This window comes from Rutidosis leptorrhynchoides, chromosome 9 (assembly GCF_046630445.1).
Source record: "Rutidosis leptorrhynchoides isolate AG116_Rl617_1_P2 chromosome 9, CSIRO_AGI_Rlap_v1, whole genome shotgun sequence".
Taxonomy (NCBI): Eukaryota; Viridiplantae; Streptophyta; class Magnoliopsida; order Asterales; family Asteraceae; genus Rutidosis; species Rutidosis leptorrhynchoides.
In genome coordinates, this window is record NC_092341.1 from 11,836,289 (window position 1) to 11,908,377 (window position 72,089).

The following is a 72,089-nucleotide window of genomic DNA, read 5'->3' on the forward strand; positions in this document are numbered from 1 at the left end:
CACTAAATAGGACAACCATAATCATTATTAATTATTAGGATAATTAATTTGAAGATAGGTTCGACAGACTCCAATGAGTTGTCACTCAATTAGACAATACCCCCCATCTATTAATAGTCAATAGTCCAATTTCTACAAGTGTCGGTCTTTTGCCCAAACCTTAATTATGGTCCAAAGTTCAATAACCCCTTCTTAATATTTTAGCCCAACATCACGATTACTTCGGCTCAAATAAGCATAATAATAACTTAGTTACGAGACATTAATTTAAAAAGGAAGAACATAACTTACAGTGATTATTAATCGTGTAGCGTTACACGGACAGAGTTTCGACTTTAAAACCCGTAAAATATTTCTTACAATAACCCAATTATTATTAAACTTAAATTAAACTTAATATTATAAATATAAATATATATATTCTTACAGAGGGAAAGAAAGAAAAATGAAGTGAAGGTATTCTTTTTCATTACTACGTGAATTCCATTTTATAGGCAAATGTTGATTTGAAATTTTCACTTATGACCCCTTAACTATGCTCAATTAACAACTTTTTATTATTTATTATTATTCTTATTATGAATTATTTAAATATTATATTATATTCTTGTGCATAGTTGACTTGTACTTTCAGCTCCGTTGCGTCGAGCGTTGAAAGTTGGTTCATGCCTCGGTTCCGGATTTTCGAACGTCCTTTCGTATAATTTAATATCTTGTACTTTGCATTTTGTAACTTGTACTCTTGTCATTTTTAGACGTTTCTCATCAATAAATTGAACCTTTTGAATTGTATCTTGTACATTTGAGCTTTTTGGACGTTTTGGTCTTTCAAATCTTCGTTTTTGTCTTTAAATCTTCATTTTCGAGCGATTTGCGTCTTTCGTCTTCGCACTTATTTATTTAACTATTACTACTAAAAATAAGGAAATTACATTTAAAAACTTTACATATTGGAACGATATTGCTACTAAATATATGTTCATTTGGAGCACTATCAAATATCCCCACACTTGAACGTTGCTTGTCCTCAAGCAATACAGAACTTGAAATAAAAACATACATGAATCACTTTTTTATTCATCACACTTTGTACATCAGTGATTTTGATATGATGGTATAAACAATGATAGTAACGATAGAACCATGGTTAAAGGTGGGTGTGTCATCCACAGTTGCCTCGGGTTTAGGTCAACGACACTTGCAATCAAATAGCCGATTTACTTTCGGTTTCCAAAGCAAAGTGCACATTTGAAAGGTGGTTTACAGTCCCACATGACTATGAAAATGTAGATCCTTAAGGAAATTGGATCTTTATGAAAACATTTGATCTTTTTGAAAATTTAATCTAGCTTTTACCCTAGATAAGTTTTCCGGAATAACCCTTCACCGGTGTTTGCAAAATATTTTTTTGTGGGTTGTGTGGGTTTCAGATTTGAAAATTTTAGCTCAACACTTGTGGTTTTGTGTTACCCACTTGCTAACCTTGTATTAGGAAAGCAACACGTCCAGTTTACTTGTCCCGTATATTAACTTTCGGCAAACTACCGTCCGGTTGTAAAGGAAAGTGATGAACAAGAAACTGTTAAGGCAATGTCTAATGACAAGCATATGATTATGGTCTTTTGACGTGTCGGATGCTAGTACTATCCTTGGTAGGAGCAATAGTAAAGATCATCCTATGATTTTTCGGTCTGGCACAAGGTCCTGTCTCCGACCATGCTATGCAACCACCGTTCTTACGGTTGACACCCGATTTGGTTCAGGTGATCTAATGAATTCCAGGTGAATTCCTAGGATTTTACGTTCAATGGTAATGAACGCATTGAAAATGGGTTTTTAAAAAACAAATCGGTTTGTAATTTTTGATCAAAATATTTTCTCGTTCAAGCTCGAGTTTAGATATCATTGAATTCCATGAGTTTGAATTCTCAATCTTTAAGGTCAATCTCTAGGATTGAGTAATATCAGTCTTAAAAGCTGATTTTTGATCTTTAAGGAGATTATCCTTTCTGGGGATTTGATTCATTAGTCTTATCAAGCTAATTTGCACGGTGCCCCCCCCATTATGCGAGATAAATCCTTCTCATGGTTAGGATAAATCTGACCACATGGCGACCCTGTTTGATGCTGAGGTCCGTGGATTTCCTGCTGATTTTAGAGATGACTTTTCTAGATTTTTCGTCAACCTACAGCTGGTCTGGACGACAACTTCATGACCTAAATCAAGAAGCGCGTGTCCTTTTCGGAAGACTTTACTTCCTTTTAATGATGGAATTGATTCATCGTGTAGATCCATCTTTCTTTCAAAAGTATTACAATAAATCGGGTAAAACAGTTAATTTAGTCCAAAACAAAAGCACCTGCAATAAACTTTACACAAACTTGTGATAGATAGTTTTTAATTGAATAACTTGGTATATTCTCCCCACACTTAGTTTCTTTCTTTGCCTTTTTATTCTCCTTTATTCCATTTTAAATGAATTCAAGCGTTTTGGGTTGTTTCTCAATTTATGTCCTTTTTGAGGTAACAATAATTTCGGTATTAACACCTAGTTTTCATCGTTCATAAATATATATAAACATGATTTTGATTTCATTTAGTTGAAAATTTTTCAAATTTTCGCAAAATTTGGCAAATAAACCAAGTGTAAACCCGAGAGAATTTATAACCCTTCCCCACACTTAAGATCATGCAATGCCCTCATTTGCATGAAATCAGACTCTAATTATAAATTCACGAGGGTGATTAGTGTAGAAAAGTGATTAAAAATACCGAGTTTGCAAACATGTTGTTGTCATATCACATTTGATATTTTGCGTCTTGTCGTCAAAATTAGTACCTTTTTCTGAACTTAATGACAGTCTTTGAAAGTGCGTTATTTTACCCTGTTTTGTATATAACATAAAATACAAACATAAATAATTTTGAAGTTGGGTATATTACCCCACGTTCAAAAATTTATAAAATCTAATATTATTTTTTTTGGCATACTTTAAATCAATTAAATTAAAAATAATGATAACAAAATTTCTCGTCCCGCCCTCGGTTAAAGTAATTTCGGTTCAACTACCTAATCTTCAACTCACGACGAATTTTAGAAATCATTTTTTTACTTAATGAAATAAAGTAAATTTTGTTTTTAAATTCACACAAAACTTAAATTTAAAAAGCATATTAATTTCATATAAAACCTACAAAATAAAAAAAAATCAGAATGGGGGAAGAAAACTAGTTCTTTAGTGTCTGCTAGCGGAAAAGACCAATCGAATTCCATTCTCGGAACTACACGAGAACAGAACAACTAACTCCAAGCAGCATTTTCTTTTTAGAATATTTGAATCTCCTCACACTTAGGTAGATGTGGTGTCGAAATTGTGATTAACTTCATCGTCAATTTCTCTTGGTCCATAATCAACTTGCATATCTGTGACTTTTGCTTTAAGCCAGTGACCAGCTTTTTCCGTAATATCCACAAATTCAACTAGCTTCGCCTTTTCTTTAGGCGACAGATTGGATACTAACCGGTTATATAACTTAAAGTTTCCCTTACTTTTAGCATCAATAACCCGTTTAAAAAGTTTCTTCATTGAACTGTTAATAACGGGGTTATTTAATTTCGTATCAACTATGGGGTTCTTTATTATCAAGTCATCATTAGGTGTTACTTCATTTTCCCCACACTTAGGCGTTCTATTATTGTTAAGCATTACCGTTGGAGTTGGTAAAACAACATGGTTCTTACCAATCGTTTTTGTCGGTTCAACGGTTTTGGTTTGTGGATATTTAGACTGTCGAATCATAAAGGTGATCGATTTCTCATCATTACTAAGTGTCATTCTACCCTTTCTTACATCAAATAACGCCCCGGTGGACGCTAAGAATGGTCGACCTAAAATTAGAGGAACGTTTGAGTCCTCTTCTATGTCAATGACAATGAATTCGACTAGAAAGGTTAAATTACCTACTTGAACGGGTAGGTTGTCAGCAATTCCAACTGGGTGCTTAATGGTTTGATCAAGGAGTCGAACACTCATATCCGTTGGAGTTAACTCACCTACACCTAATCTCTTATATAATGAAAGAGGCATAATACTCACACTTGAACCTAAATCTGCTAGTGCATCATACATGACACAGTCACTAAGTAGACAAGGAACAATAAATTCACCCGGATCACCTATCCTAGGTAGAGGTTTTGGTGGAACTGTCTTCACCGGGTTTACTTCTACGGTTTTTATTTCTTGCACTTTCTTATTCTTCTTCTTCTTCTTCTTTCCAGAGGTATCACAAACTTTATTACCTATCACTTGCTCATACTCAACTTCTTTTCTTGAAAACGAGATGGGTGTTTTGTATGGTGCCACCACTGGCTTTACATACTCGGGTGGTGGTGGTGGTGTTGTAACTTCTTCATTGTTACTCATATCTAAAACCTCCCCAACTTCTGGAGCTGGTTTTTCAGAATTCGTGGACACCATATTAACATTCTCATTCCGAGGATTTACTTCAGTATCACTCGGTAGCTTTCCTTGTTCCCTCTCACTCATCATGCTAGCAAGAGTACCTACGTGTTTTTCTAGATTCAAAATGGAAGCTTGTTGAGTTCTTAATGACTGATCAAACCTCTCGTTCGTTTGGGTTAGAGTTTCAATAAATTGTGTTTGAGATTCAACTAGCTTGAATACTACGTCTTCCATATTTGACTTTTTCTCTTCGGTTTGTTGTTGTGGTTTATATAAGCCAGGTCTTTGTTGATTGAAAGTGTTGTTTTGAGTTGGTTGGTTATTCGGACCTTGTTGGTTATACCAGTTATTTTCGGGTCCTTTTGGATTGTAAAGAATGTTTTGATTTCGATTAAAGTTTAGCTTTGGCGGTTGATAATTATTCTGATAATTATTTTCCGGCCTTTGGTTCATATAGGAAACATTCTCTCGTTGTTCCATCGTTAGTTCAACATTACAATCTTTCAATAAGTGTGGTCCACCGCATTGCTCACAACTAATTCGTATTGCGTGAATATCTTTATTCATCTTTTCCATTCGTCTTTCGAAAGCATCTATTTTTGCGAAAACGGAATCAAAGTCATGGCTAGAATCGGCTCTAGCCGCTTTAGATGATCTAACGATATCTTTTTCTTGGTGCCACTCATGTGAGTGGGATGCTGTGTTATCAATAATTTTGTAAGCTTCAGTTGCGGTTTTCTTCATAATGGATCCACCAGCGGTTATGTCGATGTCTTTTCGTGTGGCGATGTCTACGCCTTTATAGAAGATTTGTACTATTTGAAAAGTATCTAATCCGTGTTGAGGACATCCTCTCAACATCCTTCCGAATCTTGTCCACGCCTCATATAGAGTTTCATTTGACTTTTGTGTGAACGTAACAATTTCTCCTTGAAGTCTCACGGCTTTAGATGCCGGAAAGAATTTTTGAAGAAATTTCTCAACTAAAACATCCCATGTGTCAATCGTTCCTTCAGGTAATGATTCTAACCAATCTTTGGCTTCTCCCTTTAAAGTCCATGGGAACAACATAAGATAAATAGTTTCATCCTCAACTTCTCGGATTTTAAAGAGATTACAAATCCGATTAAAAGTTCGAAGATGTTCGTTTGGATCTTCTTTTGTTGTACCACCAAATTGGCACTGATTGGTGATCATGTGTAGGATTTGTCCTTTGATTTCAAAATCTGATGCTCTAACATCTGGCTGAATAATGGCGTGACCTTGGTGTAGTGACCCGAACTTTTCCATGTTTATATATATTAATTGAGATTGATATTTACATGATTAAATGTTTCCAACATGTTAAGCAATCAAACTTGTTAAGACTTGATTAATTGAAATATGTTTCATATAGACAATTGACCACCCAAGTTGATCGGTGATTCACGAACGTTAAAACTTGTAAAAACTATATGATGACATATATATGGATATATATATATATAGTTAACATGATACTATGATAAGAAAACATATCATAAAGTATATGAACAATGAACTACATATGTAAAAACAAGACTACTAACTTAATGATTTTTAAACGAGACATATATGTAACGATTATCATTGTAAAGACATTTAATGTATATATATCATATTAAGAGATATTCATACATGATAATATCATGATAATATAATAATTTATAATCTCATTTGATATTATAAACATTGGGTTAACAACATTTAACAAGATCGTTAACCTAAAGGTTTCAAAACAACACTTACATGTAACGACTAACGATGACTTAACGACTCAGTTAAAATGTATATACATGTAGTGTTTTAATATGTATTTATACACTTTTGAAAGACTTCAATACACTTATCAAAATACTTCTACTTAACAAAAATGCTTACAATTACATCCTCGTTCAGTTTCATCAACAATTCTACTCGTATGCACCCGTATTCGTACTCGTACAATACACAGCTTTTAGATGTATGTACTATTGGTATATACACTCCAATGATCAGCTCTTAGCAGCCCATGTGAGTCACCTAACACATTTGGGAACCATCATTTGGCAACTAGCATGAAATATCTCATAAAATTACAAAAATATGAGTAATCATTCATGACTTATTTACATGAAAACAAAATTACATATCCTTTATATCTAATCCATACACCAACGACCAAAAACACCTACAAAAACTTTCATTCTTCAATTTTCTTCATCTAATTGATCTCTCTCAAGTTCTATCTTCAAGTTCTAAGTGTTCTTCATAAATTCCAAAAGTTCTAGTTTCATAAAATCAAGAATACTTTCAAGTTTGCTAGCTCACTTCCAATCTTGTAAGGTGATCATCCAACCTCAAGAAATCTTTGTTTCTTACAGTAGGTTATCATTCTAATACAAGGTAATAATCATATTCAAACTTGGGTTCAATTTCTATAACTATAACAATCTTATTTCAAGTGATGATCTTACTTGAACTTGTTTTCGTGTCATGATTCTGCTTCAACAACTTCGAGCCATCCAAGGATCCATTGAAGCTAGATCCATTTTTCTCTTTTCCAGTAGGTTTATCCAAGGAAATTAAGGTAGTAATGATGTTCATAACATCATTCGATTCATACATATAAAGCTATCTTATTCGAAGGTTTAAACTTGTAATCACTAGAACATAGTTTAGTTAATTCTAAACTTGTTCGCAAACAAAAGTTAATCCTTCTAATTTGACTTTTAAAATCAACTAAACACATGTTCTATATCTATATGATATGCTAACTTAATGATTTAAAACCTGGAAACACGAAAAACACCGTAAAACCGGATTTACGCCGTCGTAGTAACACCGCGGGCTGTTTTGGGTTAGTTAATTAAAAACTATGATAAACTTTGATTTAAAAGTTGTTATTCTGAGAAAATGATTTTTATTATGAACATGAAACTATATCCAAAAATTATGGTTAAACTCAAAGTGGAAGTATGTTTTCTAAAATGGTCATCTAGACGTCGTTCTTTCGACTGAAATGACTACCTTTACAAAAACGACTTGTAACTTATTTTTCCGACTATAAACCTATACTTTTTCTGTTTAGATTCATAAAATAGAGTTCAATATGAAATCATAGCAATTTGATTCACTCAAAACGGATTTAAAATGAAGAAGTTATGGGTAAAAACAAGATTGGATAATTTTTCTCATTTTAGTTACGTGAAAATTGGTAACAAATCTATTCCAACCATAACTTAATCAACTTGTATTGTATATTATGTAATCTTGAGATACCATAGACACGTATACAATGTTTCGACCTATCATGTCGACACATCTATATATATTTCGGAACAACCATAGACACTCTATATGTGAATGTTGGAGTTAGCTATACAGGGTTGAGGTTGATTCCAAAATATATATAGTTTGAGTTGTGATCAATACTGAGATACGTATACACTGGGTCGTGGATTGATTCAATATAATATTTATCGATTTATTTCTGTACATCTAACTGTGGACAACTAGTTATAGGTTACTAACGAGGATAGCTGACTTAATAAACTTAAAACATCAAAATATATTAAAAGTGTTGTAAATATATTTTGAACATACTTTAATATATATGTATATATTGTTATAGGTTCGTGAATCAACAGTGGCCAAGTCTTACTTCCCGACGAAGTAAAAATCTGTGAAAGTGAGTTATAGTCCCACTTTTAAAATCTAATATTTTTGGGATGAGAATACATGCAGGTTTTATAAATGATTTACAAAATAGACACAAGTACGTGAAACTACATTCTATGGTTGAATTATCGAAATCGAATATGCCCCTTTTTATTAAGTCTGGTAATCTAAGAATTAGGGAACAGACACCCTAATTGACGCGAATCCTAAAGATAGATCTATTGGGCCTAACAAACCCCATCCAAAGTACCGGATGCTTTAGTACTTTGAAATTTATATCATATCCGAAGGGTGTCCCGGAATGATGGGGATATTCTTATATATGCATCTTGTTATTGTCGGTTACCAGGTGTTCACCATATGAATGATTTTTATCTCTATGTATGGGATGTGTATTGAAATATGAAATCTTGTGGTCTATTGTTACGATTTGATATATATAGGTTAAACCTATAACTCACCAACATTTTTGTTGACGTTTAAAGCATGTTTATTCTCAGGTGAATATTAAGAGCTTCCGCTGTTGCATACTAAAATAAGGACAAGATTTGGAGTCCATGTTTGTATGATATTGTGTAAAAACTGCATTCAAGAAACTGATTTCGATGTAACATATTTGTATTGTAAACCATTATGTAATGGTCGTGTGTAAACAGGATATTTTAGATTATCATTATTTGATAATCTACGTAAAGCTTTTTAAACCTTTATTTATGAAATAAAGGTTATGGTTTGTTTTAAAAATGAATGCAGTCTTTGAAAAACGTCTCATATAGAGGTCAAAACCTCGCAACGAAATCAATTAATATGGAACGTTTTTAATCAATAAGAACGGGACATTTCACTTGGCCCGTGCGTGTGGCTCTCATTCGATCTTCCATACTTAGAGGTTCCGTTACTTCCATAATTGAATTTGTTGAATACGAATCACTAGAAGATTCTGATTTAACGGTTTGTGGTTCAGGAGGAATGATTAGTGGTTCAGGATCTTGGAATTGTCCTTAAATATCCTCCGGGTTCTTGGTTGTGAGAGCCTTTATATTTAGGGTTTAAAAATTGGATTATCGGAAATTTGAGTTGGAGTACTTGGTCGTCTAGATGATGAAAAGAAAAATCAACGGCGATAATATTGGCTAGATGTCTTGATCGAGTTACAGGTAGTGAATGTATGAAAGGTGGTGAACGTTTTGCTCGGTGCATTCACAGAATATCCTAGTAGTTATAAAAAAAATAAGAAAAACTTATATAAGTTGTCCAATTAATAGACTTTTCTGATTATGCCCACGTTTCGAATAGCCAAAAGATGTAGCAGGTAGCCAGGACCCTTTAAATCGGAAGCCCACAACTAGCCACTAACAAATCCAACTATTACTACGAACCAGAAAAATGTCAACGTCTATTAATTTAACCGCTTAAATAATTTTTCTTTCCGTTTTAAGATTTAGATAAGAAGTATAGAAAATTCTAAGTCCTAAAAACTAGAGTATCGAGAAATAAGGAAGAAATAGATTGCGCGTCGAAAAATGTTGAAAAATAAAAAGGTCGAAAAATAGGCGTCGAAAAATAAAAATAAGAAAGTAGTGCGAAATACGGCGTCGTAAAATTCTAAAGCACCTAAAACTTAGTCTAAGGAATAAGCACTTAAGGGATTTTACGGCAAAGCCTAAAAATTCTAGAAGTAAAAATAACTATGGCAAAACTAAACTTAATACTAAAAGTTGCGACTATAGTCTAAAAATCTAAAGGTAATAAAACTAAAAAAAACATTTTTTTTTTATAGACAAAATCTTAAAAAAATATATTTTTTTTAATAATATTTTTTTTTTTTACGTTTTTTTTTTTTTTTTTTTAAAAACGATTTTTTTTACAAATTAATAATTTTTTTATAATTATTATTTTTTTTCAAAACTTTTTTTTAATTCATTTACTATTCATGAATAGTAAATGAAAAGAAATTAATTAATTTACTATTCACATGAAAGCGATATGATAGAAATTATTAATTACAAGTTACATAATATACCCCTGAAGTATTTAATAAATACGACTTTTTAAAACTTTACGTATTAAATTTTGATTCTAAAATATTATTATATTATTATATTCTATTTCAATATTATTATATTATTATATTCTATTTCAATATTATTATATTATTATATTTTATTTCAATATTATTATAATTAAAAATATAGCGTTTTAGCGCTCCCCGGCAGCGGCGCCAAAAACTTGATGTGGTAGCGTGGGGTTACGAAATTACTATTATTTTTAATACAAAATACTACAAAATATGAGACAAGTTTTATTAATTTACGGATGGGATATACCTAAACCTTGCTACAACACTATAGGCAGTGTACCTAATCGTAGAGTAGTGTAGTTTTTAGTAAGTCCGGTTCGTTCCACAGGGAGCTGGTGAAGTTAACGCTATATTATTAAGTTTATTTGTAAAAATATATATATAAATAAGTAGTAGTATTATTATAAAATGGGGGTTTTACCGTTTAATGACCGGTTTGTCGATTTTAAGCGTAAAAATAAATGACAAAAATTAAAGTGCGTAAAATAAATTGCGATAAATAAAATGACAGAAAATAAAATGACAGAAAATAAAAGTGCGATGAAAAATACAATAAAACAATTATGCTTATTTAAACTTCCGTAATCATGATGTTTAACGTTTTGATTTTAATTAATTGTTACTCGGGTTAATTGTCCTTTGTCATGGTTTATTTGATACCTATCTGGTTTTTATCCATAATAGTCCATCGGTCATAAATATAAAGTGCGAGTGTCCTCGTCAAATTACCCTTATACCCGAAGTCAAATATTCCAACTAATTAAGGATTTAAACTGTGACGCAGTTATCACTTCTGTCAACAATTACACCAGTTATCACTGTATGTAATCTACCCCTGTTTTGATTAGATATGAATATTAATTTACCCACTTGATCAGTTTGAATAATCAATTACCCAACCTGAATAATTAATTAAATGATTATAATAGATTCCATATGAACGTCACTAAATAGGACAACCATAATCATTATTAATTATTAGGATAATTAATTTGAAGATAGGTTCGACAGACTCCAATGAGTTGTCACTCAATTAGACAATACCCCCCCATCTATTAATAGTCAATAGTCCAATTTCTAAAAGTGTCGGTCTTTTGCCCAAACCTTAATTATGGTCCAAAGTTCAATAACCCCTTCTTAATATTTTAGCCCAACATCACGATTATTTCGGCTCAAATAAGCATAATAATAACTTAGTTACGAGACATTAATTTAAAAAGGAAAAACATAACTTACAGTGATTATTAATCGTGTAGCGTTACACGGACAGAGTTTCGACTTTAAAACCCGTAAAATATTTCTTACAATAACCCAATTATTATTAAACTTAAATTAAACTTAATATTATAAATATAAATATATATATTCTTACAGAGGGAAAGAAAGAAAAATGAAGTGAAGGTATTCTTTTTCATTACTACGTGAATTCCATTTTATAGGCAAATGTTGATTTGAAATTTTCACTTATGACCCCTTAACTATGCTCAATTAACAACTTTTTATTATTTATTATTATTCTTATTATGAATTATTTAAATATTATATTATATTCTTGTGCATAGTTGACTTGTACTTTCAGCTCCGTTGCGTCGAGCGTTAAAAGTTGGTTCATGCCTCGGTTCCGGATTTTCGAACGTCCTTTCGTATAATTTAATATCTTGTACTTTGCATTTTGTAACTTGTACTCTTGTCATTTTTAGACGTTTCTCATCAATAAATTGAACCTTTTGAATTGTATCTTGTACATTTGAGCTTTTTGGACGTTTTGGTCTTTCAAATCTTCGTTTTTGTCTTTAAATCTTCATTTTCGAGCGATTTGCGTCTTTCGTCTTCGCACTTATTTATTTAACTATTACTACTAAAAATAAGGAAATTACATTTAAAAACTTTACATATTGGAACGATATTGCTACTAAATATATGTTCATTTGGAGCACTATCAGTGTCATTATTAATATTACAATTATTATTATTAAAATGATTATCTTTATCAATATGGTTATTATTATTATTATGGTTAAGTTAATGATTAGTAAAACTATAATATTGCAAATATATATTATTATCATTAAAATAAGTATTAATATTTAAATTAACATGTTTATTATTATTATGTAACTATTAAAAATCATTATCATAACTATCATTAATAGAAAAATTAATATTTTCTATTTATTATTATTAATATCATTATTATTATCATTAATAGAGTTATTAACATTATCATCCCATTAGTAATATTAAGTATTATAATTACTATCATTTTTACCACTGTTAATATTATTTTGGTTTTATTATAACTACTATTATTAATATACAAACGATATATATATATATGTATATATATATATATATATATATATATATATATATATATATATATATATATATATAACACATATAACATAACGAAAGTTAATATTTTATGCAACAAAATGAATATATGAGACATATATATATTATTAATATAAAAAGCATATAACTAATAAATTTATATATATATATATTGTTAAATTACAACTAAGTATATTAATAAATATACAAATGATATAGGTTCGTGAATCCGAGGCCAACCCTGCATTGTTCAGTATCGTCGTATGAATATTTTTACTACAAAATATTGAAATGTGAGTTATAGTCCCACTTTTACAATCTAATATTTTTTTTGGGATAAGAATACATGCAGCTTTATAAATGTTTTACAAAATAGACACAAGTACGCAAAACTACATTCTATGGTTGGATTATTAAACCGAATATCGCCCCTTCAATTCTGTTAACCTAAGAATTAGGGAAATGGCCCCTAATTGAGGCGAATCCTAAAGATAGATCTATGGGCCTAACAAACCCCATTCTGAAATTTGGAATGCTTTAGTACTTCGATTTAAATGGTGATTGCGATTGCCAAAATTTATGGCATACTTGAGAGTATGCGGGGATATTCTATATGCATTATGTTAATGTCAGTTACCAGGTGTTCATCATACGAATGGATTTTATACACTTGCGAGTGTAATGATATTTATGAAAAATGAGGATCTTGTGGTCTATTATATTATTGGAAATGATTGATTATGATAAACTAATGAACTCACCAACCTTTTGGTTGACACTTTAAAGCATGTTTATTCTCATGTATTAAAGAAATCTTCCGCTGTGCAATTGCTCATATTAGAGATATTACTTGGAGTCATTCATGACATATTTCAAAAGACGTTGCATTCGAATCATTGAGTTCAACAAGATTATTATTAAGTCATTGATAGTTAGATATATTATGAAATGGTATGCATGCCGTCAACTTCCGGTGAAATGAATGTTTGTCTTTTAAAAACGAATGCAATGTTTGTAAAATGTATCATATAGAGGTTAAATACCTCGCGATGTTACCAAATGTGATGTATTCGTCCAGATGGATTAGGACGGGTAGTTAGACTAATTACACAGAATATCTATATATATAGAACAAAAGATTTCGTAGACTACGGAGGAATTTACGGAATATGTCAGGCAAAGTTTACAGTAACATATACGCTAAGATATGAATTAGCAGATACGCTAAGATATGAATTTTGTCTATACACTATTTATGCAATCAATGCAGTAAGATGTGTCTAGACTAAGAATGATAAGCATATAATTTCAGAAAAGAAATGATAAGAAGAACTTTTTGACATGCAGCTAAGGTCGAAGTCCAGACTCACTAATGCATCCTAACAGCTATCAGTTAGACACACTAATGCAAGACCTGGTTCGCTAAGACCACCGCTCTGATACCAACTGAAACGACATGTTCATATCACTATAAACGCAGTACGTTATTCATTGGTCCCATAGCGAGGTATTTGACCTCTATATGATACGTTTTAGAAATTATTGCATTCGTTTCATAAAAAGCACACCATTATTATACATAATGCATGTTTTAAACAAGTGGGCGATTATTTAAGAAATAATTTCCATAATACATCGGTTTCCAAATACTACACACGTGACATAAAAGTTGAATATAATACATGACGAAGGTTTTATTGAATGCAACACTTCATTTAAACAAAAACATGAGAATCCATGCACAGCTTGCTCAGATAATGCAACAGCGGAAGACTTTCTTAAAGACCTGAGAATAAACATGCTTAAACAGTCAACACAAAGGTTGGTGAGATATATAGGTTTAGCATCGATATAAATATAGACCACAAGATTTCAAAGTTATAAATATATGTACACTCGCAAATGTATAAAATATTCTATAAGTTGTTGAGCACTTCGGTAACCATACTTAACCATTAATGTGGCATATTCCCTTTATTATGAAATCTCCCTGCACTATACCAAGTGTAGTAAAAATGAAGTACTATGCAACCGTTTACGACACTAGAGCGACTAGCCCAGTTGAGGTTGTCAAACCCGATAGATCTATCAATAGGATATGTTCTTACAACATGTAAATATTAGTTACTAAGCTATTAGGGATGATATGCAAGGTGGTACAACTCAACGTAGAATATATTTTAAGTACTTGTGTCCATGGCGTAAAACATAAAATGCATGTATTCTCATCCCAAAATATTTTTAGAGTTTAAAAATGGGACTATATACTCACAGTAGTAAAGGTATATTAATAATAAGTTTTCAACCTATTAAAAATATGACCGTCGTCCTTGGATTTACAAACCTATAACAATAATAACGATTCAGATAATAATACGACATATGAATAAAATAAAGCAAGTTCATAGAATACTTATATAATAATTTTTAACATTTTATGTTAGTAGTCCATTGTTAGTAGTCCTTTTTTAGTAGTCCAAAATAGTCCGAAAAGTCCAACAGTCCAATAATCGGTATATATATGTATATATATAATCTTAGAATTACTCCATGACGTATTGTATAAGTATTGTCTTTGCATCAACCCAGAGACGTATTGTATACGTATTGTCTTAGAATTAACTAAGACGTATTGTGTACGTATTGTCTTAGAATTTATCAAAACGTATTGTATACTTATTGTGTTAGGACGTACCAAGAATATTAGTATACATATATACAATCACAGAATTAACCAAGATTATAATATTTTGTTATACTACTGATAACATGTCCAAATATATATATAGGATATAGGAAAAGTTAACAAGGATATGGTTAATATAGTTTTTATAATATAAATTTCGTCCATACAACGTTAATTTTAGCAGATTTTGTTTTGCTCGCCAAATATTCATTACAACTCCATTTAAAGTAAATCAAATTGCTATGGATTCCTTAAGAAGTAAATTTTACAAAACCAATTCGAAAAGTTCATCCCAAGTAGTAATTTTTAGAGCTTTACCCTCTTTTTGTGTCGGTGGACAGATTTGGAAAAATCCCGGCATCCACCCAATATATGATTTTTGATAAAATACTTTCACTTTGTCTAAAATCATGAAAAAAATACTGGAAGTCTTATTTACATATATTAACATATTTCCAAAGTCTTAGCCTCGAACTCAAAGTCTAAGATAGGTTTTTAATTCCCAACCCAAAACAGCCCGCTTTTTACCGAATGGAGATTAAAGGATATATGTTAAGTTTCAAGGTGTTCTTCATATGTACAAGTTATAAGTTCTTATATTAACTTAATATAACATCATAATACATATAGATAAGTGTTATTAGAGTTATGTTAGAAAGATTAGATTAGTTTTTTAAACAAGCTTGGTGTTCACCAAAACAAGTTCTAGTTTTTACAAGTTTTATAAGTATAATAAGATAGCAACTATACAAGGAATTGAACAAGGATTTTGAGAAGTATTTTACCTTGATTATGAAGAGGAAAGTTGCTGAGATTAAAGTATGATATGAGAGAATTCAAATGTGTGTTTTTAGTTTAAGAAAATGTGAAGTAAAAATGAGTTAAAATGGTCCTTATTTATAAGCTTATAATTTTGGCTTTTAGTAAAAATATCTAAGATAAGTTAAATTGTATTAAGTTATGCATGACATATTAAATTGATTAGGTCATGGATGACATATTACACAAATAATTGCAGATTTCTATTGGTATATACCAATAGTAAATACTTCTAGAAGCTGTGTATAATACGGGTAAAAATACCGTATGAATGCGAGTAGAATTCTTAAGGAAATTGAACAGAAATACGAGTATAGCTATCCTTTATATGTATTCGTATATTATAAAGTGTATTCAATACTTGTAAGGATGTATTTACACTCGTAATACATTATATGTAAATACATTTTAACATAAGTTAATTACGTCGTTTAAATAGTAACATATATATTGTTTGAAAACTCTTTAAATTAGTAGTATGAAAATATATATATAATACTTTGTTAATATACTTAATGAGATATTTAATTATCATATTTTCAAGTTAAATATATATAAATCCATATATATACACAATAATTAAACAATTAAACAATTAAATCAAGTTATGACGTTCGTGAATCGTCGGAATAAAAGGGTGACCAAAAGCTTGTGTAAAACTCTTTTCAGAGGTTCAAGATTTATTAAAATTCATTGCTTATCAAGTCGGAATTATATAAAGATTAAGTTTAAATTTGGTCAGAAATTTTCGGGTCGTCACAATTTGCATCTAGAGCAGCTAGATGTGAAAATTGCATTTCTTCATGGAAATCTTGAAGAAAAAATTTATATGCTTCAACCAGAAGGTTTTGAACTACAAGGAAACAAGAACTTGGTTTGCAGGTTAAAGAAATCTCTGTATGATCTCAAACAGGCGCCGAGATGCTGGTACAAGAGATTTGATTCTTTCATAATGAGCCTTGAATATAACAGACTTTATGCAGACCCTTGTGCATATTTCAAGAGGTTTGGGGACAATGATTTTGTCATTTTGCTACTATATGTAGACGACATGTTGGTTGCAGGCCCCAACAAAGATCGTATTAATAAGCTGAAGGCTCAATTGGCTAGGGAGTTTGAAATGAAAGACTTGGGTGCCACAAACAAGATTCTAGGGATGCAAATTCTCCGAGACAAAGATAATAGGAAGATTTGGCTTTCTCAAAAGAATTATTTGAAGAAAGTCTTGCAGCGCTTCAATATGCAAGATAGTAAGCCAATCTCAACCCCACTTCCTACTAATCTCAAGTTATCCTCCGTTATGTGTCCTAGCAGTGAATACGAGAGGAAGGAGATGTCTCGCGTACCGTATGCATCAGCAGTGGAAAGTTTAATGTTCGCAATGATATGTACAATACCAGACATTGCACATGCAGTGGGAGTAGTTAGTCGGTACATGGCGAATCCTGGTAAAGAGCATTGGAATGCGGTAAAGAGGATCCTAAGATACATTAAGGGTACCTCAGATGTTGCATTATGTTATGGGGAACCAGAATTAATTGTCAAAGGGTATGTTGATTCAGATTATGCAGGTGGTATGGATAAAAGTAAATCTACCACCGCGTATGTTTTTACACTTTGTGGTGGAATAGTAAGCTGGGTTTCAAAACTGCAGTCAGTTGTAGCCACGTCAACAACAGAGGCAGAATATGTAGCAGCTAAAGAGGCAGTATGGTTGAAGATGTTGTTGGAGGAACTCGGGCACAAACAAAAGAATATCACTCTATTTTGTGACAACCAGAGTGCATTGCATCTTGCAAAGAATCTGGCATTTCATTCAAAGACAAAGCATATAAGAGTTCAGTATCACTTCGTTCGTGAGAAAGTGGAAGAAGGAACCGTGGATGTGCAGAAAATTCATACTGGCGATAATGTGACTGATTTTCTAACAAAGTCAATCAACCGTGACAAGTTTGTTTGGTGTCGTTCCTCGTGCGGCCTAGCAGAGACGTAAGCAACATCATTGGCAAGGAAGGATTATCGTGTGAAGATTTATTGGGCTTCAATCAAATCTTCAAGTGGGAGATTGTTGAAATATTAAAGTGGGTGGTTGGTGGATATTGAAATAAAAGTTGGACGGTGGATGGTTGATAAAGATAGTCAAACTTGGCAAACCACACCTACCATTTTTTTTGGTTGGTGCCTACCATTTTGTATCAAAATTGTTTCAGGTTTAGACTCACCAACCCCATTCTCATTTATTATAAATAGAGGTATGAGATAGTTCATTCAGCATCACAAAATCATTTATTTCTTTCATGTACTAAAAGAGTTAAATAGAGAGTTTGTGAGTAATCTCCTAATTACAAGAGATATAAAGATTAATGTTTATCCTTGTAATTATAGAGAAGTGTAATTCCTATTATTCTTATTAGTGAAGCGTTTCTTTCCTTGCCTGTGGTTTTTACCCTTTTGGGGTTTTCCACGTTAAATCTCGGTGTCCTATTATTGTCATTATTTCAATTATTACTAGCGGTTTGTTATAATTCGGTGTCGCTTTTCTCAAAATGTTCAGCATGATGATAGGCAGCCCATGATCTACTTTCTCCAAATCTGTCTGAAATTCATTTGACGCATAATACCATCAAGAAACCTCCATCTTACGCAATCAAACGCCTTATCAAAATCTACTTTAAAAAGAAAAGCTTTAGCTCCAACGTTTTTCACCGAATGCAGAATTTCATTCGCCACCAGGACTCCATCTAGCAATTTCCTACCACTAATAAAAGCAGTCTGACTAGCACTAATTATTTTCGTGATGACCCGTCTCAACCTCTTAGCCAAAACCTTTGCAATGAATAAATATATAATGCATAATTAAATGTTAGCGTTTAACAGCCTAACAGACCAGATGAGGGAAAAAGAATTACGAAGAGTGGGGGCCATGTACTATATGTGAGTGGTACCGTGAGAGTAGACGGTGCACTGGATATGTCAAGAGCTATAGGTTATGAACAAAACTATGTCAAATTATTTCTCTGTTTTTCTAAACTTTATACTCGTACCATTTTTCCGGATGCGTACTAATATACAATTTCAGGAGATAGCTCACTGAAATCACATGTGTCGTCGGTTCCTGAATTGACGTTCATCGCCAGAACTGCTAGAATTGCTGAGGATGAATGCTTGATCATAGCCAGGCAGCCAGCGATGGTCTACGGGATTTAATGTCCACAAACGTTGTTGGAAATTTAGTTCTTCATATGTTGGAACATGAGCGCAAAATAGGCCGAGGTCATAAGAATCCAGCACAATGTGTTGCAAGCAGGGGCGAAGATGGTATGGGGCCGGGGGGGGGGGGGGTGGGGGGCCGGCGCCCCCGGTGGATTTTTTTTTTCAGTGTAAAAATTTTGGGTTTTTCGACTTTGCCCCCGGTGAATTTTTTTTTGCCCCCAAACCTACATATTTTGCCCCAAAACCTTCAAATTTTGCCCCAAATTCTCCAACTTTTGTCCCAAAATCTTCAAATTTTGCCCCAAAATCTCCAACTTTTGTCCAAAAATCTTCAAATTTTGTCCAAAAAAATTGCTACGGTTAAAAAAAAAAAAATTTGCCCCCGGTGAAAAAAATCCTAGTTTCGCCTCTGGTTGCAAGACATCTTTTTGACAAAGCATTTGCTAGATCAAGCAGTGATAACTTCGTGGTGATCGTAATTGACCTGAAACCACATAATATGTAGGTCTAACAATTAAGACGTTGTAGTTTCAGAAAAAATCTATATATATACAAGGAAGATAGCCCAAACAATTAAGATGTTGCAATTCCTCCGCGTGAATCTTCCTTGTTTTAGCTTTTTGTAGGTTTAGGAACCATCAATGTGCTAATAATCTTCCCTTTAATTCAACACTTTTTACAATCTTTCGTAGCCTCTTCGAAAAAACTAGCTGACTTTGCTAGCCTTAGAACCAAATTTGCCAATACTTTGACAAACAGTCAGAAATTCACTTTCGACATTAATTAAGATTAAAAGAATTAGCCACTTTCGCTTTGCTTGTACCGTGCATATTAACCAAATTAACACTAGCTTCGTTAACAAAACCCGAGGTCGATCCAATAACCTCTTTTCATAAATATATAAATATAAATATAAATATTATCATTTAAATCATAAATGTTGATATGATATTCTCTTTTCCTTGTAGTGCATGATAAAAATAAATATTGTAGGACTGTCCTTTTGTGTATTCGATCTGAAAGTACAAATTAGGAAATGTGTATATATATAATAAATAATTGCAATAATAATATGATGGAGAAAGGGAATCTCCTTCTCTTGTCCCCTAAAAGTTTCTAAAATATATTCTGATCCTTTCCCACCCAGCCTTGATAATAAGCTTTTGGTTCTTTAGCAAAAGTACTAGATGTGACTATACAATATACACATATATACATATAGTGTACATAAGAGATATGTTACGACATAAATCATGGGTAACTACACATAAATGGTAATGCTAAAACCATTTATTGGGTGCATGATCATTGGTCAATTCAAGTGGCTCAAAACTTCCTCAAGATATTTTAAGATGTCATTAAGCCAATAACAAAAGTTCCATCATTGATCATATACGGTTTTCTGGGTAATTTTATAGTATTAAACAATATAATAACGAACTGGGCTCATCTATACAATTGGGTTGGACCAATCCCTTTCTAATATTGTAGTCTTTTTTTTTTTTTTTTTTTTTTTTTTTTTTTTTTTTTAACGGCAAGCTTGCATCAGTGTATCATTTATTTCAACAACACTCATCATTTGCGCACACACGCGTTCGGGAGGAAACCCGAATTGCATTACAGTAACCCGATCCTTTTAATTGAAAAGTAAACTTAGCTATAGTAAACTAATTGTGTGTATAACAAAAAAACACTACCTTGCAGCTGTGAGACGGGTATATATCCATTTGGAGACGAGTTGATAAAGTTCTAAGAATTTTCTTCAGATTACTCGGGAGGGAAGTGAGTAATCCAATAGACTGGAGTTGATAGATACACAAAAAACTGCACATTAAATTAAATAGTTGCGTATATTGTTTTCAATCTTAGCTTGAAAGTATGATGTATCTACCAAATCCATCGAACGTAGTCTATACGCGTATAAAAAAAAGGATTGAGAATCTTCTAGAAGCGTATACACTTTTTTTAACGCCGCCGTAGTTACAAAGTTGTGAAAGAAAGGTATGACAAGGACCATGTTGATCAATCTATGTGTAACCTCTCTGTGTGTGTGCATATTTTATATTCTGTGTCCACTAAATTGTCCCTGACTATAGATTTGCTCTACTAGCAAAAGCAAAATCAAAATCAATATTGAATTTATGTAATACACACATGACTTCTACCTTCGTGTCAATGGATCTTTCACATACTTCCTATTTATTATGTTTCCCTATTATGTTCATAAAATTTATTCAAGTCTTTATCATCCACTACAACTAAGCTTGTAGTTTTTCACACTTTTTTGAATTAGTTTTTTACGCGCTTAAAAGTGTGAATATAAGTTAGAAGTGTGGCAAAATATGACGTCAAAAATTTTGACTCATGAAAAAATGGTACCAAAAATTTTAAGTGTTATTTACTCTTCGGCAATTTTAACTATCATTGGGTTTTTTTTCTTACTTTAAAGTGTCAAAAATTTTTGACACTTGTCAAAAACATAATTATTCACATTTTAAAGTGTCAAAAATAATGAAAACTTTAAAAAATGGAACTTTTTTTGTAGTGATTTCAGTTCTCATGTTAAAGTCTTTCATTTAATTTAGGCGATGAACTAGATTTAATTTTGATGTTGAATTATAACTTAATCAAGAAAAGTGAAGTAAGTACATGTAACGATTTGACTATATGAACAAATTGGCAAGTATATATCACACATTACTTATATTTGGATATCAACTGATAGAATAATGCAGGCAAAACAGTATAAGTTTATTCTCATAAATTTCTATAATTTGATATCCAAATTGAAATAAAATGAAAAAAAAAAAAAAAAAAAAAAAAAAAGAATAAAAAGAATCGGAGTTCCTATTATGATATGATTTCGCGAAAGGAATGAAAGCGCTGACTTGGGTGAATCGAAGCATGATTTGTTGGTTTCACTTTTTCTACAATTAATTCTGTTGTTCCTTGTTGCAAATGGAATTGTTTAATGTCAAATGCCACTTATATTAGCATCATTTGTCCATTTCAAGTACTAATTAATGGTCACCACTGTTTTTAGCTTCCCTACTACTATAAGGAGTACTATTTAATCATGTTAATTGTTTGATTAATTAATTAGTATACCTATTACTGTGATCTTGCTTCAAATCCAGTTATTAAAGTGGTACTTGCTTTTCATTCTGGTTATTGTATATTCGAAATTACTAATTTGATCGTTTTGTTGCCATATACATCAGACAAGTATGAATATGGTTTTTTTAACAGCAGTTTGAGATCACCCAGTGGCACTAAACCACCCACGCGATCATCTCCCGCAGTTGCATAACCCGCCTCAACTGCTGCCCTGGAGTAAACCTAGACCAATCCGAGGGCGTGACCAGTATAAATAATGACAATATAACAATATACTTTTTTTACTCTTTTAGAGACATGTATGCGTTTACAGTAAGTCCACTATAATAAACTGCGACGTCTAGTACTGTGATCGAAGAGCATCACACTAAGGTAGCTTTTCGTTGCATAGAGAAAATCGTAAAGTAGTATTAAAATAATGTTCCAATAAGATTCAGGAATGGAGATATGTTCTGATATACTATTAATGTTATTTGCTAAAACTGTATCAAACTTTTGGTGATACAAAGGTTATATACTTGCATATATGCCACCCACTAGATCAGTGTCTTCTATGAAAGTGACCCAACTTACATTCCATATTTTGTTCATTGCTTACTTAGGCAAAAACACATTAAAAACTAACACTATCTTTCTCTTTATCTATCTCTCAAAGTACTAACAGAATAATATGTATATATATTCCACAATGCAACATGTATTAATCTATATTACATTGAAGTGAAATTAAATATTCATTATTCTTACATTAATTGGATTTGGAATGGAATGAACCTTTTCTCTTAACTTTTCGCTCCATATTACCTCGCCCCATATAGAATCGAATCCAAGTTCCATTTCCATTTTGCTTATGGGTTTGATAAGCGTCTTTTGTTGCTTGGATCGTACACCTTTGATATATGCCAAGAGAGAGATGTGAAATCTTATGCCTTTTTTTTTTCTTCTGTCTGTCATGTTTGTATGTCTTTAATTATACTCCCCCACCCAATTTAATTTTGTCAGACAAAAAATACACAATTTTAGGAAATATCATCGTTATCATTACATTGTACTTTTCTAGTACTTAGAATTTTACCGCTTAATTAGGGGTACATATGAACTTTACGTCTTTATTTTTATCTATATAATAATAATATACAATATAATATATGGAAGTGAAAATAAATTTGGAACAACTCAAAAAAGTAATAGTGGACAATAAATATGAGACGTATGGAGTAAATCTTTATCATATCATGGTGTTGATGAGATGCCGAAAACCAATCGAATTTATGTGAAAAATGACATGACATGACATGACATAATGCGGCCCACACGGGGGCTATAAAACCCCATCCACCCATTCCATATTTAGTATCACTTTGGTTTTCATTTTCTCTTTAGCAAGCAACTTTAAGAACACACACTTGCTCGTTGAAGTCTTTCGTCGTTGCAAGTTTCACAAGCATTGGTAATTATGGAAAGAACTCATATGCATAGGCAGATTGCAAACATCCGCAAATCTCTTTTCGACCAGGTTTGTTCTCATATATTCACTAAATCACAAAGTTCAATATAGTAAGCTTTTAGTTCTTGTCATCTGTATAGCAAAACATTAGCTATATATAACCATTGATCATTTGCAAATGGTCCAAGTTAGGTTCTAGCTATATCCAACAATTCATTCAATATTTCCCAAAAATAGTTAATTATTAAGTAGTATATATACGAGTTAAATTTATCAATTTGCAGGGATATTTGGATGAACAATTTATATTGTTGGAGGAGTTGCAAGACAGTTCTAATCCAAATTTTGTGGAGGAAGTTGTCACGTTGTTCTATCGTGATTCTGCTCGTTTTCTCTATAATCTCGATCAAGCCTTGTAAGCAATTAGTTTTTCTAATTAAATTGTATTATCATTTAGTTTAGACCAACTAACTAGTTAAAGTATATATACTAATTATTGGTTTAATTATTCAGGGAAAAAAGGCCATTGGACTTCAACAAATTAGACAGTCTGATGCATCAGTTTAAGGGTAGCAGCACTAGCATTGGAGCCAAGAAGGTTAAAACTGAGTGCACCCACTTCAAAGATTATTGCAATGCTAGGAATACTGAAGGGTAATATTATGACCTATTTAGATTATTTATTTATTTATTTATTTATGTTACATATTTTTCTATGAGAGGATGTTGTCCCTGTTTGGTGGTCTAACATCCTCATAGCTTTACCGATAAAATTTTTTATATTTAATTATTATTACTGTTACAGATGCAAGAGGACATTCAAACAAGTCAAGAAAGAGTATACAACTCTTAGGAAGAGGCTTGAAACATATTTTCAGGTACTTATTATTAGTATGTATGTATTTATATGTATTTACTTAGCCTATTAGCACATCTCAATTAATGTAATAAAATATGTCATAAGTTTAACACATTATAATACTTGTTTTAGAAAAGTATTATGACTGATATTGACTATAATAATTATAACTTATACCTTTATTATAATTTGAAAAAACTCAAACTAAGCCTTGATTTTAATTGTTGCAATTTTTTATTTAGTCTTTTTAATCACCTCACCATAATAATAATAATTACAATAATAATCATGGCGCTATGTTTTTTATTATGTGACCTCAGATGTCAAGACAGGTTGGACCTATTCAGACGGCATCTCGGCCCCGATAGATGTTTCAGACACTATTGGGCCTGGATTGGCTCAACTCATTGGGCCTGATTGCAAGTAGGCGAGTAGTAGTCATAAAACGAGGTCTTCACATGATGTACGATGTGGTGTTGTACTTGTACTTGGTTTTTTGGTTGTTAACTTATCAATCAAATCGACTAGTAGTGTTTTATATATGAATATTTTAACGAATCATCAATTATCTTATATTTTATACGGAGTATCTTATAATCTTATATATGCATTTAACTTAGGAATGTATTAATTTCCGTAAACATACTCTCAAGATTCGATATGGTGCTTTCATATCCGACATATATAAAAGTTATTATACTCTCAAGATTCGATAATAATAAGTACATCACAAATAATAGAGATAACCTCTAATGTGAACAACTATTGCGTAAACTATTGCGTATTGCACTGAAAATTACAAATTCACTGAGAGCGAGCGCCCAACCCTGGCCTCACATATTTCCGCCCATGCTTGTTTGAGTTATCGAGCTGAGCTCGAGGAGTTAACAAAAATTTTGATTCTGAACTGGTGTGACGATCGCTCCAAATCCATATGGACGAACACGTCATTCATTGATTTCATTGCGAGGTATTTGACCTCTATGTGATACGTTTTGTAACATTGCATTCGTTTGAAAAGGTATTTCATAAATGAATATATAAATTCCAGGTTTTTTTACATCTGATGATTCCTACGTATAGACAATCACCATTTAAATGGTTTACAATAATACATCTGTTGACAATACAGTCAAAATAAGATACATGGTAATGGTTTGATGAATGCAAGTTTCTTGTATATAGCATGTATGACTCCAAGCACATAACTTGTATCACGTATGAGCAAACAGCGGAAGACTTCTAGAAACCTGAGAATAAACATGCTTCAAGTGTCAACACAAAGGTTGGTGAGTTCATAGTTTTAATATTACACATAATCCGTATATCAATGTGGATTACAAAAGTTCAGTTGTTTTATTCAAAACGTTTATCATTATGTTTTAAATAAAAGGTGGATCACAAGATTTCAGTTGTTTCATCCGAAACGTTTATCAAAATATTCTACGAAATTGAGCACCCTGGTAACTAAACTTAACGTATATATAATTTGTACCCTTTGTATAATCATCTTAATAATACACGCAAACCAACGTGTATGCTTCTCAAATAGCATACGTCCGTTTAAAGGCTAGCGCTCTAGCTCGGACGGGGATGTCAAGCCCTATGGATCCATATATAACTACTCGCGCCCACCAGTTCTTATAACCGGCAGTTACTAGTTACCAAAGCTAAGGGATTTTCGGTTCAAACTCGGTGTAGAATTTAGTATGTACTTGTATCCATTGCGTTTAAAATAACGTGCATGTATTCTCAGCCCAAAAATATAGATTGCAAAAGCAATTAAAAAGGGATCAATGAAACTCACACATATAAATCTAGTATTTTCAGTATTTATAAACAGTCGCATGTATTCTCAGCCCAAAAATATATTGAGTAAAAGGGATCATATGAAACTCACGCATATAAATATTGTAAATCAGTTTATAAAGCATTTGCATGTATTCTCAGCCCAAAAATGTAAAGGGTAAAAGGGATCATATGAAACTCACAGTTTAATATTGATATACAATATTGCAGGAAAGCACGTAGACGCATCGGAGATGATAAACACGAGGTTTGATTCACAAAAATACCCCCGAACATTACCCATAATTTCCTTGGCAATAACCCATATTTTCCTTAGCTCTAGCTCGCTCGGAAACTCGTTTTGAAAATTACTTGGACAGCACTCCGTCGTAATATTTTTTGTACATTATTATTTTTGTATCGCAAAAATAATAACACTAATAATAATAAAAAAAATAATAAGATTAATAATAATCTTATTAATAATAATAATAATAATAATAATAATAATAATAATAATAATAATAAATAATAAATAATATCGGAGTATATATATATTTGTGTATGTGTGTGATTTAAATCGAGCGAAAACACTGAAATTTATAGATGTGGCCTGAAATCTGGAGTCATACATGCTATATACAAGAAACTTGCATTCATCAAACCATTACCATGTATCTTATTTTGACTGTATTGTCAACAGATGTATTATTGTAAACCATTTAAATGGTGATTGTCTATACGTAGGAATCATCAGATGTAAAAAAACCTGGAATTTATATATTCATTTATGAAATACCTTTTCAAACGAATGCAATGTTACAAAACGTATCACATAGAGGTCAAATACCTCGCAATGAAATCAATGAATGACGTGTTCGTCCATATGGATTTGGAGCGATCGTCACAGTTGGTATCAGAGCGTTGGTCTTAGCGAACCAGAATTTGCATTAGTGTGTCTAACCGGTTATTGTTAGGATACATTAGTGAGTCTGGACTTCGACCATGTCTGCATGATAAAAGTTGTTGCTTATAATTTTTTTTGTTAGAAATTACCTGCTTATCATTCCTTGTGTGGAAAATTACCTGCTTATCATTTGTAGTCTAGACACACCTTATTGCATGGATTGCATGACTAGTGTATAGACAAAATGAATATCTTAGCGTATCTGTTACTGTTACCTTTACTTGACAGTTTCCGAAAGTTTCTCCATAATTTACGGATCCTTTGTACTATATAAAGGTATTCTATGTAATTAAAATATCATCCGATATCCGAAAATCATTTCACATCGAAAATTATTTATCTAACCGTGTAAGATGAATTCTGCAAGTAATTCTAGTTCTTCGGATTCCGATATGAATTTCCACCTGAGTTCCGAAAGCAGTGTAACCGGAATGAATCAACCAATCAGTCATCACCAATTCTGGATGAATTGGGGATGGGTTCGTAATCAACTTAATCAATGGAGACAAGAGGAAGGCGATCCTTTCCACCAACCGAATTCACCTCTTGGTGAGGAACCTGAGGCACTTACCGGCGAACCCGTTCGAAACACTATCTTTACCCTAATTTCCAGGATATTTCGCAACGATTATATGATAACTAGAATTTTAAACTTTATTCATCCTCTCGTACCAACCGCCAATCATCCCGGAATAATAGAAGAAGTTAACGAGCTTCGCGCTCGAGTTGTGGCTTTGGAGAATATGATGCACAATTTGCAGGCATCACAGGCAGCACCGGTAGCACCACCAGAACCAGCAGCACAACCAACAACAGAACCAGTACCACCAACAACAACATCCGCACCGTAAACCTTAACCTTACAATCTGTTCCACGAGTATCAACCTCATATGCACCGTAGGCACCGAAGAATACTAATAACCATAAATGATGAAGTATTGATTCATAACTTCATTGGAGAAATATCCTGCGACGATTATGTAATCTTTAATATAGAAGAGATTATTCGTTTCTAGTTCCAACCGAAAATCAAATGAGTTTAATAACTCATTAAATCTATATTACATCTGAAGGAAATATACATACATATATTTTCATAAAGATTGTAATTGAAAATCCTTTTGTACAAACTGTTAATGATGAGAATATTTTAACGGGTAGGTAATACCCTAGAAATATATAAATTCCACATTAATATGTTACACTATACATTCTTCAATTCTGATTCAGCAATCATTAACTATACTGCTCAAACCTATAGATATACGTATCTGTTCATCGCAGAATAACCATTTTCATTCAATTTCATATTCTGATTTCGATAGATCAGAATCCAAGTCAAGATTAAACGAAAAACATCACTCTTAGATTCCTACATCTTTCAAAACCATGATTCGAAACCCATGCTTTGAATTCAGAACAGTACTAGAACATCATATGATTATATTTTGCGTTCAAACCCATCGAAATTCTTGGAAACACTTCAACTAATGAACAAACGAGAAGACAAACCAACTACACGATATCTACGAGAAGAAAGATTTGTACTTATAATCATATATCTGGAAAGCTCTCGAAACCTAAGTAAAACTTTAACACGTATCTGTGATAAATCCTTCGGCATTATTATTACTGAAAGTAACCTTGCAATTCCTTTTTAAAAGTATCCAGTATTATCACCCATTCAACTAGTCAACGACGACCTTTCAGACTTATAACTTTGGCATATACGTTTTTGTTACTGGGGAACCTTTTATGTTCCACCATATTAGCAGTAAATGTACCAGCGACTCCGTCACTCTGCTATTTGAATCTCTCCGGAAATCACTATATATACATTGAAACCCTATCATGTACTCATCCACATCTTGTAACAATAGTTGCCATTCCAACTATCGGGAATTTGCAATCAGTATTTTGAAATCTTGCAGCACGTCTACGCCAACAGTTATATGTGTACATATAACGTCTACCTCCTCGAATTACATACTTCGAATGTGAAGTTTTTGAAAAACACCCCAAACTATGAAACTAGTTCTCTGAAATTGGAACAATGCTGATGAAGCAGCAAAAACTGTAAACGACCTTAACAGTCAAAAGTTTGATGATAAAGAATAATATGGTGGTAAAGCTGAGAAAAAGAGAAGGTTTGAAATTGGAAAACGGATTGAGCAAAGTATGAAGGAGGGTTGTGGATAAATCACAAAGACTAAACCTGCCTTCAAAGAATACAAATGATTCAGTATCTGCTGAAGTCATTAACGAATACCTTGCTCCTGATACTAAACCCCTACGGACAATATTCTTCATCATCCTTCGATATTAGAAATTCTAAAGATATTATCATATTTTTCATTATAAATATCTTCGATATTTCTGAAGATATCTTCATAACTATTATCATCCGAAATTATTTATCTCTTCACGCTATCTGTGTTACATCATAAAAGAAACTATTTTAGTTTCTAATTTCTGAAAATTTTGAAAAATGGATGTTTTTGAAGTAGTGTTGGGAACTGAAGCATGAGTTAGTATAATATAATGACACTTGATCAACGTGATTATATTACAGTAAGTCATGTTGAGTTTCTAATGGAACGTGACAAAGGTTCACAGATCACACCCTCATCATAAACCATGTTACATAACTCTTTCATTCTATATAATCTCTAAATATATCAAGAAAATATATTTCTTGATGATTCGGTCTTTTCCGGATATTCTGGTAATTTGACAAGTCAGATTGTGCCATTACCGTTTCTTTCTTAGAATATTAATTATGTTTATTCTAAAATTCATACCTATGAATTCTGGACCATTATTCGCTTGACTTAAGGTCGGGAAGAGAAAACGAAAGCATGAAGCTCCGAAATATAATGGAGAATATAAAGCCCGATAACAACCTCGAAATTACAAACCGTGTATATCAATGCGTATAGCAACATAAAGACACGGGAGAATGAAAAACACTATAACCCCAAGGTAATAGTAGAAGAAAATAACTTCCTCTGGTGGTAGATGAAAAAGAAGAATGAAGGATACGATAGCCAGGAAAATATCAAGAATCAGAACTGGATTAAACATTTTTACAATCTTTTGAATGTATTAATTGGGAAAGAAAGTAGGAGTGGTGAAAATAAATGAAACGGAAGAGGTCAATTTATAGCGAAATATCAGACATAGCAATCGAGGTAGATTACGCATTTAATCAAAGGAAATCATAATTTCCTTAATTCCCGAAGAATCAAATCTTATTTAGATAATGAAGATTTTCTATTCCTTAAATTCCGGAAATCAATCGTTACTACATCAAGAGATAAGACGCATCTCTATTCTCCATTTCACTCTATTACGATAACTTCTCTTATAAGCTCTGAGTAATTGGATTGTTTTATCCATATTACTCAACGGTAATAAAATTCTATTTATCAACTCATATTCGTCATGAAAACATTTTTATTGTTAGCCATGACGACCTCACTCAAATTTCGGGACGAAATTTCTTTAACGGGTAGGTACTGTGATGACCCAGAAATTTCGACTAAATTTAAACTTAATCTTTGTATGATTAACATTTCCGACACGATAAGCAAAGTCTGTAAAACTGAATCTCAAAATTTTTGAATTACTTTTATATATTTAAATACCCTTCGGTTGTTTTCGACGATTCGCGAACAATTATATGTAAATAGATACATATATACTATAACATGAAAAGGTAACAATGTATTAATTGTTTGATACCGTACATTAAACTTATTGGTTTAAATATCTATTTGAATGTATATGATAAGTTGAAATATTTATTATTAAAATTTATTTATAAATAACTTCCAATGTGTATTTAAAAACTGATTTATGTATATTAAAAAGATATATACATACATATAATAAACGATAGTAACATTCGTTTATTGATTCAATTGATATTTAGATAAGTTAACTAAAGCGTTTAAGATGAACCAGTTAAACACTAATTTGTTACAGTGTTTTCAAATTGCCACATTACTCAAAATGCTACAGTGTTTTCGAAAATCACTATTTGCTACAGTGAAATTGACTTTGCTACAGTGAATTGCTACAGTAAAATTTTATTATAAAAATGTATTTTAACAAATAGCGAGACGATGATTTATAGAAGTAAATGACCAAAACACTCGAAAGTTTAAGATACACTTTGAGTGATATAATTAAGGGATAATTTAAGGCTATTGATAAGGCTAAAAAGGAACATATATTTCATAGCATTATCCCCCAAGAAAGACAGGATTTTAGTTGTAATTGTTCCATATTCAACTAATATTCGTTTATATTTAATAAGTGCGAAGACAAAAGGCGAAAACGAAGAATTGAAGACGGAAAGGTCCAAAATGCTCAAATGTACAAGATACAATTAAAAAGGTTCAAATTATTGATGAAGAACGTCTAAAAATGACAAGAGTACAAGTTGCGGAACGCAAAGTACACGATATAAAATAGTACGCAAGGACGTCTGAAAATCCGGAACCGGGACCCGAGTCAAGAAGAAACGCCCGACGCAACGGACCAAAAATATCTAGTCTACTATGCACAAGAATAAAATATAATATATAAATAATTATATTAATTATTTATATATTTATATTTATTTTATATTATGTCGACAAGCTAGGAGCCAAAACAATGTGAGCTGTCCCTGGTCCTCATGCGAGTCGCATGGCCAGAAGGCCATTTCCATGCGAGTCGCATGACTCCAGATTTCAGGCCACATCTATAAATTTCAGTGTTTTCGCTCGATTTAAATCACACACATACACAAATATATATATACTCCGATATTATTTATTATTATTATTATTATTATTATTATTATTATTATTATTATTAATAAGATTATTATTAATCTTATTATTTTTTTTATTATTATTAGTGTTATTATTTTTGCGATACAAAAATAATAATGTACAAAAAATATTACGACGGAGTGCTGTCCAAGTAATTTTCAAAACGAGTTTCCGAGCGAGCTAGAGCTAAGGAAAATATGGGTTATTGCCAAGGAAATTATGGGTAATGTTCGGGGGTATTTTTGTGAATCAAACCTCGTGTTTATCATCTCCGATGCGTCTACGTGCTTTCCTGCAATATTGTATATCAATATTAAACTGTGAGTTTCATATGATCCCTTTTACCCTTTACATTTTTGGGCTGAGAATACATGCAAATGCTTTATAAACTGATTTACAATATTTATATGCGTGAGTTTCATATGATCCCTTTTACTCAATATATTTTTGGGCTGAGAATACATGCGACTGTTTATAAATACTGAAAATACTAGATTTATATGCGTGAGTTTCATTGATCCCTTTTTAATTGCTTTTGCAATCTATATTTTTGGGCTGAGAATACATGCACGTTATTTTAAACGCAATGGATACAAGTACATACTAAATTCTACACCGAGTTTGAACCTAAAATCCCTTAGCTTTGGTAACTAGTAACTGCCAGTTATAAGAACTGGTGGGCGCGAGTAGTTGTATATGGATTCATAGGGCTTGACATCCCCGTCTGTTCCAGGTATAGAAACCCTAGCATGAACTATAAAACAGACGTATACTATTTGAGTTTAGTACACGTTGGTTTGCGTGTATTGTACAAGTTGGTTGCATGTATGTTAAAACATGAGTACTTATTATATATACGTTAAGTTTAGTTACCAGGGTGCTCAATTTCGTAGAATATTTTGATAAACGTTTCGGATGAAACAACTGAAATCTTGTGATCCACCTTTTATTTAAAACATAATGATAAACGTTTTGAATAAAACAACTGAACTTTTGTAATCCACATTGATATACGGATTATGTGTAATATTAAAACTATGAACTCACCAACCTTTGTGTTGACACTTGAAGCATGTTTATTCTCAGGTTTCTAGAAGTCTTCCGCTGTTTGCTCATACGTGATACAAGTTATGTGCTTGGAGTCATACATGCTATATACAAGAAACTTGCATTCATCAAACCATTACCATGTATCTTATTTTGACTGTATTGTCAACAGATGTATTATTGTAAACCATTTAAATGGTGATTGTCTATACGTAGGAATCATCAGATGTAAAAAAACCTGGAATTTATATATTCATTTATGAAATACCTTTTCAAACGAATGCAATGTTACAAAACGTATCACATAGAGGTCAAATACCTCGCAATGAAATCAATGAATGACGTGTTCGTCCATATGGATTTGGAGCGATCGTCACAACTGGCCACCAGACTATAGGTGCACACAAGAAACGGTTTTAAAAAAAAACGGTCTAGAACCGAAAACCGATTCTGACAGAACCGGTCCTGCCCGAAAACCGAAACCAGTTCCAGATCCGAACCGGTTCTAAACCGGATCCATTTTCAAACCTCAACCGGTTAAAAACCGGACAAAAACCGGTTTTTTTTAGAACCAGTTCTCAACCGGTTTCGGCTACAAACGGTCAAAAAAAAATAGCCGTTTTTTTATTTTGAATTTTTGTGCAGTTTTTTGGACTTTTTTTTTGACAATTTTACCCCCATTAGTCTAGTATAAATACATGGTATTAGTTTTGGTTGAAATCACACCTTCTCATACTCTCAATTCTCAAATATCTCTCTAAATCTAAATATCTAATTATTCAATAATTAACAATAACGCACTAGTTACTAGTTAGTATGGATAACTCTCAAACATCCGCTTCCGGTTCCGCTTCCACTTCCGTTGGAACATCTTCACGCAAATACACCAACAACGATGTTAGCCACATAAAAACAACTAGCCGAAAAGACGACGTTTGGGCTAATTTCGACGTGTGTAATGAATGATGGGACGGAAAAAGCTTTTGTATAAATTTTTTATTGTATTGTTCAAATAAAAGTGTTGTTATTTATAGTTGTAAGTTGTAACTTGTAAGCGTTATAAATAAATATGTTGTTATTTATATTATTTATAGTGATAAGCGTTATAATTTATAATTATATTATTTATAGTGCAAAGAGTTATAACTTATAAGTTATAACTATATTATTGTTTTTTGAAAGTTATAAGAATCGATCCCGTAAAAAAATTCCGATAAAAATCGCACCCGGTAAAATACTAGTCCGGGAAAAAAATCTGAAAAAAAAACCGGTCGAGCACCGAATAAAAACCGATTCCGAAAAAAATCCGAAAAAAAACCGATCAAAATAACCGAATTCGAAACTGGAAGCGGTTCCGGAAAAAACCGGTTTTTTTGGAACCGGAACCGGTCCAAACCCGGTTCTGTGCACCTATACACCAGACTATCATGCAGCCCAAATCTAAACATTTTGGGTACTGCAAGCAGACAGTGATAGCCGTACAACTTTATTTTGTCCACATAAATCATTGTTCATACAATTGTGAATTATAAATGATATGTAAATGTAAATGTAAATTATACATGATATGCGAATTATAAATGGACAAAGTTGAAAAGAAATGAAAGCATCATTGATGTTTAATGAACCAAGAAGGTCTGCAAGGTCCAAACTTTGATCCGAACAAAACGCATTCTATAGGCAACAGTTATTTTGAAACAAACAAAAAAACATCCCAACAAATTTAACATAATGAAAAACCACCTCTACATCTCAGAATACAAATAAGAAACTGCCAGAATCGAATACCATCATAAATAAAATTTCGGAAAAAAAATAAAGAACCGTCACAAATAAATAAAAATGGGATCGATACACAAGGATAGGCTGCAAATGCCCACTAAAATATCTAGAATTAGACGCATGAACTATGTACGGAAATAAATCTTAATCAAATATTTTGAGAAACTTCAAATTTGAAGACTTCTGGATGAGATCGACGCCCTGTTTTATGGATACAAATAACCATGAGTGTAATTCCTAAATAGACATTGTGAAGTTATCTAAACTAAACAGATTTTAAGGTACAAATCAACTAACCATGCTTGTCGGCATTTAACAGCCTCTTGTCGGACACTTCTCTTTGGGTCATCGAGTGCTCTTAATAACGCTTGCAGCACCTGATAATTAATATTAAAGTTTAAAATGTGATAAATATAAATACATTACATAAATGCTGCATAGGTCAAGTAATTAGTAACATCTTTCATTTTTATGATGAAAGTTTCCGTGTTTGTTATATATATTTCATTTTTTTTTGCAACAAAAAGTAACAACATCTGACCTTTGGCCTAAAAGGATATACCCTAGTATAGGGTAGCTCCGACATGATAGTCAGACACTGAATTGCCGTCTCACGTACCAGCTGCACGTGTCATACATAAAGTATTAACTTAACTACATAATAACTATGTTAATTAATTAGAATTAGCCAGGTTTAAAAAGAGAGAGCAGACTAATTGTAATACCATCATGTGTGAATAGGAGACAAGCTTGTTAAGGCACTTGATGATACCATAAGCATCTTCTACGACAGTTTCCTGACCTGCCCATGCGAAGAGAAAATAAACTAAATAAAATATCATATTTAATTTTTATTATCACCATGGTTGCAAACGGCGTCCTTAGCGTCGGTTGCGACGGCCGTTGCAGTGTTTTGGTAACTAGCCCGACCCGTCTCGGTGTCTAATAAGTTGGTCAACGGTCAAGAGTCGGGTCAAAGGTGGGAAAGGTTGGGCTAACGCCGGTCAAAAGTCAAAAATTCGGTCAAAATTGACGTAGTTTAGTGTTACTTTTTGTATTATATTAGCGGTAATAGCGATTATGAGTACCAAACTGGTCAGCGAAATTTTTTAGCTTTAAAATATACGTCTATCTCGACCCCCGTCTCAACCTTTTAAGGTCCCGACCATCTCGACCCTGTCTCGCGTCTTTTTCAACCTTGATTATCACCGATGTATATATATTAGTTAAGGGTCTTACCAAGCACTCTCAAGAGTCTCTTTTTTGTATCCAATTATCAAGGTTGTAAAAGTCGCGAGTCGGGGACGAGTTGGTCGGGACCTTGAACGGATGAGTCAATTTTCAGTAATAACTGTATTAAACATATATATATTACACGTAAAATATATATCAAACATAAAACATAGATATATGACACCAAATCTAAATTTAAGTTTTTTTTACCTAACTTTGACTTTGACGGACTTTGACCAACGACCCAACTTTTTAGCATTGAACGACCTTTAAGGCATTTTTGGGTGAGTCGAGATGGGCTAGTCCCCAAACCGATGAGTAGGCCAACATATACAACAGCCAACTATACATTTTCTAGTATATGTATCAAAGTTACTATAGAAATGATTGATACAACGATACATACAATAGAAACTTTGGGTAATACTATACATGTTTTTAGACACAGAAACCAATATAAATTAGCAAGACTCACCATTTTTATCAGTCAAAATTCCTGATAAAACAAGGAGGAGGTTATATACAATGTCTCGGTTTTGAACATCTTCACTTAAAATTGTTAAACCATCTACCATCAATGGGATGAGCTGTAAAATAAAAGCATTGAACCATTGCATTAAAACATAAGAAAGTAAATAAATAAATAAATAAATAAACAGTGAAAACTGTATAATGCGTGTACAATTTACCTTATTAGCTTCACCCATAATAGCACTTAATGGAGTATTAGATATTACATGTGCTAGGGCTCGATGTAACATAGATCTGTAAATTTTCAACAGTTCAATTCAAACAAACCGAAATAATAACATTAACATGATATCGAAGCAAATGAAATCTGGACAGGTGGTACCTTGTGATTGGTGAATTCGATTTGACTATTGATTCTTGTAAGATTGGCATCACCATATTGAAAAGCCGCTGCTTATATAACAGTTTTACAGTTGCATGTAATCTTTTGTTCAAACATAATTCAGAATCAGACATTATTATACTGAATGAATCAGCAGCAGCTTTCATAACGTCTTGATAATCCCCATTAGAAATTGGATTATCGCCATTCGGGATTAAACGATTTAGAAAAAATTTGATCACGTCTTTAACCTTTTCATGACCACGCATAATTAACCCTTTTCCCATCCAAGATAAACCAACGATTGCATTTACATTTCTTAAATTATCAACATTAGATAATCTTGTAAATGTTATATCGATTCCTTCTTCCAAATTGGTATCTTTCAATGACATCTTATTAAACAACGATCCCAATGCATGAGCTGATGGAACATGACCGTTTAAAAGAGCTTTAATAAGTATCTTCAATAGTTGTTCATTGTTCTTTAAGTGCGTTTTGGGATGAAGTGCAATTATAACTGAATCAAATAACGAAATAATCCACTCATCTCTACACGAAAAGTCAACCGACTTTGACCATTCATCATCTTGAAAAGCTGTACTTGAAGAAAGTACGTCGAACGCTTTATCAAGAATCAAACTTTGATTATCCACTGAACAACTTGCTACACCATGTTTCATTGCATCCATTGTTGTTTCTAGAAGCTTCTTTTCTTTAATGTTGTCAACAAAGATTGTGCTTTTTTCAACTTCAACCCAAATCTTTAGCACGAATTGCATAGGTACATCATTAGAATTAGATTCTTCAGTATTTTGGAACCATGGTAGCACGTTATCAGCATAAGATTTCAATAGTATGATTGCATGTTCAGCAGAATCTGTGTTTCCATTGACCCAATATTTGTGCAAACTGGTAGAGATAACCGTGTTCATTTCTTGAACAATCTTGACCATATATTTCAGATTAATCATGCCAATTTTGGATACCGCTTCAACTTTTAAGGAAAAAGGTATACCAAAATCATCAGAGGATAACATACCCATCATCCTATCGACAACAATAACATCAAAGCTTGAAACTTTTTCATAAAAATTGGATTTTTCAGTAAGTGATCCGATTTCAACTAACGCGTGTAATACGGATCCCCATAGAGATGAGTTGTTAAACTTGAGGATGATAATTGATATAAATTCTTGCAGAATATTCTCGAATGTGGATTTCGATACAGCCACGAAACTACCAGGAAACGAAGCTAGAATTTGTAACCCTCTAACTGAAAAAATAATAAAAATAAAGAAAAATATAAGGTTATATCAACAAGAATTACGCCATGGTCCCTAATGTTTGCCCAAAGTTTTATTGATGGACCTAAAGTATTTTTTAATTTTTTGACATGAGTGACCCTAATGTTTAACCAAACTTGTGTAACTGGTCCCTGAAGATAACATGAGTAATTTTGAGAAAACATTAGGGACCAATCATCGATAAAAAAGGAATACCAGATACAGAATAGTGAGAATTACCTGCAGATTGAGCGTAAATATCCCGAGTGCTTTCTTTCATGATTTTTGTCAAAGAAGAAGTTAATGAACTACATAAGCTATGAAGCATGCTACACCAAATCTCATTTTCGGGATAACTTATTAAAGTAGGTTTGACCGGTTTGACCAACGATCTGCAAGCAGCGAGTAATTCGACACATATAAAAAGGTTCCCAAACATACGGCTATCAGAAGCATCATATTTCTCTTGCAATATCGATTCAAGACCAGTTACTAATCCCGGAAAAAATCTTTGAAATATCGCATTACAAGAGCGATTAGAAGCAGCAGCTGCAACATACAAAATCCGGCCAACAGCCTTTGATCTTTGCTTATCTGTCACTGTAATATCATCACTCAAATATGATTTCAGGGTCATGCTGATGTCTTCATCATTCAGAATCAAATTCAGAAATGAGCCATCGTCTTGCTGAATAAGCTTTTGCAGAAGAACGAGTGCTTCATCTATAATTTTATCATCTTGGGGACCCGCATCATTTGTTAAAGATGATGTGGCAGTAAAAATTGTGTCTTTTAACGACGCCCATAGAGAATCGAGATGTTTTAGCATTCGGTTTGGACTGTATTTAACAGTGCAACAGCTAAGATACTTTAAAGATTCAATCTTTGCTGAAGGAAGAGATGAAGAAAGTTTCTCAAGAAGCAATGGAATTGAAAACGGCTCAAAAAGGGGTGTAGATGCAAATGCCAGCTGAATTATACAAAAACGTTAGATACATTAATCAGAAAACATGACAAGAATAAGACTTAATTACTGAGATAGTCCCTGTGGTTTCACCCAAATTGCTGAAGTAGTCCCTAGGTTTTTTTTGACCGAGAGAGTCCTTGTGGTTTTCAAAATGTTGCTGAGATAGTCCTTTTGATACTAAGATAGTCCTTATGGTTTCAACAATTTGGTGAAACCACAGGGACTATCTCAGTCACAAAAAGACTATCTCAGCAACATTTTGAAAACCATGAGAACCACGAGGACCAAGTACATCAAAAAAAAAAAAAAAAAAAAAAACCTACGGACTATTTCAGTAATTTGGGTGAAATCATAGGGGGGGACTATCTAAGTAATTATGTCCAAGAACAATAAGCAAACTGCATTATACCATTAATGCCTTTGAAAGTTCCTCCCGTTTCACATCATATTCACCTTTTGGCTGAAAAGGGAATAAAAATTCAGTATAAGTTGATCCTTTACAAGGGTATATATGTCTTTACACACAAATTCAAATAGGCTCACATGTGTAAAGTGGATGGGGAAATAAGATCCCAAAATGTTAAAAAGATCCTCAGCATAGCTTGTTAGTGAGGTAGATGATTCGGGATACAAACGTGCCAGCATTTCAACAAGATGAAATGTTATCAATAAGCATTGGGGATCCTTTTCATCATCTATAGATTCACAAATTACATAAACAAAGTCATCCCCCTACACAAATAAAATAAAATCAGCCGATATGTTACAAAAAGAAATAGCACAACCAACAAAAAAAAAAAAGTGAGAGATGGTAAATCTAGAATAAGTGATAATTTACCATCGCCAATACTGAGTCAGGATAACGAACTATAAGGCATTCCAGAATCTCAAAGCAAAGCTGCAAGAACAAAGCAAACATAAGTTCAAGTTAAACATAAACGTTTAATTAATGAATATTTTTTGAATTTTCATCTCCATAATCTAGGAAATGGAAGGTGTTCGTCGTGTCTACAAAACTAGTGATTAAAAAAAAAAACAAAATGTTTATATTTATTATATTCCAGTTTAAAAGGGTTTTCTATATGTGGAAAAGAATAAGTTAAAGATTAAAAAAATGGAGTCTTCAAAAGCATAGTTATAAAATAAAGTGGTTTTTATTCTCAAAAATAAAAAAGCCTGAAAAAAGTCACATTTGAACAAGTTTTTAGTTTTTCAGACTTCAAATGAAACTGTTTCTAAGACACCTCCGCTTTCTACAACTAGACGTTAGCCTAGAAGATAGTAAACATTTTTACCCAAAAAAAAAAGATAAATAATTTATAAAAATGAGAAATGTTTATAGTGGTAAACATATATAACCTTCCTGTCAAGTTTTTTTTTTTTTCTTACTTCCAGTGAAACCGTTTCTAACACACCTCCGCTTTCTACAACTAGACATAGCCTAACAGATAAACATTTTTACCCAAAAAAAAAAAGATAAATATTTTATAAAAATGAGAAATGTGTATAGTGGTAAACATATATAACCTTCCTATCATGCTGTCCTAAAGATTGAACTTGTAGATTATGCATAAACGACTTAGCAACTGCACTAGCATCGTCACCATTAATTGCACCAGTGTCAATTTTCCTCCTCAATAGAGCCAAACAGCCAACAAGCGCACCACGCAATACCCGCCAATCTGACTGATATTTTAAATTCACAACAATAAATTCAGTGAAATCACAACCCGATATACACAACATGTATACACAGTTAATCAAACTCACCAGATTATTTGCAAAAAAAATAATCAGACTGTGTACTGTCTTATTCTCTAAGGTCTTTGATGAAAGGCGAGTCAACAACTCTGCGAGAAGAAGGATGCCTAAAAACGTAAAAATAAATTATTATTAGCGTCAATAGTTGAGCTCATTTAAAGTCAGATCGAACAGAGCGTTTAACATGTCGACCTCAAGCAAGCAAATTGGCTCGTTTACACCTAAAATTACACTAAGGTGCTGTTTGTTTTTTAAGATGTTTATGTCTGAAGATCCGCGGACCACGTTTGTAAAGAAGATGTGGCCTAAAGGTTTGTATGCTGAATATTGAAGACTGTTTGTTTTTATGTCTGCAAAATAACTTAATACTGTCTGCAGCAGTTAAAAGCACTATTTTATCTTATGTCTTCAGAAAACACAAAGTATGCAGTAAAAACGTCTAGACATAAGACATAATAAGATCTGCAGACTGAAAAACAAATGACGCCTAAATGCTGCACTGCTATAACCAATATATACTAGGACCTAACAAAGAGTAAAAAAAGTAACATACCTCTAGCACGAATTATGTTATCAGTAGTAGTTAAATACATATCCATCTCTATGACCTAAAAAAAATTGAAAACAAATTATGATTCAATTTCACGCTAATTTCAGTAAAAGAAACAAAAATTGGCAGAAATTGATTAGCAGAAACTGACTAGTGATTCGAGAGTTATGATATCGTTCATCAAAAGCTTTGCAATTGCATCTAAACTTGCGTCCTGAAATTAATCATAATTGATTAGATAGATCAATACAGTTGAGTACTGATATATAGATATAGATACTTATATACTAATATATATAGTAGACTGTCAATTAACAAATTAGAACTGAAATCAGTTGAAAATTAACCTGTTGAGCGGGAGATTTAGAAGAGGATGAATCAACATAGGTTTCGATATGATGAATACAGCTGTTTCTGGTAGTTGAATCAGCCATCGGCGGTCAGTAGAACGATTGAATGTAGCAACGACTATTTGATAGATTGTGCAGCAGTTTTAAGGGTTTTAAGGTTTTTAAGGGTTTTTGCTGATTTTATACTACACTTGTGTGATGTTTTTGGCCTTTTGGGGAACTATCTCACACTATTCCAAAATTGGAACGGTTTTTTTTTTTTTTTTTTTTTCCTTATTTTTGTTATTAGATATGATGGGCTCGCTAAAAAGTACAATCTATATGTGACAAGTCAATATCAATTTCTGACATTTTTTAATTTTTATCAGTTTTTTGGATCGAATATTAGGCAGGATAATGTGGTAAAATTTGATTGAAAATTGAGTAGAAAAAAATTAATAATAAAAATATATAATTATTAAATCAACAATATTACTGATCGGTTGTAAGGAGGAAGTGACGATTTTTTTTTTGCGTCAGAAGTCCAACGGTGCCTTGGCTCCGTCAGTTTTGATGCCTTGTTATATTCCGTCGGTTTTCGTCAGTTTTATCATATGTGGGAGGAAGGAAAGTGACGGACGGTTATAGATGGTCTTAGTGTGAGGAGTCTTTTTTTTCTTTTACTAATTTCTTTAAAGTTTTTCTTGAACAATAAATAATATTCATGACTTTTACATTGTGATAATTATAAAAGAAAAGAAAAAAAGTGAAAAGAAATATGTTAAAAAATATATTGTTTCTAAATCCTTTAAGAAAATAAATAGATGAATTTAGGTCTAAGTTTCCTTTCAATTTAGAAAAGTTCCATCATTATTCCCTTCATATTTATTCATTTCTTTTCTTTTATTTCATTGTTATAAACTCATAAATAGAGGCTAAGGTACACTTTTCAAAAACAAATACAAATGGAACCATACTCAGAATATGGATGGCATTTGTCAGGTTTAAGTCGGATCTTGTTAATGACGCCCCAAAACCCGATTAAGAAATCATGTTCCAAACCTCACCCACACTCGACAGGTCCTCATTTACTTATTAACTATCGCGTAAATGCGTTTTCCCACAGGTATATTTATAATAAATATACATATATCATAAAATAATATGTGTATATTTATCTATTATTTAAATTTAAACGAGTCGGGTATACAAATTCGGGTATACGTACAAGGTAATCAGATTTGTATTTAAAACCTTCCCGGAACCCAAACCCACATAAAAATTTAAAACCATATCCATACCATGTCCCAAACTCGCAGAGTCGGTCCAAAAATATTCAATTTCGGATTTCCGCATCACGTATGGGTATTTTTACCATCACTATTACTATTAGAGAGCCTAAGATACACTTTTCAAAAACAAATGGAGCCATATTTGCAATAAGGTCGTTCGCCAACAATCAATTTAGGAATAGTGACGTGGTGGTATTGACACTTTTTTTTTTTGCCAGAAAACTAAATTGATCTTTAATCTATACATCAATAGATAAGGAGCTAGGTACCGTAGAGTTAGTTTAAAGTTGTCTTTTTACACTCTCATTTAAAGGTATTTTCGTCTTTACACTCTCATGAGATATTTATTAGCTAGGGTTTCTTTGTTATTTATCATTTATTTTTTGTCCTTTTATGTCATTTTACTTACATAAGCTCCAGCTAATTTATCAAACACTTATAAAACATAAGCTCCAGCTTCTAGCTTATAAAATATGCTTCAGCTTCCAGCTCTAGCTATAAGCTCCAGCTCCAACTACAAACTAGTTTCATCCAAACACACCGTAAGTAATTCATATAGCCTAAGATACACTTTTTTGTAACAAATTAACCATATTTGAAATAAGAAGGTGCTTCACCAACAATCATTTAAAGAATAGTGACGTGGTATTGACACTTTTTTTAGCACATAACTAAATTAAAATAAATCTGAAGATCTTATAAAGTTTTATTAAGTACTCGGTAATTCATATCCAAGGATCATGTGCTTGAAATCTACTTAAAGAAGCTACATTGACTTACATATGCTCGAGTATAAATGGTATTGACACCCATAAAGCTTCAATAAACAAGAAATTACGTGATTCAATATGAATAGTTGAATAGTTCTCTATATTTGAACTTTGAAATGTCAAAAAGGTTCTTTTATGTCAAGTGCACCTTTCTAAAAAACATTAAACATCTTCAAGTTGCATTGTTGCAACAATGCATCAGTCAAGAGAAACAGGGGAATTGGATTAATAACAAGTGATCAAGACTCCATTACAAAATTCAGTGATCATCAGACAGACTTGTACTATTTTTTACTTTTAGAACAGCAACTCACTTAATATGACCAAAATTTCAATTCATAATGAAGATATTCAATAGCAAAAAATTCAAAGGTGATTAGACGTTAACATTTCAAAGCATTTAGTTAGACGATGAAATTTTCTTCGTCACAAGAAACTTCTTCCAACAAGTCCATAAACCCTTTGCCACTACTTTCATTACCAGTCTGATTCACAGATGCTTTAAAATGAAACCCCTGACCGGTTGCAGCTTCGAATCTCGTCCAAAGTTCTTTCTTTAATGTGTTCTCGCCCGCACGCTTGCCTTTAAGAATTGTGGTATCAAGGTCCTTACACATTGGTGTACTTTCAATAACTGCACATAAATAAAATGAGGTAAATAACAAAAGATATTGAAAAAGTTCAAAATTATATGTAAGCTTGCTAAAAACTGTCTTTTTGAATTTGATGATTCCTTTAATGAATTGTGGAAAGAGTAGCCTGTGCAGATTAATTGTTGTGCCGCTAATCTCCAATTTACTTACCATTTTCACCTAAAGTGTTTAAAAATGATTAATATCTTCTAAACCACTTCGTAACATACTGGGTTACTAATTTAACGGCATAAAATCTTTAATCTTTATCTTTAATCTTATTTATAAAAGGAAATGAACAATGTCCAACCCCTTTGACCCATTATAATACCCTGTTGGAACACAGACCCTAATAACTTACAAATATGAGTACTGTGAAATACAAGAAGTATAAACTACGTTTGACAAGTTCGACAAATTTGACATGCATTAAATATGAAGGAAACCAATAAATAAGTCTACATTTTTGCTAAACTGTGATTATTTTATTCGCAACAGATCATGGATAAATATATAGCCAGAGATTAACAAGAAAACAGCACCTACTTCCACTATGCAACGTGAACCATAATGATCGGTCAACCCATATACCCAGGGGCGAAACTACTAAGGGGCAGGGGGCACCTAACCCTAGTGGAATTGAAATATTCGGGATTAACATTTTGGATTTTTTAATTTTGCCCCTAGTGGATTTGAAATTTTCAAGCCTAAAATTTGATTTTGCCCCCAAAAGCATCCATATTTTGCCCAAAAGCCTCTAAATTTTGCCCCCAACCCAAAAGCCCATGACCCAAAAGGTTGTATTTTCATGAAAAAAGTAATTTACACCGGATGCGAACACTTTTAAAAAAAAATTCACCCCGGTTAAAAAAAAAATTTGGTTCCGCCACTGCATATACCGATTCAAACTAATAAACATTCGCCTACTTTACCAAGTACATGTTACCCAACATACCCAACCCACTAATTTAGCGATATTTAGATCAGATAATTACCTTCATTGTGTGAAACAACACTTGTAAAACCACCTTCCTTGGGCAACTTTGTTTGAACAACTTTATTTTGATCATCACTAGGCTCCATGAGTACACAAGTCTTCGGTGGTGACATCGGCACACACCAATTCGGCGATGCGTCTATCATTTTTCTAGCGTTTCCCACTTTATTAACGGGTCGAATTCCAAAAAGCTCGGGATATTTTAATGCCAAATGACGAGAAGGTTGACTGCTAGACGGTTCATTGTCACAAGACCCACCAACAACATCAACAGGATGCATAATTGGGTTGTTTGGGGCATTGGTCTTGTTCCCGTATCCACAAGCAGGTTCAAACATGATACATGATTTCGGTGGGGACACCTTTAGGTACGGTGTAGAAACATCTATGGGATCATTCAACATTATCAACTTTTCGGGTGATGAGAGTACACTGTCTGCTGGCCCAACATTAACATCATCGGTTGTCTTTTTACAAACCGATTTGGATTGTTTATTTAGTTTATGCATTGGTGTCAGCATAAAAAAGTTTCGACCACCATCTGCACGCCAAGACACAAGAGGTGAAGGTGAGACCAAAAAGTCAAACTTATCTACAAACGGGCTGTCAAGAACTTTGCTTTTTTCCTCGTTTATAGAAGAAGCTATCTTCATATTTGCCAAACTTGTTTCCAAAGACTGTTCGGACTTTACTGCACCGGTTGAAAGAACTTTCTGGAATCTTGGAATCCATGGCTGTAGTTCAATATTGATGTAACACTGTCAAAATAATACAGGACTTAAATCTGAAGTATAACTAAATCTAGCATCAGATAAAATAACCTTTAATGATGTGTGCATCTCTTTCAAGACATCAGTAAAACACTCAATCTCCTTGGTGTTCTTCACTTTTTGTTCAACTGCTTGTACAACAAGTTCATCGATCTGCATATAAGAGATTAACACATTTTAGAAGATAAATATATGGAGTATCAGATTAATAATATAAAAGAATTGAAAACGCGTTGAACTATTCGATTTCCACCAGATATAAAAGTATTTGTCCAACTGTTGCTAGGCCCTAAAAATGCAGCTGAACATGATTCCTCCCTTAGTTAGTTTCGAAGCAAATTGAAAGATTTATTATGTAGTGTTAAGTTAAATGATGCATCGTGCATCTTACTTCTAGTTTCTAGTATTATTTCACTGTCGGCAATTTTTTTTAATTCTTTCAAAAAGACAAATTGTGATCATTCAGTCATCTTTTACAAAAAAAAAAAAAAAAAAAAAAAAAAGGATTATAATATGAAATTCAAAAAACTTGTTTATAAACATGTGCAGTACATTTGCTAATCTTTTACCTTGTAATAATTTCAAATTCATGTGTACATTTAATCCAAAAAATTGCCATTAATTATAACCTTTGTCCTGCATTTCCGTTTTCAATTGTTTCACAGCGCAGTCATGTTCATGTTTAATGATAGAGTGACAACATTTGCCCTAATTTTAAAATCACAAACATACAAAAACCCTAAACAATAGGTCAAAACCCTAAGATTATAAAACACATAATTACCTGATGAATAAGGGTCAAGAGATCGGAGTGAACAAGAAAAAGTCGGTCAAACGGGTCGCCGCATCCACCACCGCCACCACCGCAAGTGATTACCGATCGTTGTTGTTGTTGAGTAATTAAAGAATTTGATTTGTTTATTGCTGTGGTTAGAGAAACTTTATTCGATACGTCTCTAAGAGGTTTTCTTCTGGATTTGCATTTCGATTTGACGTCGGTAACGGTCTTCCGCATTTCTTCTCACCGGTGAGATAACGATTCTCTAACGGTAACTTTGCTGACTGAGTTTTCAAATTTTCGGGAATGTTCGGAAATTATAGTCGGTGTGATTTTGACCAAGTCAGCATTTTATACATTGATGATTTTACTAATTTCCGTTAATAACATATTTATTATCTTGGAAATTGATTGATAGCTATAATTTTCTAATTTAAATTTAGATTTTTCTAATGACAATTGTCATTAAAATATCTGGACATGCATAAAACTGTTTGTACATTAATTATTATTATTAATTATTATTATTAACCCTTCTTAACCCTTGTATACTATAACACATGTGAAAATGTGTAGTTTTAGTTGTTTTGAATTGTAGTTTCGAGTATACGTTCACACTACAATCGGTCTGTCAACTTTTTCTCAATTTACACAACAACCCCTCAAATTTACACTTTCTTAGGGGTACAAAGTGTTAACATATAATTTTATTAAAATAAAAAAACTAATTCTCCCGAATTTATAACGGGTCATATCTTCTCGCTCGGTGCGAGTTAAATTTTTCCGAGACTATCGTTCAACTCGAAAAAGTCTCACGAATCCAACGGGACTAACTATACGCAAAACGGACACTTTTTAAAAAATGCTTAACACAACGACAGCCCGTATCTTTCTGTTCGCCGCAAGTTAAATTTTTCCGACAGCACCGTTACACTCGAAAAAATTTTATGAACAAAACGAAACTAACTACGTTCGAAATGGACACTTTTTAAAAAACGCTTAAGACAGCGACATCTAAAACGACGCTTAAGACCTGAGCCGTTTTTTCCTCTGTAAATACGCAACGCTACGTTAAATATGAATACACGGGCCGAAAGTCCCCGCCGCATCGCGCGGGCCGGATCCGGACTAGTTTAAAATTATTAACTGCTTCATAAAAATAACTGCTTTATTTACTAGTACTAATTTATTTGTATATTTAATTTTTAATAATAATTCTTAAAGTTGTCATTAAAAAATTTCATTAATTTTTCATTTTGTCATAAACTTAGTTTTTTATATTCATAAATAAATAAGATGAGTTAAAATCCATATATATTAAAATGAAAAAGTAAATAAAATGTACGAGATAAGATTACAAAGTAAATAAAAAGTACAATATGATAATCGAATTCTTAAACAATGTGTTTTTTCCAGAAACAAATAAATTAAGACAGAGAAAATACTTTCTTTTCTTATTTTCAGTTGAAAGTTATCGCTTTCTATATTTTCACGTTATAATTTTTTTAAGACCAATATGAGTGATAATATTAGTCATTTACAAGTGATTGACTCACTTAAAAAAAATAGTGAAAGTCAGTCGTTAGTGCGTTAATTGATTTTTTAGTTTTGTTGTTTTAAACACTAAACTAATTAAATCTAACTATTAATATAAGGATGAAATATAAATAACATCATTAGTAGTAATTAATATAATGATTACGATTAAAAAAAATAAAGCTGTTTTTAATTCTAGTAGATAAAATAAAGGCGTTTACAGTTCATAAAGATAATAATAATCAAACTTCGGGAAATTTACTTTTCAGAAGAGCCGAACGATTTGACATTGATCCTGACTTGGGCCTTTCAAATCTGGAACACAAGCTTGTCTTCTTCAATCATTTCCTCGGTAGACATTTACAAGACCTTTATATCAAAGTAACTTCGCACCGAATCAAACGTCATATTGGCAGCCTCTTCAAAGAAGATCATACATAAGCGACAAATTTGAAAGAAGTCTTTTTGGGATTTTTGTTTTTCTTGCTTTCTATGAGGTCGTGGGAATGGATCGTCACCGTACATAACAAGATTTGGGTTCTCGATTCGTAGTTATTTGTATTTGTTTCTGGTAGGTGTGTTTAGAATTTTTTGTGAGTTCACATTTTTAGTCTTGTCTCTTATTTTAGTGTCTGCATACGTTTCCCGACTTCTTTTTGTCCATAAGGTTGTAAGTGTTTGAAGTTGTGGGCGAAATGGGAGGTGTGTGTTTTATATTTCGTTAGGCTTATGTGTTATGGGTATTGGTCGTCTCCATGTCTCGGATTTGGGTGTTCGCTCCTTATTTGTGCACATGTGTTTGGTGGGAATGATAACTGATGTTTTATTGAGGCATGTATTGTTTTCGAGGGCAGTTCTTCTACACATCACACTTTTTCGCCATCAATTGCAATTCGGTGATTCTTTTGGATTAATCTTTCGGTTAATGATGTAATAAGATATGTGTGCTAATGTTTGATATTGTTAGTGTTCAATGTAATTGAGTCTACTAATAAGAGTGTAAAGACCCATCCTAATCCATCTGGACGAATACATTACATTTGGTTACATCGCGAGGTACTTGACCTCTTTATGATAAATTTTACAAACATTGCATTCGTTTTTAAAAGACAAACTTTCTTTACATCAAAAATTGACGACATGCATACCATTTCATAATATATCCAACTATAATTGACTTATTAATAATCTTGAAGAACTCAACGACTCGAATGCAACGTCTTTTGAAATATGTCATGAATGACTCCAAGTAATATCTCTAAAACGAGCAAATGCACAGCGGAAGATTTCTTTCATACCTGAGAATAAACATGTTTTAAAGTGTCAACCAAAAGGTTGGTGAGTTCATTAGTTTAACATAAATAATCATTTTCATCATTTTAATAGACCACAAGATTTTCATTTCTCATAAATATACGTCCCATGCATAGAGAAAAAAATAATCATTCATATGGATTGAACACCTGGTAACCGACATTAACAAGAAGCATATAAGAATATCCCCTATCATTCCGGGAAATCCTTCGGACATGATATAAAACGAATTCGAAGTACTAAAGCATCCGGTACTTTGGATGGGGTTCGTTAGGCCCAATAGATCTATCTTTAGGATTCGCGTCAATTAGTAGATCGGTTTACTAATTCTTAGGTTACCAAGCAAAAGGGGTATATTGGGCTTCGATCATTCAACCATATAATGTAGTTTCGATTACTTGTGTCTATTCCGTAAAATATTTATAAAAGCGCATGTATTCTCAGTCCCAAAAATATATATTGCAAAAGCATTTAAAAAGGGAGTAATGAAACTCACCATGCTGTATTTTGTAGTAAAAATACATATGACGTCATTTAACAAGTGTAGGGTTGGCCTTGGATTCACGAACCTATATCACGTATATATATTAACACACATAATAGCAACTAACAAATTTATATATTAATATTTATTAATAAATAACCTAGTTACGTCAAAATATATATTTTAAATAAATACTTAATATTTATATTTTAGATGCCTATTAAAGTGTTTTAATTAAAATATATATATAATGTATTAAAGTTAATATATATGATCATATACTATAATGTATTAGAATTAATGTTTTCATACATAATTATTTTATTATTTATAATATATATTTTCATAAAAAAATGTTTACTTGTCATAGTAATAATGATAATAATAATAATAATAATAATAATAATAATAATAATAATAATAATAATAATAATAATAATAATAATTAAGTAATAATAATAGTAATAATTTTAATAATGATAATAAAATAGTGTTAATATATGTATATATATAAATCGTGTTAATGATAATAATAATAATAATAATAATAATAATAATAATAATAATAATAATAATAATAATAATAATAATAATAATATTAATAATAATAATAATAATAATAATAATAATAATAATAATAATAGTAATAATATTAATAAAAATAATAATAAAAGAGTACAACCTTTAAAGAAAAGAGCTCTAAAAATAAAACGCCCATGCCCAGGCTTGAACCCGTGACCTCTCGCTTAAGCACAAACACCATTAACCATCTCTCTGTCTAATTCTTTTCTGATTAATAACCCAATTTAATTAATATAACCCGACTGGCCTCAGCTTCGGCCCAAAAGCAGTTTTCCAAGCCCAATATAATTTAGGCATGTCGAGGCCCAACACGAGAAGCCCAAGGAACAAAAATTAATTTGCAAACCCATTTAAACAAACGGCCCAATTTGTATACCGATTCATCAATTCAAACATTTGTTTTAGGTACCCACAATCAACTTAACATCCCACTTCCAATTAAATAACATATGTCTATTTTAGTTGTAAACTTCTAAAAGCTCACAACATAAATCATCATCTTCTTCGTACAAATAATAGGAATCTAACCAGAACAGTAGTAGCGGAAGTAGGTTTGTGGGTGTGCATGTGGATTCACCATCATCTACTTATTACCATTTACCGTAAAAGAAACATTAGCAAATAACTGTGATATTGCGTATCGAATCTGCAATACTCCTACATCGCGTAAATAGATCAAAGTGTGCATGGTCAGATGCACATGGGCCTCCCTAGCAAACCTCGATGATAACCATCCTAGCCGGCTTTCGCGAACACGATAGATGATTAGTGCGTTTTACTCCGTTAAATAATTAAATTTAAATGGTTAGCAAATAACCGTACTTCTAACAGTTATACCAGGAGAACTAAATAAAAGGTTTACACAATGGATGTGGAACAATCTTGTGGCATTATCGATGACATAAAAAAAAATGAAAAGCCAGCCATAAAAAAAATATATCGTACGTATGACTTGAACAATAAAAGATGGTTGCTTGTGTTGAATCAACCCGTAACCGGAATAGTAACAGTGATATTCATCTCCTTTTATCTACGCCATTTTAAATTAAAACAGAAATAGTAGATGTAGTTTGTCGATGGTTATGAGGAGGTAATAGGATGGTGGCGGTTTAGGTGATGTGGTGGTGATTATGGTAGCTAAGTGGGTTTGGTGATGGAGTTGATGGTAGCGGTTTAGATGTTGAAGATGGCGGTTTAACCGTTTAGGGAGGGTGGTCACGGTGGTGATTCCCGGATGGTGGTGGTTCACGAAGAGGGTGAGGGTGAAGAGTGGTTCGACTATATTGCTTTTGCTTGGCTCGTCAAACTTAAACAGAAATATAAGGTGTTTAGGAGGTGGTTTAATGGTGTTGTAGTGGCGGTGATTGGTGGTGACTCCCGTGATTGATAAAATGAATGTGGAGGATGGTGGTTTACATGTTGAAGGATGTTTTGCTTTGGTTGATATTCTCACATCTGTGTGTAATCGATATCCATATATAGAATATGTATATTCTCATCAATGTAGTACATAGTGGAGTGTGATATATATACAAGTGTTTTCTCTTCATATTCATATCTATATTTCTATATTATTATATGTGTGTAGATGGTGGGGTGAAAAGCAAGAAAAACAAACACACACTATTACTAATTGATGATTTAAATCATCACGGGTATGTTTAAGTATTACACACTAACATTCACTTTGACATATGTATTTATTTTGATTGAAGACTCCATCAAATATTAAGGTAGGACCAATCTTTCATTTATGATCTAAAAATAATAATAATATATTATAGATGATATACAATACATATATATTGTTTTATCTAATTCACTAATAATTAATAATAATTATGAATATAGAGTTTACAGTAGTTGTATATGATTATTAGTTTATAATACCCATTCGTTTGAGCTATAATAATAACATCAATTGTATAATAATTTCGTTCTCCAATTCAATGATAGTGATGCTTATGTTTTAAGCGATTTTTAAAATAATAGGACTAAAATAATAGGACCACCTGCTCCTCCTGAATGAAAAATAATACTCCCTTAAATGTAATGTGTTAAAGTAATAAACAACAAAAAGAAACAAGTCCCACACGTTTTCATCATAGTCCTTTATTATTATTTCGTACTCCATGGTTACTCCGTGGCGGATATAAGTTCTCAGAAAAAGTACAAAATTTTAAATTAACTCTATTTATTTATTTTGGTCACTATGGTATAAAATTCGAACATTAGTTTATTAAATAAAAATTACATTAATTATTCACTCCTAACCCCAAGTAAAATATAAAAAGTTTAAAAATTTAACAAGTAGTTCCTAAATATATTATTAATAAGCCTAAAATTTATATAACTCATTTCCGGATCACCGTTTATTTTTAAATCACATAAGTTCGTTTTTAACTTGCTTAATAACTATCAAGATGACAAACGAGTGCTACGAGCATTTATTAAATAAATTCTAAATCATATATGTATATATATATATATATATATATATATATATATATATTTATATATATATATATTTATATATATATATATATATAATCAATATACTTTTCATATATATATATATATATATATATATATATATATATAGATTTATAATAAATTTTATCATTTCTTTTATTTATTTACATATTTATTTCTAACAATTAAATCTTAATATTATATCCAAATATATATCAATTTATATATATATTTATATATTTAATATATATAGATAACTATTTCAAATTGTTGTTCGTGATTCGTCAGGAATGGTCGATGGTCAATATAACATTTCAATATTTTTGAGACTCAATCTATCAGACTTTTCTTATCGTGTCGAAATCATATAAAGATTAAGTTTAAATTTGGTCAGAAATTTTCGGGTCGTCACAGTACCTACCCGTTAAAGAAATTTCGTCCCGAAATTTGAGTGGGATGGTCATGGATGACAATAAGTATGTTTTCATGACACATACAAGCTGAAAATTAAAGTTTTATCATCATTGAGTAATATAGATAAAACAATTTGATTATTCGAATTGTACGAGTGAAGCTATTACAAAAGAGTGAAATGAGATAATTCAAGTGATTTAAAGAAAATCTTAGAAATCTAAAAGATTTGATTCTTCAACGAATAAGGAAATTAAGATCTCTATAATTAAATACGGTGATCTGCCTCGATTACTCTGTCTGACATTCCCATTATACCTTAAATTCTTCCGTTCCATTATTCTCATTATTCCTATACTTTCTTTCTTAGTTCATACATTCAAAAGATTGTGAAAATGCTTAATCCAGTTCTAATCCTTGATCTTTTTCCTAATTATCATTTCTGTCATCCTTCTTCTCAATCTTCCACCAGAAAAATCTGTTTACTTCTAATATTACCTTGGAGTGATACTATTCTTAATTATACCGTGTCTTTATATTGCTATTCGTATTAATATCCACGGTTTGTAACCTCCGTGTTGTTATTGGGCTTTATATTTTCTCTTATATTTTGGAGCTCTTTGCCTTTTTTATTCTCTTCTCGACCACTAGTAAAGCGAGTAATAGTCCAGAATTCGTAAGTATGGAACTTCGAATGAACTTCATGTTCTAAACAAGAAAGAACCTAATCACACGATTTGATTTGTCAAATTACCAGAATCACTGAGAATAGAACTATCAAGAATATATTTTCTTGATATGTTCAGAAGTTAATCAGAATGAAAGAGTTATGTAACATGACACATGATGACGTTATAATCTGTGAATCATCATGTTCCATTTAGAAACTCAGCATGACTTACTGTAATATAATCACGTTGATCAAGTGCCATTATATTATACTAACTCATGCATCAGTTTCCAACACTACTTCAAAATCATTCATATTTCAAACTCGAATTTTTAAAAAAATTTAGAAACTAAAGTAGTTTCCATTATGATGTAATATAGATAGCACGAAGATATAAATAATTTCGAACGAGAATATTTATGAAAATATCTTCAGAAATATCGAAGATATTTATGATGATATTTTAGAATTTTTAAGTTCGAAGGTTGATGAAGAAAAATTTTTCCACACGATTTTAACATGAATTTGGAGCAAGATATTCTCTAAAGATTTCATCGGATCCAGAATTATCTGGATTCTATGAATATAGGGTATGGTCCTTGTATTTGTCCTTGGTCTCCTTCGTGGTTAGCTCAATCCATTTTCCAGTTTTAACTTTTCTGAGCTTTTTAACGTATCCTTCTTTACCATCAAACTTCTGACTATTACGGTTGTTTACGGTTGTCTACAGTTTCTGCTACTTCATTCAACTTTTCAATATTCAGAGTATTGATTTGTAGACTGAATGCTCTTCAAAATTTCAGAATAGAAGATCGCAATTCTATGAGATAAATGTTATATGTATACATATAACTGTTGATGTAGGAACATTGCGAGATTCAAAATACTGATTGATAATTCCCGGTAATTGGTATGGTAATTCTCGTTATAAAATGTGGATGAGTATAAGATAAGGCTTTAATGAACAAATATAAGGGTTCTTCGGAGAGACTTAAGCCAATGAGTAATGAAGTTGCTGGTAAGTTTACTGCTAATGTGATGGGATATAAACGGTCCTCCGGTAACGATGATGAAGGGGCAAACGTATATATCAATGTTATAATAAGACTTATTTGAATGAAAAATCGATGTTGATTTGCTGGAGTTGTGACAAAAGTGGCTAATTTGAAAAGGAATTGCAAAGTTATTTTTGGTAATAGCAACGCCAAAGGAGCTAGTACAGATATGTGTTAAACTTTTACTCAGGTTCCGAGTATTTTCAGGTGCGTAACTATATACATCAATCTTTTCTTCTGTAGATGAAGTGCGGTTGGTTCATCCTCTCGATTGAGGTGTTTTCAAGAATCACGAAAGGTTTGAATGCAGATTGTAATCGTCAAGATACAAACGAGGTTTAAGATGAAATCAAGTGGCAAACTTGAAGAAATGTTTAGTTTCATATGTTATAATCAATATTTTAATTCATTTTAATTATCCAATGATATTAGTCCACAGTCGATAGTCCACAGTTAACAGTCCAATAATTCATATATAGTTTAATATATAATATTCGAATTAATTAATACGTATCGTGACCCGTGTACATGTCTCAGACTCGATCACAACTCAAATTATATATATTATTTGAGAATAAACCTCAATCCTGTATAGCTAACTCTATCATTACTGCATATAGAGTGTCTATGGTTATTCCAAATAATATATATAAATGCATCGATATGATATGTTAAAACCTTGTATACGTGTCCCGATATTTAAAATGCGTAAATAACAGTATTTAAATGACGATAAATTAAAATTGCGAGAATTAAAATTGCGATAATAAATTGCGACAAATAAATGTAAAATAATGAATTAACAGTTAGCTAGGAACAGTTAGCTAGGATTTTGTTAGCGTAGATTCTTAACAAAATTTTCTCATAGTTAATTTGTTTGTTTCTAACAATTTTTTTTTATTTTGTCCAATGTTTTCTTCATTATGCCACTTGTTGGATTCTGATAAGTCAAAATTCAAATATGTAATTGAATGAAAAGGGTTATTATGCGGTGAACGGATTCGTATATCGGTGGTTGTAAATAAGATAGCAAATGTCTGTTGAATTAGATTCGAAGAATGTACAGTGTAACTTATTAATGTGAAATTTAAATATTCCTCGGGTGTTACCTACCCGTTAAAATATTGTCACCATTAACAATTTGTACGAAAGAATTTTTAATTACAATATTTATGAAAATATACTTACATATATATTTTCTTTAGATGTAATCATAGATTTAATGAGTTAATATAATATTAATCTCATTTGATTCACTGTTAGATCTAGAATACATAATCTCTAAAACATTAGAGATTACATAATCATCATGAAGAATGAAGGTAATTGATGTAGAACGATACGTAGAACGATGATTATATTCGAGGTACAGAATGTGATATTGAGGCATGGATTGTTGATGGTACTGGTGCTGTTACTGATGGTATTGTTAGTGCCGATGATGTTGCTGAAGCTGGTAAATTTTGCACCATATTCTCCAAATTGATTACTCGAGCGCGAAGTTCGTTGACTTCTTCTATTATTCCGGAATGATTGTCGGTTCGAACGAGCGAATGAATAAGGTTTAGAATTTTAGATAGAATATAATCGTGGCGAGATATTCAGAAAATGAGTGTGAAAATGGTGTTTCAAATGGGTCCGCTGGTAAATGATTCAGGTTCTTCGCCAAAAGGTGAATTCGGTTGGTGGAAGGGATCGCCTTCTTCTCGACTCCATCGGTTAAATTGGCTACGAACCCATCAGATGAATTAGGGATGGCTGATTGGTTGATTCATTCTGGTGACACTGCTTTCGGAGCTTAGGTGAAACTCCATATCGGAATAGCTGTCGGAATCCGAGGAATTCGAACTGGTTGAGGGATTCATCTCGTACGATCAGATGAAGGATTTTCGATAAGAAATAGATTATAGGATGTAGATTAGTACCCTGCAATACATAATTTACATATGCATATATAATACTAAAATCCCATAAGTAACGAAGGAATCTTCAGAAGCTGCCAGGCAAAGGTAACAGTAACAGATACGCTAAGATATGAATTTTGTCTATATACTATTCATGCAATCAATGCAATAAGATGTGTCTAGACTAGGAATGATAAGCAGGTAATTTCCTAAGGATGATAAGTAGGTAATTTTCAACACGAAATGATAAGCAAAACTTTTGACATGCAGACACGGTCGAAGTCCAGACACATTAATGCATCCTAATAACTACTAGTTAGACACACTAATGCAAGACCTGGTTCGCTAAGACCACCGCTCTGATACCAACTGTAAAGACCCGTCCTAATCCATATGGACGAATACATTACATTTGGTTACATTGCGAGGTACTTGACCTCTTTATGATACATTTTACAAACATTGCATTTGTTTTTAAAAGACAAACTTTCTTTACATCAAAATTGACGACATGCATACCATTTCATAATATATCCAACTATAATTGACTTATTAATAATCTTGATGAACTCAACGACTCGAATGCAACGTCTTTTGAAATATGTCATGAATGACTCCAAGTAATATCTCTAAAATGAGCAAATGCACAGCGGAAGATTTCTTTCATACCTGAGAATAAACATGTTTTAAAGTGTCAACCAAAAGGTTAGTGAGTTCATTAGTTTAACATAAATAATTATTTCCATCATTTTAATAGACCACAAGATTTTCATTTCTCATAAATATACGTCCCATGCATAGAGACAAAAATAATCATTCATATGGATTGAACACCTGGTAACCGACATTAACAAGATGCATATAAGAATATCCCCTATCATTCCGGGAAATCCTTCGGACATGATATAAAACGAATTCGAAGTACTAAAGCATCCGGTACTTTGGATGGGGTTCGTTAGGCCCAATAGATCTATCTTTAGGATTCGCGTCAATTAGTAGATCGGTTTACTAATTCTTAGGTTACCAAGCAAAAGGGGCATATTCGGCTTCGATCATTCAACCATATAATGTAGTTTCGATTACTTGTGTCTATTCCGTAAAATATTTATAAAAGCGCATGTATTCTCAGTCCTAAAAATATATATTGCAAAAGCATTTAAAAAGGGAGTAATGAAACTCACCATGCTGTATTTTGTAGTAAAAATACATATGACGTCATTTAACAAGTGTAGGATTGACCTTGGATTCACGAACCTATATCACGTATATATATTAACACACATAATAGCAACTAACAAATTTATATATTAATATTTATTAATAAATAACCTAGTTACGTCAAAATATATATTTTAAATAAATACTTAATATTTATATTTTAGATGCCTATTAAAGTGTTTTAATTAAAATATATATATAATGTATTAAAGTTTATATATATGATCATATACTATAATGTATTAGAATTAATGTTTTCATACATAATTATTTTATTATTTATAATATATATTTTCATAAAAAAATGTTTACTTGTCATAGTAATAATGATATTAATAATAATAATAATATTAATAATAATAATAATAATAATTAAGTAATAATAATAGTAATAATTTTAATAATGATAATAAAATAGTGTTAATATATGTATATATATAAATCGTGTTAATGATAATAATAATAATAATAATAATAATAATAATAGTAATAATACTAATATTAATAAAAATAATAATAAAAGAGTACAACCTTTGAAGAAAAGAGGTCTAAAAATAAAACGCCCATGCCCAGGCTCGAACCCGCGACCTCTCGCTTAAGCACAAACACCCTTAACCATCTCTCTGTCTAATTCTTTTCTGATTAATATCCCAATTTAATTAATATAACCCGACTGGCCTCAGCTTCGGCCCAAAAGCAGTTTTCCAAGCCCAATATAATTTAGGCATGTCGAGGCCCAACACGAGAAGCCCAAGGAACAAAAATTAATTTGCAAACCCATTTAAACAAACGGCCCAATTTGTATACTGATTCATCAATTCAAACATTTGTTTTAGGTACCCACAATTAACTTAACATCCCACTTCCAATTAAATAACATATGTCTATTTTAGTTGTAAACTTCTAAAAGCTCACAACATAAATCATCATTTTCTTCGTACAAATAATAGGAATCTAACCGGAACAGTAGTAGCGGAAGTAGGTTTGTGGGTGTGCGTGTGGATTCACCATCATCTACTTATTACCATTTAACGTAAAAGAAACATTAGCAAATAACAGTGATATTGTGTATCGAATCTTCAATACTACTGCATCGCGTAAATAGATCAAAGTGTGCATGGTCAGATGCACATGGGCCTCCCTAGAAAGCCTCGATGATAACCATCCTAGCCGGCTTTCTCGAACACGATAGATGATTAGTGCGTTTTACTCCGTTAAATAATTAAATTTAAATAGTTAGCAAATAACCGTACTTCTAACAGTTATACCAGGAGAACTAAATAAAAGGTTTACACAATGGATGTGGAATAATCTTGTGGCACTATCGATGACATAAAAAAAAATGAAAAGCCAGCCATAAAAAAAAAATATATCGTACGTATGACTTGAACAATAAAAGATGGTTGCTTGTGTTGAATCAACCCGTAACCGGAATAGTAATAGTGATATTCATCTCCTTTTATCTACGCCATTTTAAATTAAAACAGAAATAGTAGATGTAGTTTGTCGATGGTTATGAGGAGGTAAGAGGATGGTGGCGGTTTAGGTGATGTGGTGGTGATTATGGTAGCTAAGTGGGTTTGGTGATGGAGTTGATGGTAGTGGTTTAGATGTTGAAGATGGCGGTTTAACCGTTTAGGGAGGGTGGTCACGGTGGTGATTCCCGGACGGTGGTGGTTCACGAAGAGGGTGAGGGTGCAGAGTGGTTCGACTATATTGCTTTTGCTTGGCTAGTCAAACTTAAACAGAAATATAAGGTGTTTAGGAGGTGGTTTAATGGTGTTGTAGTGGCGGTGATTGGTGGTGACTCCCGTGATTGATAAAATGAATGTGGAGGATGGTGGTTTACATGTTGAAGGATGTTTTGCTTTGGTTGATATTCTCACATCTGTGTGTAATCGATATCCATATATAGAATATGTATATTCTCATCATATTCATATCTATATTTCTATATTATATGTGTGTAGATGGTGGGGTGAAAAGCAAGAAAAACAAACACACACTATTACTAATTGATGATTTAAATCATCACGGGTATGTTTAAGTATTACACACTGACATTCACTTTGACATATGTATTTATTTTGATTGAAGACTCCGTCAAATATTAAGGTAGGACCAATCTTTCATTTATGATCTAAAAATAATAATAATATATTATAGATGATATACAATACATATATATTGTTTTATCTAATTCACTAATAATTAATAATAATTATGAATATAGAGTTTACAGTAGTTGTATATGATTATTAGTTTATAATACCCATTCGTTTGAGCTATAATAATAACATCAACTGTATAATAATTTCGTTCTCCAATTCAATGATAGTGATGCTTATGTTTTAAGCGATTTTTAAAATAATAGGATTAAAATAATAGGACCACCTGCTCCTCCTGAATGATAAATAATACTCCCTTAAATGTAATGTGTTAAAGTAATAAACAACAAAAAGAAACAAGTCCCACACGTTTTCATCATAGTCGTTTATTATTATTTCGTACTCCATGGTTACTCCGTGGCGGATATAAGTTCTCAGAAAAATTACAAAATTTTAAATTAACTATATTTATTTATTTTGATCATTATGGTATAAAATTCGAACATTAGTTTATTAAATAAAAATTACATTAATTATTCACTCCTAACCCCAAGTAAAATATAAAAAGTTTAAAAATTTAACAAGTAGTTCCTAAATATATTATTAATAAGCCTAAAATTTATATAACTCATTTCCGGATCACCGTTTATTTTTAAATCACATAAGTTCGTTTTTAACTTGCTTAATAACTATCAAGATGACAAACGAGTGCTACGAGCATTTATTAAATAAATTCTAAATCATATATGTATATATATATATATATAATCAATATACTTTTCATATATATATATATATATATATATATATATATATATATATATATATATATATATATAGATTTATAATAAATTTTATCAGTTCTTTTATTTATTTACATATTTATTTCTAACAATTAAATCTTAATATTATATCTAAATATATACCAATTTATATATATATTTATATATTTAATATATATAGATAACTATTTCAAATAGTTGTTCGTGATTCGTCAGGAATGGTCGATGGTCAATATAACATTTCAATATTTTTGAGACTCAATCTATCAGACTTTGCTTATCGTGTCGAAATCATATAAAGATTAAGTTTAAATTTGGTCGGAAATTTCCGGGTCGTCACATAGAGAGTCAAATATAGGATCTTGTCAATCGTACGTAGTTGGATCGAAATATTATATGTCAATCTAATATATTAAAATTTAAACTACTTATGCATTGCCTTAATGGTACTCTGGTTATTCAGATATTCGGTGGATACGAAATGTTAAATGTTCAATTTTTAAGGGGGTTTTTCCAAGAACAAATTTCATTAAAAGGTAACCATTTTACCTCTTTTTCCTATTAAATTTTCCTATTAAATGTAATCAATTTCATTTTGCTTCATTTAAAGGGCTTACTTTACAAAAGTTAATAAAAAAAAGTCTCGTTAACTTTGTCCGTTAAGTGCCAAAGTGGCAGTCCACGTAACCTTTTTTTCCATAACAACACTTTCTGATTATATCATCATCTCCAATTCATCGTATCATATTCAGATTCATCATAGTAACTGCCTGAAAATCGAACAACAGTATCCCGACTAAATCGTTTCATCTGCAAATTCCAAAACCGATCATCATCGATTAAACCATAATCTTGAATCTAATCTGAACCAGAAATTACTTCTTCTTGGATTCTTCAGTTCATCTTCGACTTCAACATTTGAACATGAAAATTTCAATCGGTCAATTTGAACAAATTAGAGCTTGGAATCAGTTGCAATGCACTCTATAGGTAGCGAATCACACTTTTTGAGAGAAATCCAAAGCCAAAAACAACAACATATGCCAAAATCTGATGAAGATCAGTGATGAAACCTTCATGAACACTTGAAAATTGAAATTTCGATTTGATGTGTTTCAGGACTCGATCTCCTTCATGAAAATTGTTTGAAATGATCATATTAACACTCAAAAATCATTGATTGAACCAGAATCATAACATAATCTTCGAATTTGACGATGAACATCTCGTTGACTTTTGAATTCCGAAATTTGACTTCACGAATTGATGATAAAATCTTCAAATCAGACCTTCAAATTATTCAGAAACATTCACGGGTATAAAATGAATCATTCTATATTTTTACTTTTCCTCAAATCCTTTTAGATTGAACCGAAGGCCAAATTAGTCACGTTCTTTGCATAAAGATGAACTCGATCCAAAATTCATTGAATCTGTTGTTGTTGATGCTTTCTGATGAATCACGAAGATTTAGTTTCGGTTTTTGATAGTTTTTCTGCTCTCAATTTGTATTGTTGAACACTTTATGATGATGAATCTGAATATGATACTATGAATCTGTACACATAACAGATTGACGTGGAAAAAAGTTGACTAGGACTCCCACTTTGGCACTTAATGGACAAAGTTAACGATACCCTTTTTTTATTAACTTTTATAAAACAAGTCTTTTAAATGATGCAAAATGAAACTGGTTACCTTTAATAGAAAAAAGAGGTAAAATAGTTACCTTTTAGTAATTTTCCATTTTCTAAATGCAGTTTCCTTCTAATATGTGCCATTGATAGGATCGGGTGGGTGGTATATAGTTAGGGACTCCTAGCCGCTTTTAAAAAATAAATTTTAATTTTATTTTCTTTATTAATAAATTAAATTTAAATATTTTCTAAAAAGAATACAAAATTCTATATACTCTCAATTTTTAGTCTCGCATGAACTGAAAACCCTTTTTCTTCTCCATTTAACCACCAAATTGACTCTACTCAAATATGAAAACTCCCTCAGATTTTGCTCCATTTCACGTGAAATCCACATATTAACCATTCAAGATTTCAACTTACAACTTCTCCGTAACTAATTATGCAAAGGTATACTTTTTTAGCCCTATAATTTATCGATTTTTAATCTATTTGTTCACCCCAAACATCATCGATCCATTTGTTTTACTCTATCAGTGTTTTAGTTATCATTCAGTACTTTTTCTGTTTGTTAGCAGAGGCAAGTTGATAGATTAAGACTCACATTTATATTCTAGTGCTATATTTATATTGATATATTCTATATAATCAGTGTAAGTCACATTATACATTTATACCTTCACCACCTTATCAGTTATCAGTTGAAATGAAACTCGAATCTCATGCTTAATATTCAAAGCCGATTTTATTAAATAAGTGATTGTCATAACTGCATTCTTGCACATGTGTTTGAACTTTGATTTCTAATTAGCTTTTTAGGGACATTTTTAAGGTTATTGCATCTGAATAGATATCCAATTAGTAGTTTTTAGGTTTGAAACACTTTTTGGTTTTTAAAAAATTAAAAAAATGTTGTTTTTGGATAACAAAAATAGGATATGAAATAGAAAATTTATTGGTGTGTACATGGTAAGCTTAAACATCAACATAGAATTGTGACAGTAACATGCGAACAATGATAGACAACAAAAGACAAACTGGAATGTTGTTTTTTTTATAACGCATTTATCGTTACTTTTCAAAGCATGCCAGAATAGTTAAATATCCCATGTGTGTTTTTATACCGATTTTTAGTGGTTTTATTTATCATAAACTGTTTACAAACTGTGAGGTAGTCGGAATATATTCAAAGAATGACCCTGCAAATTTTATGATTAACTGTGCAGGTAAAATCAATATTTATATTGCTATGTCTTTAGAACGTCCATTTCTTGTGAATATCTATTATGGTGGTAATATTGAATATGAAAATGGACAAGTCATGCATCACAATTCAACTACGCATTTTACGATTGTGGCGAGAGATAAAATGCCTTACAAAGAATTTCTTGATTTGATTTATAAACATATCGGGGCCGAAAAACAAAAATGTAAGTTGAAAATCACTCTGCACTTTGAATATTGTGGGAAGCCTATGTCCGCACCCATTATGAGTGATCAAACTTTAGACTTGATGTATTTTTGCGCCGAGAAATATGAATATTTTATGGCTCACGTTCATGTCGAGAGTGAAGACATTCTCCTAGAAAAAGTGATTTCAACCGAGAAACGGACACCACACACAAATTTGTCTGAAAGTGTTCCTGTTGTAAATTTGCCTTTTGAAGAAAGATCCGAGAGTTGTAAAGAATTTGGTGAACGATCAAGCTCACTTAATGCTGAAAGTGATAGTTTAAGAGATGTTAACGAAGAACCTGATGCACTTGATGTTATTAACGTTTCTTCAGATACCGAAAGGAATGATGATGACAAAATAACAGATTCAGAAGGCAGGTTATGCGTAGATAGTTGGAAAGAAGATGAAAAAGGAAAATATAGTGCAGATTTGAGAGACTACATTGATGAGCTCATTAGGTGCAACCCAGATACTACTGTAAGGGTTGAAACAGAGCCAAAAACTAAAGTGTTAAGAAGGATATACATATGTTTAGGATGTTTGAAAAAAGGGTTTAAAGCAATTGGAAGAGATTTCATTGGTGTTGATGGAGCGTTTATGAAGGAGCCTGCAACTGGACAACTTTTGACAGCAGTTGGTGTAGATTCTAACAATGGAATCTACCCAGTGGCATACGCTATAGTGGACCAAGAAAACTTCTCATCTTGGAGTTGGTTTTTAGAATTGTTGGGTCAAGATTTGGATATAAGTAGTAGGTCAAACTTTACATTCATAAGTGACACACAAAATGTATGATTTCTTATCTTTTTTACTTTATTATTACTTTGTTGAATTATGAATAAGCCTGGCAAATGGGTCGAGACCCAAATGGGCTTGGTTTAAAACGGGTCATGGGGTCGAACGGGTCTCAAAATTCAAAAGGGTTGATTGGGTCTGGTCGAGACCCATTTTTCTTTTAAAATAATAAATTTATTAAAAAAAGTTTTTTTACCATTTTTTATTTTTTTTAAATAATTATTTTTTTGTTTTTATTAATTTCTTAAACTTTTTTATTTTTCAATTTTTTTTATAGTTTTTTTCCCATTTTTTTTTTAATATTTTCATATTGAATGGGTTGGAAATGGGTTTCAACGGGTCTAGATGGACCTTTTAATATATTTAAGGACTAAAGATGGGTCTATATTGGACCCATTCCCTTTGTTTTCTCGAGACCCAATGTACCCAAATGGTTGACCCAATGGACCCAGTTTTTGGTGTACGGGTCCTGATTGCCACGTAAATGATTATGAATCAACATGTAAATGATTAACATACACTATTATCAGAGGGTTTGATAGAAGCCGTGTCTAAGATTTTTCCATGTGCCGAGCATCGTTTCCGTCTTAATCATATTTATAAGAATATGAAGGTCAAATGGAGGGGAGTTGCTTACAAAAATCATTTATGGAATTGTGCAACGGCAACAACAGTTCCACAATTTGAGAAAGCTATGTTGGATCTAAAAAAGTTCAATCAAGAATGTTATAAATGGTTGTCTGATATACCACCTCAGCACTAGGCCAGAAGTCATTTTTCATCGAGGGCAGTTTCTGATATTTTATTTAATAACATGTTTAAATTTCTCAATAGATGGTTAGTTGATGCTAGGGATAAACCAATAGTTACTGCATTAGAGTATATTAGAGAGTACCTCATGAGAAGGATTGTAAATGTTTTGACTATTAGTTCCAAATGTGATGGACCACTAACCCCGACTGCTACTAAATGGTTTGATGCAATAAAGAAAGATGCAAGTGAATACACGGTGTTATGGAATGGTAGTCATAAGTATCAAGTGAATGGGCCAAATTGTGACCAGTGCGTGGTGGATTTTGAAGATAGAAGTTGTGCATGTAGGAAGTGGGAAATAACGGGTATGCCATGTAAGCATGTTGTTGCAGCTGCCTTAAGGAACATGGATGGGAAAGGTATTGACGATGTTGGTGTGGTTGAGAGGTGGGTACACCCTGTGTATAGGTTTGACACTTGGAAGAAAGCATACAATTTTACGATTAATCTAATCAAGAAACGGAAGGTTGCATACGAAGCATATGGCAGTGGCAACATGAAGAAGGGGAAACAAGCATCAACTTAATTTTTTTTTTTTAAAATGTATATAATGTTTTTAACTTCGTTAGTCTATTGGTTGGATTGGATGTGTGAAACAATTGGTTGGACCTTATCATGCATTTTGAATGATATGAAAGTATGGTTTATGGACAAGCGGCAACTTGTTTATTATTATTATTATTATTATTATTATTATTATTATTATTATTATTATTATTATTATTATTATTATTATTATTATTATTATTATTATTATTATTATTATTATTATTATTATTATTATTATTATTATTATTATTATTATCATGATTATTATTATTATTATCATTATTATTATTATTATTATTATTATTATTATTATTATCATCATTATCATTATTATTATCATTATTATTATTATCATTATTATTATTATTATTATTATTTTTTTTTTTATGTATATATGCAATTTTGCACCTTATTTGACATTTTCTCGTATAGGTCTTGAATACATAAAAAATCTTACAAAGTTAACAATTTGTTGGAAAAATTGGTTAAAAGTGTGTTTTCACCAACATTGGACACTAATTAATATATGATGAGTAGTCAATATTAATGATGATAAAAATGAGTTTTGTAGCCACTAGAAAGGGCTTTACAACGAACTAAAGTGTGTCCAAAACGGAATAAAGGTGAATGAGATATCGAGTCTCAAAGTTGTGCGTTTAGTGCAAATTCTAAAAGGCTTTTAAGCTACAGTAAATTGGTAGTAGGTGGAACTAAAAGATTGAGCTCCCATTATAAATAGGAGTCTTAAGAGTTTGTAAAACACACACATAAATTGCCCGGCAATAAAACACACACACAATTTCTATTGTGCTCTCTCGGTTCAACATCAACGGTCTTCCTGTTCGACTATCTTTTGTAGTGACCCGAACTTTTCCATGTTTATATATATATTAATTGAGATTAATATTTACATGATTAAATGTTTCCAACATGTTAAGCAATCAAACTTGTTAAGACTTGATTAATTGAAATATGTTTCATATAGACAATTGACCACCCAAGTTGTCCGGTGATTCACGAACGTTAAAACTTGTAAAAACTATATGATGACATATATATGGATATATATATATAGTTAACATGATACTATGATAAGTAAACATATCATTAAGTATATTAACAATGAACTACATATGTAAAAACAAGACTACTAACTTAATGATTTTTAAACGAGACATATATGTAACGATTATCGTTGTAAAGACATTTAATGTATATATATCATATTAAGAGATATTCATACATGATAATATCATGATAATATAATAATTTAAAATCTCATTTGATATTATAAACATTGGGTTAACAACATTTAACAAGATCGTTAACCTAAAGGTTTCAAAACAACACTTACATGTAACGACTAACGATGACTTAACGACTCAGTTAAAATGTATATACATGTAGTGTTTTAATATGTATTTATACACTTTTGAAAGACTTCAATACACTTATCAAAATACTTCTACTTAACAAAAATGCTTACAATTACATCCTCGTTCAGTTTCATCAACAATTCTACTCGTATGCACCCGTATTCGTACTCGTACAATACACAGCTTTTAGATGTATGTACTATTGGTATATACACTCCAATGATCAGCTCTTAGCAGCCCATGTGAGTCACCTAACACATGTGGGAACCATCATTTGGCAACTAGCATGAAATATCTCATAAAATTACAAAAATATGAGTAATCATTCATGACTTATTTACATGAAAAAAAAATTACATATCCTTTATATCTAATCCATACACCAACGACCAAAAACACCTACAAACACTTTCATTCTTCAATTTTATTCATCTAATTGATCTCTCTCAAGTTCTATCTTCAAGTTCTAAGTGTTCTTCATAAATTCCAAAAGTTCTAGTTACATAAAATCAAGAATACTTTCAAGTTTGCTAGCTCACTTCCAATCTTGTAAGGTGATCATCCAACCTCAAGAAATCTTTGTTTCTTACAGTAGGTTATCATTCTAATACAAGGTAATAATCATATTCAAACTTTGGTTCAATTTCTATAACTATAACAATCTTATTTCAAGTGATGATCTTACTTGAACTTGTTTTCGTGTCATGATTCTGCTTCAAGAACTTCGAGCCATCCAAGGATCCGTTGAAGCTAGATCCATTTTTAACTTTTCCAGTAGGTTTATCCAAGGAACTTAAGGTAGTAATGATGTTCATAACATCATTCAATTCATACATATAAAGCTATCTTATTCGAAGGTTTAAACTTGTAATCACTAGAACATAGTTTAGTTAATTCTAAACTTGTTCGCAAACAAAAGTTAATCCTTCTAACTTGACTTTTAAAATCAACTAAACACATGTTCTATATCTATATGATATGCTAACTTAATGATTTAAAACCTGGAGACACGAAAAACACCGTAAAACCGGATTTACGCCGTCGTAGTAACACCGCGGGCTGTTTTGGGTTAGTTAATTAAAAACTATGATAAACTTTGATTTAAAAGTTGTTATTCTGAGGAAATGATTTTTATTATGAACATGAAACTATATCCAAAAATTATGGTTAAACTCAAAGTGGAAGTATGTTTTCTAAAATGGTCATCTAGACGTCGTTCTTTCGACTGAAATGACTACCTTTACAAAAACGACTTGTAACTTATTTTTCTGACTATAAACCTATACTTTTTCTGTTTAGATTCATAAAATAGAGTTCAATATGAAACCATAGCAATTTGATTCACTCAAAACGGATTTAAAATGAAGAAGTTATGGGTAAAACAAGATTGGATAATTTTTCTCATTTTAGCTACGTGAAAATTTGTAACAAATCTATTCCAACCATAACTTAATCAACTTGTATTGTATATTATGTAATCTTGAGATACCATAGACACGTATACAATGTTTCGACCTATCATGTCGACACATCTATATATATTTCGGAACAACCATAGACACTCTATATGTGAATGTTGGAGTTAGCTATACAGGGTTGAGGTTGATTCCAAAATATATATAGTTTGAGTTGTGATCAATACTGAGATACGTATACACTGGGTCGTGGATTGATTCAAGATAATATTTATCGATTTATTTCTGTACATCTAACTGTGGACAACTAGTTGTAGGTTACTAACGAGGACAGCTGACTTAATAAACTTAAAACATCAAAATATATTAAAAGTGTTGTAAATATATTTTGAACATACTTTGATATATATGTATATATTGTTATAGGTTCGTGAATCAACCAGTGGCCAAGTCTTACTTCCCGGCGAAGTAAAAATCTGTGAAAGTGAGTTATAGTCCCACTTTTAAAATCTAATATTTTTGGGATGAGAATACATGCAGGTTTTATAAATGATTTACAAAATAGACACAAGTACGTGAAACTACATTCTATGGTTGAATTATCGAAATCGAATATGCCCCTTTTTATTAAGTCTGATAATCTAAGAATTAGGAAACAGACACCCTAATTGACGCGAATCCTAAAGATAGATCTATTGGGCCTAACAAACCTCATCCAAAGTACCGGATGCTTTAGTACTTCGAAATTTATATCATATCCGAAGGGTGTCCCGGAATGACGGGGATATTCTTATATATGCATCTTGTTAATGTCGGTTACCAGGTGTTCACCATATGAATGATTTTTATCTCTATGTATGGGATGTGTATTGAAATATGAAATCTTGTGGTCTATTATTATGATTTGATATATATAGGTTAAACCTATAACTCACCAACATTTTTTGTTGACGTTTTAAGCATGTTTATTCTCAGGTGATTATTAAGAGCTTCCGCTGTCGCATACTTAAATAAGGACGAGATTTGGAGTCCATGCTTATATGATATTGTGTAAAAACTGCATTCAAGAAACTTATTTTGTTGTAACATATTTGTATTGTAAACCATTATGTAATGGTCGTGTGTAAACAGGATATTTTAGATTATCATTATTTGATAATCTACGTAAAGCTTTTTAAACCTTTATTGATGAAATAAAGGTTATGGTTTGTTTTAAAATGAATGCAGTCTTTGAAAATCGTCTCATATAGAGGTCAAAACCTCGCAACGAAATCAATTAATATGGAACGTTTTTAATCAATAAGAACGGGACATTTCAGTTGGTATCCGAGCGTTGGTCTTAGAGAACCAGAATTTTGCATTAGTGTGTCTTATCGAGTTTGTTAGGATGCATTAGTGAGTCTGGACTTCGACCGTGTTTACTTGAAAAATGATTGCTTAACAAATTTTGTTGGAAACTATATATTTTTAACATGTGAATATTATGTGATATATTAATCTCTTAACGCATTTGATATTATGTGATAGATGTCTACCTCTAGAAAAAGTCCCATTGACTCACCTAATAATAATGAAGAGTCAAATGTAAATTGGAATGATTCGTGGACTGATTCACAAGTTCCCGAAGAGGAATCGGAAGAAGAGTCAGAACCAGAAGAAGAATCGGAACCGGAAGAAGAATCGGAACCGGATGAAGAAATAGAACCGGTGGGGGAAATAATAAAACGGTTAAGTAAAAGAAAATCCTCAACCAACCAACCAAGGTTAATTATGGTCAATGGTGTTTCCGCCAAGGAAGCAAAATATTGGGAGGATTACCAATTCTCCGATGAATCAGATTCAGACGAGAATTCCGATGATGTTATAGAAATTACCCCAACTGAATTTAAAAAGGCAAAAGAAAATAATAAGGGAAAGGGCATAAAAATAGAGAAATCTAATTCCAACCCCGATGAACTTTATATGTATCGTCAACCCCCGAAGTCCTTAAGTTGTAACAATGACCCGGGAACCTCTAAACCACCAGGTTTTTCTAAACCAATGTGGAAAACGACAACTCGTATTAGGGGAATATCATATATCCCTAGAAACTTGGCAAAACGAACCAAAACCGAAGAAGAAGAAACAAGCAAGTCGGAATAAGATAGTTGTATTCGTGTAGTGTAATATATGTAATATAGTGTGCTTAT

General features: G+C 31.9%; 3 protein-coding genes across 4 annotated transcripts; 1 reads left to right on the plus strand and 2 right to left on the minus strand.

The window, feature by feature from the left end:
• The first annotated feature begins 23,785 nt into the window (after positions 1-23,785).
• LOC139867554 (histidine-containing phosphotransfer protein 4-like) lies at positions 23,786-25,165 on the plus strand. The gene is made up of 5 exons (XM_071855922.1): positions 23,786-23,907; positions 24,123-24,253; positions 24,352-24,492; positions 24,644-24,716; positions 25,018-25,165. Exons 1-5 carry the CDS (start codon positions 23,848-23,850, stop codon positions 25,063-25,065), a joined length of 453 nt encoding a protein of 150 aa, XP_071712023.1. The 5' UTR covers positions 23,786-23,847; the 3' UTR covers positions 25,066-25,165.
• Positions 25,166-34,966: 9,801 nt separating this feature from the next.
• Positions 34,967-42,302, minus strand: LOC139865742 (MMS19 nucleotide excision repair protein homolog). 2 transcript variants are annotated; one of them, XM_071853839.1, is made up of 16 exons: positions 42,103-42,302; positions 41,907-41,969; positions 41,759-41,813; positions 41,215-41,312; positions 40,972-41,130; positions 40,283-40,342; positions 39,988-40,176; positions 39,854-39,904; positions 38,718-39,447; positions 37,192-38,467; positions 37,028-37,103; positions 36,814-36,925; positions 35,831-35,907; positions 35,647-35,727; positions 35,403-35,482; positions 34,967-35,306 (listed from the first exon to the last, which is right to left on the minus strand). In XM_071853839.1, the coding sequence occupies exons 1-16, from the start codon at positions 42,187-42,189 to the stop codon at positions 35,273-35,275; spliced, it is 3,228 nt and encodes a 1,075-aa protein (XP_071709940.1). In that variant the 5' UTR covers positions 42,190-42,302; the 3' UTR covers positions 34,967-35,272. The 2 variants fall into 2 exon arrangements, 1 of the variants encoding a protein (XP_071709940.1); XR_011765088.1 differs by lacking the exons at positions 34,967-35,306; positions 35,403-35,482 and having other exon boundaries at positions 35,649-35,727; positions 36,863-36,925.
• Positions 42,303-44,533: 2,231 nt separating this feature from the next.
• LOC139867745 (uncharacterized) lies at positions 44,534-47,560 on the minus strand. The gene is made up of 4 exons (XM_071856101.1): positions 47,330-47,560; positions 46,597-46,698; positions 45,774-46,509; positions 44,534-44,780 (listed from the first exon to the last, which is right to left on the minus strand). Exons 1-4 carry the CDS (start codon positions 47,558-47,560, stop codon positions 44,551-44,553), a joined length of 1,299 nt encoding a protein of 432 aa, XP_071712202.1. The 3' UTR covers positions 44,534-44,550.
• Positions 47,561-72,089: the final 24,529 nt, after the last annotated feature.

Coding starts and splice junctions, on each gene's coding strand:
- LOC139867554 (XM_071855922.1), top strand. CDS start 23,848: ATGGAAAGAACTCATATGCATAGGCAGATTGCAAACATCCGCAAATCT. Junction 24,254..24,351: donor TATAATCTCGATCAAGCCTT/GTAAGCAATTAG, acceptor TTAATTATTCAG/GGAAAAAAGGCCATTGGACT. Junction 24,493..24,643: donor AATGCTAGGAATACTGAAGG/GTAATATTATGA, acceptor TTACTGTTACAG/ATGCAAGAGGACATTCAAAC.
- LOC139865742 (XM_071853839.1), bottom strand. CDS start 42,189: ATGGCTGATTCAACTACCAGAAACAGCTGTATTCATCATATCGAAACC. Junction 41,814..41,906: donor TCATAACTCTCGAATCACTA/GTCAGTTTCTGC, acceptor AATTTTTTTTAG/GTCATAGAGATGGATATGTA. Junction 40,343..40,971: donor TAGGACAGCATGATAGGAAG/GTTATATATGTT, acceptor TTGTTCTTGCAG/CTTTGCTTTGAGATTCTGGA.
- LOC139867745 (XM_071856101.1), bottom strand. CDS start 47,560: ATGCGGAAGACCGTTACCGACGTCAAATCGAAATGCAAATCCAGAAGA. Junction 46,510..46,596: donor AGATGCACACATCATTAAAG/GTTATTTTATCT, acceptor ATTGAACTACAG/CCATGGATTCCAAGATTCCA. Junction 44,781..45,773: donor TGTTGTTTCACACAATGAAG/GTAATTATCTGA, acceptor ATTTATGTGCAG/TTATTGAAAGTACACCAATG.